The 72,089-nt window shown below is 38.0% G+C and overlaps 1 long non-coding RNA gene across 1 annotated transcript; it reads right to left on the reverse strand.

Annotated features, from left to right (window-relative positions):
* Positions 1-15,425: 15,425 nt before the first annotated feature.
* On the reverse strand, positions 15,426-58,513 carry LOC143641515 (uncharacterized). The gene is made up of 3 exons (XR_013155357.1): positions 58,429-58,513; positions 57,796-57,853; positions 15,426-15,513 (listed from the first exon to the last, which is right to left on the reverse strand). It is a non-coding gene; the product is annotated as an uncharacterized LOC143641515 (long non-coding RNA).
* Between the last annotated feature and the right edge of the window lie 13,576 nt (positions 58,514-72,089).

The raw sequence follows: 72,089 nt of genomic DNA on the forward strand, positions 1-72,089 counted from the left end.
ACGTGTCACCATCTACAGTATTAAATTCTTTGGTAATCAGTAGCGAAGGAAACTAAAAACCAGCCACAGTATATAGAAAATACTCTGGGGTGGGGCCTATACCCACACCTACTTCCCTTTAGTTCTTCACAGAATAATCAGGAGCTATGACCTTGACCATGTTGAGGAAGACTGAGTCTTCCCTGCTGGGGAAGAACAGGGCCAATTTTAATCATAACTTCTTAGGAAGGAAGCCTTTAATTTGAGACACAGGTAGTTTCAAGGCATCATTTTTTAGTACTTGGGGTTGCACCTAAGACACTTTAAAAGATTGTTGGAAGATGTTACTTAACAAAGTCCCTCTCCTGGATTCCAGAGTACTCCTTTATCATGACAGTCTTTTATCACTCTCCTCCACAAGCCTGATTAACCTGCTTCCCCTCAACACCTTAATTCTCCACAGCACAGTCAGGGTGCTTCTAGATAAAGAGCAAGAAGGTGGATTAAACAACACTGAAAAGTCTCTCCTGACAATCAAGGGAAACTCAAGCCAGGCTGATTACAAAAGACGTGTCAGTTAAATGTGAGGTAACTTTTGGTTTCAAGATTTTAAAGAATTTCTGGAGGGTAATTTTAATTCAGACCAAATGGGCCTACTTTTCAGGGCAGTTTACCACCAAAGGGCATCCTGAGCATTTGAATTTCATATTCGTATGTATTAATGACTTACCTTCAGTTCAAACCACAACATGGCAAATGCTTTACTGACCATGCATCTGATGACTCAAAGAAATCAAAGCTTTGGAGGGACTTTCTTTGCTGGAAAAGGCCTGTAGCAGGAAAGCCCAGAGGCCATTCCACGTTGAACCCCATCTCGGTCCAGGGTTCAGGCTGCTCTCAGCTGGGTGTGCCCCATCCCTTATGCCAACTCAAATGTTACACCCCTGTGAGGCCAAGCCCAAAGCCCAGGCTACACTCAAAGCCACAACGATCTCCCTCCTTAAAACTTATAGAAACTCCAATCAGCCAAAGTATCATGGCATAAATTTTATCTCTTTCACAGGTATTTCAAACAACGGCAACTTCAGAAGAAAGCAGAGAAATAAGTCAGCATGAAATCTGAGAATTCATCGCCCTCCCTTTCACTCTGGTGACATTTGTCATATCTTCACTCAGGAACAAAGATGTGGCCAAAACTGGGGACACAAGAAGGACTCAATGAACGAAATCACAGCCTGACTGAGGAAATATACAAGCAAATATTGATGCTATCACCTAATGGACGTTGTATTGAAGGCATAGTACTGGCCAAGGCCATGGGAACCCACAGGAGTGCTTTTCTTCCTGGGTGCCTCAAAACAGCCTCACAGAAAGGGTAACAGACGAATGAAAGAGGAACAATCCACCAGGTGAAGTAGAAAAGGCATTCCAAAGGCAGGAAAAACTGGTATGTTAGGAAAAACGAGAGAATATGTTTAAAACCTTCACAGAGAACAACTTTTAAAAAATACCTTATCCATCCTGGTATTCATAAATGAACCTCCATGCAACTTTGCTACATTTCCCAGAGTATAGCACAGTGAGTAGAAATGCATGCTCTGGAACCACTGTGGGATCAAATCCTACTACGTAACTTCAGGGAAGTTTCTAAATCTATCTGTACTTCAATGTCTTTATCTGAAAAATAAGGATGATAGTAGTATTTACCTCATATGGGTCATGTGCTATTATTATTAAGAACTAATATAAGCACTTTAGTGCTCTGGGTGTGGCTCGGTGGTAAGCGCTTGCCTCCCATGCACAAGCCTCTGGGTTCAATTCCAAGGACCACCAAAAAAAAAAAAAGCCCTAAAACAATCATTAGCCTTTTAAACATTCAACAAACACTAGCTTTATTACTAATAATAATAACAATAATAAATATTTGCTGGATGCTGTAGCAAGTCTGACATTCCTATGCCCAACACATGCCGGTGCCTCACTCTAAAGAACTCTTCCTTAAGTCCAAACCCTACCCAGTACAGCACTGCTTAAACACCAACCTCCCCAATGAAACCTTCAGTCTCCTACTTCATGGAAATGAACGTCTTTCTCCTTCAGGCTTTCTCCAGACTCCCAGAGTATTCCACTATGCCTCTCTTCGGACACTCTTCTACTATAATTTGGTACTGGATTTTTCCCTACAAAGTTTTACTCATCTAGAGCAAGAACAGCATCTTGGTCTTCCCCAGAGAACTGACCCACCGTACCTTTCACACATGAGCACTCAGTATTTGCTGCTCAATAAATTAAAACATTCTCCCCTTTAATTAAGAACAGATTAGACCTTTTAAAATTGCTGTAACATCTATCAAGTGATTCTAATAAAATCCCTCACCCTGAGAAAAGCCCAGAGAGTAACTATATAGTTTCATTGCTTGTGAATCCTAAAGAAAAGGGATGAACGAAAGCACCAACAGTTGTCACCTCTGGACCAAAGCTGAGTCACCTCTGGATTGCTGCTATACAAACATATTGCTTTCCTTTTCTTCTAATCCTCTGAGCAAGTTCTAATGTAAATTTCTGTTACATATTTACAAAAGGTGGGATAAAATCTCCATAAGCAATGTCATTTTCATTGCTACTCTGGGTTCTAAAGCCTATACTGTCTGGTTACTGCTTTCTAGCCTAGAACAACCCCAAATGTGTGGCTCACCCAATACCAGTGCCAATACCAAACTGCACAGAATCCTTAATTTTTGTGCTCCCTCTCCATTGTAAAAGCCACTGGAAGAGATTTAGGCCTAGAATCACCATTCACCTCCAACACTGATCTAGCTCAATAATAAAATTATGGCTGAGAATTACTTGAATTAAATTAGAATTAAAATACTAAACTAGTTAGCAGAAAGAATTGTTAACCCAGATTGGCCTACTCCTACAAAAGAAACACCGGGACAATCAAGCACACTGAAGGACTTAGAGACAGTTATTTACAATAATGATGACTTTTCTAAAAGAACCTCAAAAATTAAGGTTGACAATAACAGAAAAGATAAAGTGGAATTCAAATAGTGCTGCCCTGTGATTAAATTGAATATGTACATGGAATTATCTCCCAGAGTATCACAATGAATGTTGTAAATTCCAAAAGAGGGAACTGTGCATGGAAGGAAGCAGGGTTGTCATATCAGAAATATATTCAGAGGGCTGGGGCTATAGCTCAGTGGCAAAGCGCTTGCCTAGCATGTAAGAGGCACTGGGTTCGATCCTCAGGACCACATAAAAATTAGCAAATAAAATAAAAGCATTCTGTCCATCTACAACTACAAAAAAAATAAAAGAAATATATTCAGAGACAGGGGTACTAGGAATAAGCAACCTGACCAGCACACACAAAGTGTATCAGAAAACTTTAAAATCATCACAATGCAGTTATCAGTAAAGTATCAAATTCAATAATAATTCAATAATAATGCTACCTCATGATAAAGACTATTTTAAACATCTGGAGGACCAAGAAGATCATAAATAAAGGTAAAGATCAAGAAAGCTTCTAAAACCAAAACCCACATGATTTTTTTAAGGACTAAAGCTATTTATATCTTATGTCAACAAATTTAAAAGATCACAGTCATATTAGTTATATAGCTACAGTTTCGTGTTGTTTTAAAAAAAAAAAATTAGACAGATCTCTAATGTGTGACCACAATTCATTAAAGGGGGAGGAGGAAATTCCAAACTAATTAAATAAGTTATATCAATGAAAGCTTTACACTTTGTCCAAATGCCAACTGTGTTATGCTAGTAACAGCAATTGCTAACATTCCATTTTCCCCTAGATTTTCCAATTAAGGGTAGGAAAACTTCCATTTTCCTTTACTTCTGAAACATACTTTAAGAGGCTTGCATGAGTACAAGTGTTGCTAAGCTGCTAGTACTTAGATCTCTGGTCTCCAAGGGCCATCCATTTCATGCTTGAATATGATGATAACTATATAAGTACTACAATGATTAAGAGATCAAGCAGGGCTGGATCTAAAAGAACTGAATAGCCATATTATCCTGACTTTACTAGAGATCATTTCTTAGCTAACCAAGGCTCACAGCTATTGCTATCAAAACCATCCCTGACGCTGCACAGATTTTAGATTTGTTCAAAACCATCCCTGACGCTGCACAGATTTTAGATTTGTTCAACAATCCTGTACAGAAAAAAAAAAAAAACCTAACTGATCTGTATCTTATTTCTTAAAGTCCTGTTCTCCTGATACACTAAATGAAGCTGGCATGCCATAGCCAGATGATCTCAGGACATAATTTCAGTGACAACACAGGCACTTAACAAGAATCTTTGGAAAATATCCCAAAATACCTGGTTGAACATGGAGCAATTTTGAGGTCTGTAAATTCCTGGGCAGCCATTAAGTAACAGCATTTAGGCAGCTGTCAATTCTACGTTCATGCAGGACTGAATCCTGGGCTAAGAAGGAGTTATGAAACAAAAATTGTTCTTCAAAGCATAGAACAAGTTTTACACCAAAAAGAATATTCAGCCAAACTCAACTACCAAAGAACATAAACACAATTCAATTCCTAACTACCCAAGAGTACAACAGTCAGTACATCACCTTACACAGGTTATATTCTACTTTATAACTTTTGAAACACTTTCCTGTTATCTCAAAAGGATGATGACTTTAACAACTGTAAAGTTTACATTTTCCATTTCCAGGTTAAAAATGGGGTAGTGTGTATACATGACTCACCCAGATTAAAATAGTAATAACTCAGTGAATCTGAATCCTAGATCAAGGAAATTTCTATTCTATATAATAGGCCTAACCTAATATGTTCATTTTCAAATGAATATACCTGAAATAATATAGTAATAAAAATTATCACAATACAAAGAATAGTTAATCGGCTATAACAACATTTCATGGGATTGTTAGCTCCACAACAACAAAAACAAAAAAGTGACAATAGTATAAAAACTACAAAATTGAAAATGTCTAAATTACTATTTAATGTCTACCAAACCAAGCACAAAGAAAGTAAACATCTTTTTTCTGTTTTTTGTTTTTTTTTGGTTTCTTTGGTACTATGGATTGAACCCAGGGACACTTCACCACAGAACTATATCCCAGCCCTTCTTAGTTTTTATTTTGAGACAGAAATAACAATAAAGAACATAAAAATGAGAGAAAAGATAAAAACATATAAGACACATCAACAAAATTTGCGAAAGAGGAAAACCAATGCTTAACTGGAAACTGATTTAGCAAACCAGACAAAACTGAAACCTGTCAAGGACAGTGGGGAGGAGGTCCCCAGGAAGAAACAGGTCTGTTTCTGAGGTACAACTCCAGAAGGGCTATGAAACTGAGGTACTAATCAAGGCCAAGGCGTGAGGTTGGAAACTAGGGGGACCAGATCAAAAGGAGACTCCCAATGACAAGGCAGGGTCCATGCTGATTGTGCAAAGGAGAAATACCAGCACCATCACACACACAGAGCTTCTAATTAACTCTTAAACGAAGAGTATTACCAGAGAAAAAGAACATTTCATTTATATATAAGAAGGACAATTCATCATAAGGACACAGCAATTATGAATGTATCTGTGCCCCAAAATACATGAAGCAAAAACAAACATAATTAATAGAAGAAAAGGACAATAAGACACTCATAAAAGATGTCAATATCCCATCTCAGTAAATGATAGATTAGACAAAAAAGAAAATCCATATCTGAACAACACTATCAACTACATTTACCTAACATTCAGAGAAAATCTAACAACAGAGAACATATATTCCTTTTAAATGTCCACAGTACTCTTACCAAGACAGATCATATGATGTGCTACAAATAAATCTCAGTATATATAAAAGAACTGAAGCCCCACAAAATATATTCTTCAACCACAACAAAATTAAATTAGAAACCAGCAAGGATAGGATATCTAGCTAAATCCCAAATGTATATAAATTAAACAATATACCTTTAAGAGATCATTAGTCAAAAGAGGTCAAAAATAAAATCAGAAAATACTTTGAGCCCAATGGCAACAAAAAGAAAACGCACTCGTCTGAAAGTGTAGCTTAGGGGGTGTTGTGGGATGCAGCTAAAACAAATGCTTAAAGGGAATTTTATGATTTTTAATGTTAAATTTAAAAAAAATAAGAAAGATTACCACAATCACCTAAGGTTCTTTTTTTTTTTTTTTTTTTAGTTATCAATGGACCTTATTTATATGTGGTACTAAGAATCAAACACAGTGCCTCACACATGCCAGGCAACAACTCCAGCCCCTCCCCTAAGGTTCTTAAAAAACAAGAAACAAAGCATTCAAAAAATTAAAAAATAAAGAAGTCATTGAATAGCTAATAAACTGACAAGAGAAAAAAATTAACAAAGCCAAAGTCTGGGACTTTAAAATAACCAGAAACACTGATAAGCTTCTGGTAAGACCATTCAAGAAAAAAAAGAAAGAAAATATCAATCATTAATATTAGAAATGAAAAATAAATAGATAAAACAAAAATCCTCTAGAGATCCCACAGATATTTAAGAAGAAAAAATAACTTTATGCCAACAAATTCAACTTTTATGAAATATACAAATTTCTTGAAAAATACAACTTATCAAAATTGACACAAGAAGAGAGACAATCTAAGTAGCCGTATATCTTTTAAAGAAATTGAATCTGTTATCAAACGTATTCCAAAAATGAAAGCTCCAAGTCCAGACGGTTTCACTGGTAATTATTTTTTTTGATTATTGGTAAATTCTATTAAGATTCATAAAAGAAATACACCAACATTATACAAACTTTTTCAGGAAATAGAAGGATCACTGCCCAAACCATTTTATAAGGTTAACATAATGCCTATAACAAAACTTGATAGAGATTACAAAAAGTGAAAATTATAGCCCTTATCCCTCACAAATATAGAAACAAAAACTAAACAAAATTTTAGCAAATTAAATACATGATGTAAAAATATACATCATGAGTAAGTAAAGTTTACCCAATGCAAGATTGGTTCAAAACTTGAAAATCAACCTAGGTAATACACCACATTAACAAAGAGGAAAACCCTCAGAATCAGTTCAATAGATATAGAAAAGGTATTTGAAAAAATACAACAACTATTCATAATATTTAAAAAAAAAAAATACCACACAAATCAGGAAGAATAAAGAACTTCCTGAAACTGATGAACAAGGTGGGGCTGGGACTAAAGCTAACAAAATACTTAAAGGTAAAGAAGAGAATTATTTGCTCCTGAGGTGAAACATAAGGCAAAAATTCTGGCTTTATACTCTCTAGTGATTGCAGTAAGGAAGAAAAATAAATACAAGGTATAAGGATCAGGAAGAAAGAAGAGTATAGATGATATAGTCATTTACATAAAGAACTTTAAAAAAATCTACAAACAATTACTAGAGCTAATAAATAAATTTAGCAAAAATGCAGGACACAAAAATTCAGGTAAAAAAAATCACATATGTTCTTACATACTAGTAATTAAGAAAAAAAATTTCTGTTTTAAATCCCACTCATGGGAAAATGAGGATATATACACACAGGTGTATATATTTATATAATACATATACTAATTCTAATACATACACTAGTATACTAATTTATATAAGAAGTATATACACATATATTTAGAGAGAACATTTATTCCAGAAAGGGAAAAGTCCAAGGCCTTCTCCAAGATGGTGGCTGTCTCACAATGGCAGCTCTGTGGAAGCCCGAAAGCAAGCAGTTTAGACACAGCTGGATCCGAATCCTGGCAGAGACAGCACCAAAAGAAAACCAGAGCTGAAGAATATTTTACCATTCGAGATTTAGAATTCTATCAGAAAACTCAAGAGAAAAATGAGTGCTTGATAAGTAGAAAGCTAAGCACTTAAGGACAAAGTACCCACTATCTCTGAGGAGAAAAGTTAGAGTAAGAGAAAATGATCACTGAATCCTCTGTGACCGCTGTTATCAGTGTTTAAATGATAATTCTGTAGATAAAGAATGCTGACCTAACCAAAATTAGATGGAAATTATCATTGGGAGGATACAGAATGGTAAGTGGAGGGGGCCTACACCCTCATCACCTGTGAAAAGAAATCAAAAGATAATATTTACAGTTGAAAACATAGGTATATTAGCATACACAAGGTCCTGGGTTCAATCTCCAGCACTGCAAAAAGAAAGAAAGAAAATGCAAGGTATAGAAGTTATATTATTTAGTTAGTTAGATGGTAGTAAATGACAGAAGAAACAGGTTTAAAAAAAAACACAAGAAGGAGGCTTAAACATAGTCGCCCCTGGAGAGACGTAGGAAAGGCAGAGCATGGGGTTCTATTTGTCTCAAGCCCTGTGTTTCAATTTCACTTACTATTTAAACCTGATATCTAATTATTTTGCTAAAACAAAAAACAAATATTTCAAATAAAAATCTATAATGATCACTGTCAAGAAAATACTTTTAATTGCATTTGGTTTCTCTGAAATTTACCATCAAAATCAGTTTGAATAAAACATATGAGAAATGTATTCAATTTTAAATATACATTGAAAAGTCAGTCCTTTAACAAATGCATTTAATAAAAGTTAAGATTATAGAAACAGTCCTATATCAAACACATAAAATTTTCTTCTAAGAACTGCAAACAGCAAGTAAGCAAGAAAAAAATTTTTTCAAATATACTCACTTTCAAAAAAATACAGAGTATCCGCCACAGGCCCTTCTTCCTATTAGCACAGGCATTCTATTTCAGCCCTTCAGCTATCCAGAGTAGCATTAAGCATTTTAAATACTATTCAGGAGTCCAAAGACCTGTTTCTTACATAGACTTAGGAGTTGGCCTTGACTGGGCACATTACTAGTAATTTCAAGTAGAATGACTCTCCACTCCACACAGTCCCTACAGGGTGAATTACTTCAGGGGTATTACTTCAGCAAAATAGCCTTCAAGTGACAAAAATACCAGGAAGGGATGGAGGAAGGAGAGAGGGAGAAGAAAATACAGTAAAAATGTGCCCATTCCTAATATACACTGGTCTAAGAAAACCCTCAAGGGAACTCAACAGTTGTTTTTAAAAGTAGATTCCAGGGTATGAGGCAATTTCTCCCTGAAGATGCATGTGGCCCATGTACTCACTCCTGTGTTTGTGAAGCACAGTCTGTGATTATGCAATTGAACATACAGTCACCTCAGGCCATCCTGTGTTTAAGAAGAAGTGTTTATGTCCACATCTTGCCAAACAACCATAATACCACCTAACCTCAGTTTAACCACAACTTGAATGAACTTGTTATGGTTGCACTAAAACACAGATAGAAAACAAATAGTAGGCTAAGGAATGTGATGTCCACACAAGGATGGAGGAAAAATCTCCTTGCCCAATGCTTCTCAGTCACTGCCACAGAATATACGTGAGTATTCAAATTCCATACACTGAAATTTTTCATGTAGGATATCAACAAAAATATCAGACTGTAAAGTCTGGAAACGCAAGTGAATTCTTCTAAAAGGTAGAGAGTATTATCTTAAAAAGTAGCCTCACTTAAGCGACAAAGTACAATGTTGTTTCTGGATCTATTCAAGTAACTTATGAATATAAAAATAAGAGAATAAGATAAAACAGTATTTTTAAAAAATGTATTCCTTAGAGAAGGCTGCCCTAGGTTTGATTTGAATCTACACATACCAGCAGTGACTTAAAGTCACAATTACCCAGTGCTTCCTGGGACCCATCCTGTGTGGTGCCAGACTAACAAGCCCACACAGGAAGGGGAGCCAGCACACTCGTGCTCTCCTGTCAATCACCAAACCTGTATCAGCCAAAAGTATTTCTTCACCTCTTAACAAAATAAGGAGTTCAGCAAGTAAGTCTGAGACTCTACCGATAGATTTGTTTCAGCCATTCACCCACCATATTTCAAGTATAAGACACATTAAAGAAATCGAATAAGGGTCAGGAAGATGACACCACTTAAAACTATTTTATCATTCAAGTGAAATGTGACATAAGCACACACAGAGAATATATGTGAAAGTTCTCTTTGCTGAATTCCAATGACAGTGATCATTTTTGAGAAATAATCACCCATAGCTCCTGAAAACACTCAATGATGTCTATAATAAAATATGAACAGACATTTCAATGAATCTAGAAAACTCTATGAGATGCCTTGGTGTCACTTTCATCTACGAACCATTTTCACCTTTCATTTGTCATCAATAACCCCTTTCAGAAATGTTTTCCTTATTACTCACAGTACAGGAAAATAGTTCTAGAATTCCACTTGGCAATTCATCTGGATTACCATTGTCAAATGTAATTTCTTATTCATTATGTTACTAGAGATGACAACTGGTTAAGCCAACTATTTAATCTATACTACTTAACCAGTGAGGAAACAGCACCATTTATCAAGGTTGGTTAATACACAGAACTCAACATCAATTCCCCACTTTTCACTCTCAACCTCCATTCTTATCATTAAGTTCAGCAAGCAGTGTTTGCTTTTATCATCTTATAGTAGTATATTGCTTTTATTATAAATACTTTATACAAAATGAATACTACAGAGAATGGATTCTTCCTGTATCTGTTCAATTATTACTAGTTTTACTTGTTAGTAAAACATATAAATATAAGTAATTTGAAAATAAACTGTGATGTAGGTGTTGGAATTGTGGCTCATTGGTAGTGTGCTCGTCTGGCATGTGTGAGGCACTGGGTTTGATTCTCAGCACCACATAAAAATAAATAAATAAAGGTATTTTGTTCACCTACAACTAAAAAAAATTTTTTTTAAAGAAACTGTGATACAAAAGATATGAGATACCATCTTTGATTCAGTATAACCTTGGAGATAGTTCAGCATCCCAATTAGAAGCAAGATTTTTGGATCCTATATCCATATCTAAACTTGGGCAAGAGATTTGACCTAAATCTCCATTTCTAAGTGCTTAATTTGGATAATAACATCAATTTCTCTGGGTTACTGGGAAGAAGTAAGATCACAGATACTAAACTGTTGGCACAGTGCCTACCATAAGTGGACACTACCATGGTTTGCTGTGGTTATTAAAAGGCAACCATGTAGTAATCACACTTAAAGAGATACACTTTTTAAAATATTTTTTAGTTGTCAATGGATCTTTTTATTTTATTTACTTATATGTGGTTACTGAGGATCAAACCTAGGGCCTCATACATGCCAGCAAGCGCTCTACCACTGAGCCATAACTCCAGCCCAAGAGGTACACTTTTTAAATTTCTTTTTTAGTTGTAAAAAGACAGAATAACTTTATTATATTTATTTATTTTTATGTGATGCTGAAGATCAAACCCAGTGCCACACTGGGTGAGCACTCTATCACTGAGCCACAACCATAGCCCTAAAGAGATACACTTAAGCAATACACACAGTCTGTAAAAGTCTATCCAAACAGTGAAATAAGAGTACCATACAAATAAAACCAATAAAACATTCAAAAACTTTATGAAAAAGTTCTCTCAGAAAAAGTCTAGTAATGTTTTATAACAATTAAAAAGTCTAAGTTCTCTTCTGCAGATAAAAGGGCTAAGATTTCAGATAGAAGATATTTACTACTTCACTCCCCAATATCTTAGAAACAGAACTGATCTTTTTTTTATTTTTTATTTTTTGGTATACTTTGTGGACAGGTGATTATACACACACACATATATGACAGCAGAATGCATTATAATCTTTTGGTAAGAATTAATCAATGTTTTAATAAGAAAGAGCTAAGAAAGTTCATTAGTATTTTTATAAATAAAAAATAGAGGTGGCTGGGGTGTGGCTCAGTGGTAAAGCACTTGCCTCTCATGTGTGAGGCACTGGGTTCGATCCTCAGCACCACATAAAAGTAAACAAACAAAATAAAGATACTGCATCCATGTACAACTAAAAAATATTTGAAAAAAAATAGAAACAAACTAACTGTCCATCAATATGAGAATATATGAAAAAAAATGCCACTACTAAAAGAACTAGAGGGATTTACAATAACCTAACATGGAATTTGTAAGACCTGCTGTTACTTAAGAAAAAAAGAAGGAACACAAGTACAAAATCAGATTCTATATATGTTAAGACAGCCCAAAATAATTCTTTATATGCACACATATTTATTCACTTAAATGCACAAAGGATAGAAAGTATACAACTAACAGTGACCTCTGGGTTTTAACTTCAAATAATTGTGTTCTTTGACTATTGCTGAAAGGCTGTATTTACATTTTACTTGTGTAATTTATGAACCTCAAGCAAAGTTAGTCAAAAAAATATATGAAAAATTAGGCTGAAAACAAGTAAGTTTCATAGTTTACAAACTCCTTTAACACATTATCTAATTTTATCCCCACAAAAGGCTTCTAGAATTTAAGGAAGTATCTTTACTTTAAAAGTGAAACAGATTCAAGTATTTATTAACCCATAGTTAATGAACACAAAGCCAAACCAGAAATGGGTCTTCTATTTCTAAAATCAGTGTTCAGGTCTGAATGCTATGGTGCCTCCATAGAAGCCTGACATGTAAACCAAGGCTCTCTAAATCTGTGTACTGCTTCTGGGCTATGAAAGTTCACAGTGTAGAGGGAAAGGCCCTAATAAAGCAGCATTCAAAAGACCTGGGTTCCAGTCTTGAGTACTCATCAAGACTAGAAGGTATAACCTGCAATAATGATTCTATGATTTAATGATGCTGCTTTTACAAATATAAATCCCCAGGCATGACCTCCAGAAATTAGGATTTAATTGTTCTGAGCATCAGGACATTGATTAATATGCAACTTGGTTAAGGACCACAGCTTTAGGACTTGTGTTTGGTAAAAATTAAAGCTGCTCAACATCCCTTGTGCTACTCACTTCACAGAGCTGAAATAAAGGGTATATGTAACCATATATGGAAAAGCCCATTAAAAACAATCAAATGTCAAATGTCTGGTGAAATAACCTAAAATAATTGTGTTTGAATGAGTAAACAATATTCTAAATCTTCTGTGTGCCACGTAGGTCCTCAGTCAGGACTGAGAGAAAACATTATCCTCAAGAAGATGGGAAACCACCAAGTCCTCCTCCTACTACTACTACTGCAGAGCACTGGGAAGAGGCACAGCAATGGCACAAGGATGGCCACGATGATAAAGAGCTCAGGAATTAATAGTGTAGGCATAATAGTGGGAAGAAAGTCTAGAAAGGCATGCGCAGGAGACCCTTGAGCTAGACAGGGCACATCACACTCAGGCTAGAAGACAACACGGAAATGATATGCTATAAGCCAGAGGTTCTCAGAGAAGTCTCAGGACCCCAGGGGATTCTTGAGACCTTTTGAAGGGTCTGCAAGGTCAAAACTATTTTAATAATAATACTAAACACATAACCACCCCAAACTAGAAACAACCCAAATGTCCTTCAGATGGTAACTGCAGTATGATGAACAGGTCCTGGCAATAACAAAAGAACAAATTATTGGTATAACAACACAATTAAATCTCAATTGCATTATGTGAATGAAAGAAGCCAGATTCAAAATACTACCTCTAGTATAACTCCATCTATATGATATTCAGAACAGGGAAAACTATGGGGACAAGAAATAAGTTAGAGGGGACTGGCTCTGTGGTAGGGGAACATTCTGGGGAGATGGAAATGTTCTATATTTTCATTATGGTCATACAACCATGTGCATTTACTGAAATCCACACAGAACTATACACTAAAAAAGGTGGATCTTGCTGTATATAAGACCTTGATAAATCTTACATTCAAAAATAATGTTACTTCCTATTTCACTCTCATTCTCTCATGAGTGTACAATGTTTTCCAGAAGCCCTAAGATTGTGCCAGTGTCATCACCCTGCAGCAAACACATATGTGCTTATATATTCTGATATTTTTCTCCATTTTAATTTCTAATACAAGTAAATTGTGATGGACATATAACAGACATACACAAAAGGTCTCTTAAGTCCTCAATCACTTAACAATATGAAGAGTTTCTAAGACCAAAAAGTTTGAGAACTACTGCTATGGTGACAGGGAGGCCCTGGAGTGTGAAGAAGCAAGAAGAAGAGTGTAAGAAGTTACTATAGGATCTGAGTAAGGGCAATCTTGGGATGGATTGAAAAGAAATTAGAGCCACATGTCACCTGGATCTTGCTATAAATTCCAAACCAGTTTCTCTCTACTGGGCTCTCTCCTTGTTGGTATATTATAGTTATGCAAACTAATTTCTGTTCACTGGTGTATAATTAGGAAGTATCTACAAGAGTCAGTGTCTACAAGAGTCATCCTACAATGCATTATTGAAAAGTAACTTTTAGACTACTTCATTCATTTGCCACTGTCCTTCAAATGATCCCAACGATTTTAAACTTTACATACTCTAAAATTGAAAAGTAGCTCTCCTATAGAAGTACAAACACTGGTGAGTGAATCAATATCTCATGATCACTTAGATAAATTCAGCAATTATTTAAAAAGTCAATTTGATATGACTGAAATGTGTTTTCACTTGTATCCAGGAACATGAAACAATCCCAACTCAGCACAATTTTTTCTATAAAATGTGGTTTTCTGGACTAATGGGGAGGGAGATGTTTGATTGTTTCTGGTACAATTACCTTTCTACGTGGGGAAAATTCATTTCTAAACACTAGTCTTATTAATTCCAAAATATTTGAGCATAGATCTTTCTCTGTAATCCCCTTGTGTCCAGAACTGTATACAGTACTTTGGTATGCCAAAGAGGTAGAGAAATTATTTTTAAACCATCCATTTGTTAAGCTTTAAATAAATAGGAGATAGATAGATGAAGGAATGAATGGATGATAGATTGGTCAATCAATCAGGCGACAATAGATGACAGGTATTAGAACAAAGGATGATTCTCAAACTAAAAAAAAATTTAAAACAGTTTTAAAGCAATTTTAAATGAGTATGAATATATGTGTTTGTGTTTGGTGTTTTTGTTTGTTTTTTGTACCAGGGATTGAACTCTGGGGCACGCAACCACTGAGCCACACACCTAGCCCTATTTTGTATTTTATTTAGAGGCAGGGTTTCACTGAGTTGCTTAGTGCCTCTCCATTACTAAGGCTGCTTTTGAACTTGCACTCCTCCTACCTCAGCCTCCTGAGCCGCTGGAATTATAGGCATATGCCACCACACCAGGCCTGTGTGTGTTTTTTAATTGCCATTGTATACTGTTTCTCTAATTGTTTTAAGTAGTCAATCACATTGATACCTCTTAGCTAATATCAAACAGATGAGAATCTGTCTGGAGAATTCAAGTTACTACCATTTTTAAAAATTCACCTATACGTCTATTCCAGAAATCTGAGAACTTAAGAGTTCTGCCAAAGTGGCTATGTATTATCAAGATAAAGTAAAATCAGATCCTTACCTGAAAGTATAGTCCTTTTGAGTCTACCTTTATAAAAATCTTGGAAATTAGGTTACGGTCAGTACTGTAGGAAAGCCAAATATGAAATTTCACCTATGGATTAAAAGGGAGAAAATAATTAATTTAAAACACATGCACAAGATAAAATATCATTTATTCAAAGACAAAATTTCCAGACACTTTTTAATGCCAAATGGTTTCTACAAGAAACCTGTTTTCTGTGATTCAAATCCAAAATGGAAAACGTGGGTGGTTCTTCCTGGCTTACCATTCAGAGTCAGCCAACTGGCTGGCAAAGTTTCCACACAGCTTTAGCTCAAACTCTAGCCCGACTTCTGCCCTCATACTGCCACATCTTAAAAAAAATGAAAGAGGAATATGGGCTCTCTTCAGCCTCAAAGTCAGTCTTTACCAGGAAAACTTTCAATCATTTGAATAAACTACATCAAGTTTTTCAAAACTTCAAATCCAGAAGATATAGAAAATAATGAGAGCTAAACTCTCAGAATAATTCAAGGACTTTTAAAGCTGTCTCTAATTCTGGAGCTAGGGTTCCTGGTGGTGGTTGGTTGTGGTGCTGTGCAATGCTGGAGAACAAACCCAGGGCCTTGGGCACGACAGACAAGCACAGAGCTATGATTTCTAAATAATGACAAACAGCTTTCTTGGATACTAAGCTACAATAACAACTTAAATGAGGAGCAGGGGCTTCCAGACAAGTTACCTTAACACAACTGCACCTCTTCCCACCTACTGGGCACTCACCATTTGACAAGACACACCTGCCAACAGATAGTATATCTGAACTTCTAAATACATGGCTCTACCAGGATAGGATGTAACTCCAATCTGCAGCATATTTCCACAAATGCACGTAGAGTTGGTAAGCTAGCTAGTGTGTGACACAGACTTTAACTGAAAACAACACACCACAGCATGCCTTCAGTGAGATAAAGGTCACAGGTACATGACACCAGGACAGTAAAGCAATAGTACCCAGACTACTGCCCACTAAAAGTGAAAACCTTATATCAGTGGAAAAGCAGAAAACACAAGACAATAAAAATTCTGACAAGGACTTTTAACATTAATATAAGGATTCCAAGTAACCAACTGCTCAAGGGTAGCTACCCTCTGTTCCCAAAGATTCCAGACCCAATCTGAAAACTGCTCATGTCTCAGCAGGCTCTTTCTCAAAATTCTAAGAGGCTTCAGACCATTCACCTGCTTAGCAGAAAAAGGACCTCCATGGGCCCCTGGTAATGGCTTTGCATGATGATTCCTCTGCTAGTCACCCAGGGAAACCCACTGCCTAGGCCACAGTGACGGCCACCCACTTCCAAGAGATCATTTCAAGGGAACTTTCATATACAGATACTAAAATATGAACAATGCACACCATTTGTACATTTGAGTTTTATTAAATATCTATATGGTGCAACTAAGTCTATCATAAGCAAATTCAGATCAAAAAACAGTCCCACTGCACTCCTCCTCCAGCTGGGGACACCTGAAAAGTTTTCACTTCTTAATCTTTTCTATAAATTGTTTCTTTTGCAATATATTGTTAAATGAGATGCTTGTCATGCACCTGAGGTGTACCTCTATTTTAATATGCTGAAAAATTCAACTTTTGCAATAGCAGATCTACAGTAGGTGCTCTAGGTTGGCAGTCAGGAGGTTTTGGTTTAATTTTATCTGTAAAGCTGAGGGTACTGCAGTGGTAATGGGATGTTGCAATCACTCTTCCAGTTCTAAAAGCACATGATCTATATTTGCTCATTCTATGCCTAGTTGTGTATTTACCATAATGCCCTAAAACTCAGCTTAACTAAATGAAAATTTTCAGATAAAACACAGATCTTCAAACAAACTCATAATCGTTCCCTAGGTCATCTCCTGGCTTATATGCTCCTTTCCTATTAAGAATCCTTTAGTGAAAATATGTGATAGAATTAGTACCAATTCTGCCATTAATTGGCTGTGTGAAAAAAGGCAAGTCATTTAGGCTTTGAACTTAAGTTCATATAAAAAATGTATTTGATTTTCAGGTTTCTTTCCCCGCCCCCTTTGGTACTGGGAACTCAATGCAGGGGCACTGAGCCACATCCCCAAGCCTATTTTGTATTTTATTTAGAGATAGGGTCTCACTGAGTTGTTTACCGCCTCACTTTTGCTAAGGCTAGCTTTGAACTCATGATCCCCCTGCCTCCTGCCTCCAGAGCCACTGGAATTACAGGCATGTGCCACTGTACCAGCAATTTCCAGGTTTCTTAACATCGTTCTAAGATATCATTTACCACCTTCATCCTCCTTGAATACTAAATGTCAAATATATCTTTAAATAATAAAAATGAGCATTTGTAAACTATCTTAATGCCTCAGAACTGAATTGAGCTAAATGAAAATTTTGAAACATTATAGACAATCTTCATTTAAGTGTTTTCATGTTTTAGCTCATCTGTAAAGGGTTAAATTAACAAAAAGAAGTGTACTGGCACATTGGGATGACTCTGCTGAAGTATCTTCCAATTTCACCAAGAGATTCCTCCTGCTTCCCTCTCTCTTCCTTCCTCATCCCTCCTCCCTCCTCCATCACCCCATACTCTGAAATTCAACTTTTGTGGCCACAATATTAACAGTGAAAGTCTTTTACACCAATTATATTTAAAGGCAGCTAAGTGTTCAAGTCTATATCTGAGAATCTTTGTGTTTTTATCACTTAGTACTCCACATGTTAATGAGTTTTACATCTGAGTTCTTTATTTATTGCCAAATACAGTGATCCCAGAAAACTAGACATCACAAGTCACACACAATTTATATGCTGTTCACACCAACTGATGAGTTTGCCATTCATAATAAATTAATGAATAAAACAATCACTGGAAATGAGAATCTGTCAATTTACTATAGAAATCCTAAAAAGAGCTGCTTTTATCAAGTCATTTATTTAACACATATTTATTCTCTACTATTTATTCCTGAGGCTGGGAATGCACAAACTGACCAGTCTCTGCCTTCAAAAAGCTCCTATTTTAATGGAGGAGACACAGTAAGCAGTAAAGTTAATAGACAAATTATTTGGGGAATATATACACAATGTTTACAAGAGACACTGCTATTGGAAAGAAAAAGTGCAGGACAGCAGTGCATGAGGAGCAGGGAGGCTGCAACATTAAGCAGGGTAGGGCTAGAGTAAGACTCACTGCAAAGGCAGCATCGAGCAAAGATGTGAAGCACATGCCAAGTTAGCTGGGCTGAAGTTCCCCAGTAATTCTTAACTACTATTGACTATGTATGTAATGGCAAAAGCCTCAGCAAAAGAGTTGTGTCTGAACAAATTCATGAATCACCCAGAAGAGTAAACAGAAAAGTACTACGCAGCTCATTTTACCAAGGAAAACTTACATCTTCAATTAGGCATGTGCAGTGTGCTTCCCCCAAGTGTTGTTTTGAACAGTTCTTACTTCTGCAATTCATTTTCCTCAAAACTCAAGAACAAATGTCTAAGTGTTCATCTGTTACATAAAAGACCACCAGTGTTATCCAACCAACATCTCCCCACTAAGACATCCTGACTATTACATCCAGACTCAATTCTCAGTGTGGGGCTCCAGCAGGCACTGAGGCTTCCTCCCAGTGTGGAGAAGTTCTACTCCCCTGGGGGCAGGGAGAACAGGCTATGCAACCAGGAAACCAGGAGGCCTTACCACCTACCAACAACAGTCATGAGCAAATCACTATACCTCCTGGGCTTTGGCTTCCTGAACTACAAAAATCAGGGTACTAACCACATGATTTCTAAGGCCCCTATAGAGCTAAGTTTATATTAAATAAATAAATCCTATAGGGGCTGATGAGGTGGCTCAGAGGTAAAGTGCTAGCATGCACAAAGTTCTGAGTTCCATCTCCAGCACCACAAAAAAAAAAAAATTTTTTAATTATTTATTTTTTTTTACTCTAGAAAAACAAACATATATTGCCAGGCACAGTAGCACATACCCGTAATCCCAACAACTTGGGAGGAGGATCATGAGTTCAAAGCCAGGCTCTAAGCAACTCAGTGATACCATGTCTCAAAATAACAAAAATAAAAAGGGTTGGGGATGTGATTCAGAGGTTTAATTTCCAGTACAGAAAGAAAGAAAGCCAGCTAGCCAATCAGCCACATATTAAGTTTGTTTTGTAACTCTGCTATCTCCCACCATCACACATTCATACTAACTTATTCTTCTAACAACAGTAATGACTTTATGCTGACCCACTGATAAAATTTCTGATCTCTGATCAAAGGAACAAATTCACAAGAATGGGTCTTGATTTGCAGTGTTATCTACTAATTACAAAAGAATCTAAAACTGTTCTTGTCTTTGTCTCTTTATCAATACAATCTTACTAGATTAACAGAATTCTAAAGTTATACAAGCATGAAACCACTGGGGTTTTCAGCACTTTATACACCATTCCCCAGTATAAAACTTTGTTAAAGATCATTTACATAACAAGTATAAGGGTTCAATACTTGGTACTACAAAAAAAAAGTAATATATAATTTTATATTACTGATTCCTAGATTACTTACAATTCCATTACTAAAATTACTATATTATTTTAAATAAGTACTATAATGAGCATCTGTTATATTCATGAGTTCAGCATTATCTTCATTCCATTTTCACTTCAGTTTCCTACTATGTGAAGCTCACCTTCCCAATACAGAATTTTAAAATGGAAGCAAATAAACAAGTTGGGAGCAGGAGGCTTATGTTTCCTGTCTTCCTCGCCCTGTAGTACAGGCAGATGTGTAAATCAGGTGCCTTTACCCAGACACAACATGTGGAACTCCTTCAGAACAGAGTCATGTGGAAGCAGCAGGGTGGCAAAGTGTGCAGCACCCACTTTGCTAGAACCAAGAGTTGGGGAGATTTTGCTGCTGGTTTCCTGATTTGGGAATTCTGACCCTGGCAACTCCTCGCCAGGTCTACTGTGTGCTACTGACAAGACTCAGAAACTCAGTCTACAGTCTCTTTCTTCAGCCCTCTAGATGATTAACCAAACCAGCTATCACCCTCAATAAATCATGGATTTTCCTACCCGTAACTAAAACCCAAACCAATACACCTAGCAATTCTTTTCATTATTTCAACATAGTAAGAGGTGAAATGGAAACCAACATCTCCACAGAGAACACTCCACTATCAGCCAAGAGTTCCTGGTCTCCAGCCAGGGCTCACATCCACCATTGACACTGGAACCCTTCCTTATATAGAGTGCTCCATAAATTTCCCTTCTGCCTTGCAGGGAGAAGAAAATGGTTTTGGCCTAACTAATTTTTTATCAATAAAGAGTGTGATGACAGTAATTTGGCACAATATTTGAGAACAGGATATAATAAACATCATTTTCTATACCAGTTCAAGTTTATGGAGAATCCTGCAGAGTTAGGTAGCATTTTCGGAACATTCCCAAATTGCAGGCAAGGTGATCTAATGCTGAGTGTGAATGCCAAAATGATCAGCACTCTGTGCCAAGGCATAACTTAATTCACAAAGCAGCAGTGAACTTTTCACTGATTTTCTCCATCCCTCAGGGGACAATAGTCATGTTAAAACCACTGACACATCAGGTATCTAAAATACAACACTATTACCCAACACCAAAAGTAGTCTGAAAACACTGAGGAGTGATTATACATGTTAAAATTCTCTTTTTGCTATAAAGACATTAAGTGCCATAAAATCAGTTGGCAAAAACTGCAAAAAATAATCAGCTATTAATAACACTGTACTTTGAAGCAGAATCTTACAAAGAACATTCAGTGTCTGAGTAATCAAATTACTCTATGCTATCAAACTGCACAAAATATTTTTCAGGTAATACTCGAAGACAAAACTTTCTAAAAGATCATTTACACACTTCTGAAGTCAATTAGTGTCACTGATACTCATACAGAAGGCATCTCAATGCTCTGCCAAATAGAAAGTAGGTGTTTAATTCAATGGCAAGCCCAAGTATGATTCAACCGAGTTACTCAAGACAAGCCTACTAATGTTAGTGCCATCTAAGCTCTGGGTCACTGGGCACTCAGAGCAGCTCTGCTTTTGTTACTATGTACCACATCTCCCACTCCTGCTGCTCTGAATTGCTGTTATCAAAGGCTTTACAGTGTACTTAGCTTTAGCACTGACAGTGGGGAGAAGAGGAAAGCAAAAAGTGAAAACGTAAAACTATATTTTCCCCTAAGGACAAGTCAAATCAAAATGCTAAAGAAAACTTAAGAGTTTGGATACTCCAAAACAAATTTTGGAAACAATCATTTCATTGAGTCTGTCAGCAAAGAAGTTACTAAAATGAGCATCAAGCTTTACTATGATTACACGTGTACCATATGTGTCCTTCCAATGCATCTGGCCCTCTCTGCCTTTTAAAGTATTTCTAGGCTAGCAATGACACACAGCCTTTGTTGAAGTTTTTGTTTCTTACAGACTAAACTCAATCTTACTGCAAGCTTAAGGATATGATGCTCATTTATTAATAGTATCAAAATCAAAGGATACAAAAATACTAAGTGATTCCCAAAAATCAGTTTGCAAAACAATAACTGCTTTTGTGGATCCTCAGAAAAATGGGAACAAAAACATGTTTGAGTTTTTCATAAAGCTAAGTTTATCCAATTTAAAGGGTTACCCTTTATTTTAACATTATACACTTCCCATTCTTTTAATATTCAAATAGCTTTTTGGGAGGGGTAAGAGAGAGTACTGAATAAATATTAAAAGAATATTCTCTCTCTCTCTCTCTCTCTCTCTCTCTCTCTCTCTCTCCTTCTCTCAAAAGAAAGAAAAAAGGTATTGTGTCTAGCTACAACTAAAAAAAAAAAATTTAAAAAAAACTAGGTGCTAGGTGCTGTTCTGAATGCCTCTTTTTCACACCTCACCTTCCAAACCATGAGCACCTGTCAGCTTTACACTCATAAATACTAATATTCAACCACCTCATTTCTCACCACCAATAGGTCCAAGTCACCATCACCAATTCCTTGGAGTTTTGCAACAGACTCAGAACTGGCATCCCTACTTCAGCCCTGCCACAGCAGTCTATTCTCAATGCAGCAGCCTAGTGATTCTGTTAAAAATCAGGTAAGCCACGTCAATCTTCTGCTTAATCTTCCAGGAGTCCCACCATACTCAGAAGAAAAGCCAAAGTTCTCAGTGAGACCCACAGTCTTGAGACCACCTGCTGCCTTTAGGCCATTCTGAGCCCATCTCTGCTACCCGTCATTCCATTCTAGGGTTCTGGCCACATGGTCTTTTCTCCTCCGGTCTCCTTAGCCTAAAATGAGTCTCCTCAGATAGCTGCACGACTAGTGAGTGACCTTACTTCTTCAGGAAGTTACTCAAATTCCACCTTTATCTTTGTGGCCATGGAGCATACAAAATTATCTTCAGCAGGATAACATTAAGAAAGTTGTAAAAGAAAGCCAGCAGCCAGGCATGGGGGCACACACCTGTAATCCCAGCATCTCAGGAGGCTGAGGTAAGAGGATCGTGAGTTCAAAGCCAGCCTCAGCAAAAGTGAGGTGCTTAACAACTCAGTGAGACCCTGTCTCCAAATAAAACATAAAATAGGGGTGGGATGCGGCTCAGCTGTTGAGTTTCCCTGAGTTCAATCCATGGTACCCCATCCCCCAAAAAAAGAGAAAGCTAGCAAGTAGAACATACTTGCAAAGCACACATCCAAAAAAAGGACTCATGCAAAATATATAGTTTCAAAAACTTCCTACAAATCATTAAGAAAAGTAGTATTTAATAATTAGATTAACTGAGATATAATTTGCAAACAGTGAAATTCACTTTTTAAGGTACAGTGCTTCCATGCATTACAACAGTTGCATATGGTTTTGCAGGCAATACCAACCACAATGAAGATATAGAACATTTCCATCATCCCAAAAAGTGGTATGAAAATGGCCAACAAATATGACAATCTGCTTACATGCATTAGTCTTTGGCAATGCAGCATTTGTACACACACAACCCAGAATAGCTAAAGTCAAATGGCAGGCAATACCAAATGTTGACAAGAACTTGGAGTTCTCACATTCTTCCAATTGGTACATATAAATTGATATAACCACTTTGTAAAACTTTCACTCTACCAAAGTGAATGTGCACTATACTCTATAGCCTAGCAACTCTACTCCTAATTATTTCCTCTAGAGATGACTTTACCAAAAAAAAATATACAAGAATGTTGAAGGCAATCTAGCCATTAAGCATAGGTGGAAAATGGTACACCGTGGTATTTATTGTCATATAATGTAATTCTACAGCAACAAAAATGAAAAACCTACAAATATTTGGAAAAGCATGGCTAAATCTCACAAACACAAGGTTAAGTAAAAGAAGTCAGAAGCAAAGGACCATCATACACAGGGCTACATTTACATGGAGCTCAAAAACACACTAAGCTAATGCTTTGGGAGGAGGAAGGAACCAGGCCTTCCCTGGGGTGAGTTAAGATTCTGTTTCTCTTAATATTATCAGTATGCCATACTACCAAAAGTGACATACAGATTTAATGCAATTCTCATTAACATTCCAATGACAGTCTTCAGAGACATAGAAAAAGCCATCATGAAATTCATCTGGAAAAATAAGAGACCAAGAATTGCTAAAGCAATCCTTAGCAGGAAGAGTGAAACAGGTGGCATCACTATATCAGACCTTAAACTATACTACAGAGCAATAGTAACAAAAACAGGATGGTATTGGCACCAAAACAGACTGGTAGACCTACGGTACAGAATAGAGGACACAAAGACTAACCTGCACAAATACGGTTATCTCATACTAGACAAAGGTGCCAAAAACATACACTGAAGACAACCTCTTCAACAAGTGGAGCTGGGAAAAATAAAAATCCATATGTAGCAAAATGAAATTAATCCTCTATCTTTCACCCTGAACAAAACTATTCAACTCAAAGTGGATCAAGGACCTAGCCATTAGATCAGAGACCCTGCGCCTACAAGAAGAAAAAGTAGGTCCAGATCTCCATCATGTCAGCTCAGGAACCAACTTCCTCAATAAGACTCCTAAAGCACAAGAAGTAAAATCAAGAATAAACAACTGGAATGGTATTGAACTCAAAAGCTTCTTCACAGCAAAGGAAACAAACAAGAACTTGAAGAGAGAGCCTATGGAATGGAAGAAAATCTGCCACCTGTACCTCAGAGCATTTATCTGCAGGATATACAAAGAACTCAAAAAACTTAATACTAAATAATAATAGTAATAACCCAATCAATAAATGGGCAATGGAACTGAACAGACATTTCACAGAAGAAATGCAATCAATCAACAAACATATGAAAAAATGTTCAACATCTCTAGCAATTAGAGAAATGCAAATTACAACTATATTTAGATTGCATCTCACTCCAGTCAGAATGGCAATTATCAAGAATACAAACAACAATAAATGTTGACGAAGATGTGGGGGAAAAGGCACACTCATACATTGCTTGTGGGACTGCAAATTGGTGTAACTACTCTAGAAAGCAGTGTGGGAAACCATCCGTGAACTACGGAGGGTCTTCTCTCAGTATGGTAGCCAGGGAGATTTAGGTTGGGCAACTATCCATGGCTCTACCATGGAAATAGATCACCCAATGAATATGACCTTTATCTTTGCTCTGCTAAGAAGATACCTCGTAGTAGCTCCGGAGATGGGCATAAGCCATTGGGAACTGAACAGCCCACCTTGAACCTTGTTTAGTGAAGAACACTCTACAGAAGGCCTTTGATGTTTCTCGATATAAATAAAGCAGGCACAGGCTCCATTTTGCCCTAGTATAGAAGCTCAATCTGTCCTTCCCCAGCTTTTGAAACTACTGTGTCCTGTGGGGTTTTTTTTAATCATTCTATTTTTCCTAGCTTTTATTTCTCAGCCAGTTCATTCCACCAAGGGGAACCCCATTTCTACCACCTGCAGATATTCCTCAGGAAATTTGGGGAACCACCATTTGACCCAGTCTTCCCACTCTTCAGCACATACCCAAAGGACTTAAAATCAGCATACTATATTGACTCAACAACATCAACGTTTACAGCAGCTCAATTCATAATAACTAAGCTATGGAACCAACTTAGGTGCCCTTCAAAAGATGAATGGATAAAGAAAATGTGGCATATGTATACAATGGAACATTACTCACCCATAAAGAAGAATGAAATTATGGCATTTGTCAATAAATGGATGGAAATGGAGATTATCATGCTAAGTGAAATAAGCCAAATCCACAAAACCAAAGGCCAAAAGTTCTCTCTTACATACGAATGCTAACACACCATAAGGGCAGGAGGAGGGAAGGAAAGAATTTCTTTGGATTAGACAAAGGGGAATGAAGAGAAGGAGAGGGGGGTGGGAATAGGAAAGACAGTATAATGAATAGGACATAACTTTCCTATGCTTATATATGAATACACAAACTGTGTAATTCCATATATTGTACAATCACAAGAATGGGAAGTTATATTCCATGTATGTATAATATGTCAGAATACATTCTACTGTCATGTATAACTAAAAAGAACAAATAAAAATTTAAAAAAAAAAAAAAGATTCTGTTTCTGAGTGCTGACCACAAAACTACATTTACTTTGTAAAAGTTCATCCCAAGTAACACATGCTTTTTGTACTTTTCAGTATGTTTCTTATACTATAAAACAAAGCTTATTTTTAAAAATCACCTTCTCAATGACACTTGCTCCAGTAAACTTCACTAAAATTTCCAGTACCTCCAATATTTTACATCTTTCTTTGTCCCCTTAATTTGTTGTGTACTAAGTCCCCAGAGCCTAAATGGATATCTGGCAAACAGTAGATACTCAAATACAGAATTAATTGATTTATTAATTACACAGCATTGCCCAACTTACTTATGTCTAATTATTGTGTATTCAAGCCACAAATTCTTGTAGTTGGTGTATTTTAAACAATACAAAAGAAGCTGTTCTGGTTGAACATTTCTCAATATGGTTTTGAGACCTCTCACCTGCCTAATCATCCTCTGGAGGCTCAAATTTTTCCCATTTTCCAGATCAGATTCTAACCAGTTTATATGTAGTGTAACACAACACTGTGTATTAAATCTTTTTTTTTTCTTTAATAAATGAAGCCTGAAGTTACTTTAACCTTTTTCTCAGTCATATCCCCTTTTATAGACTCACTGAGTTTAGAGTTAAATAAAATTAACAAAGAAATTCAATCCTATTTATTTGTTTTCCTCACATTAAAACACAAATTAAGAAATATTAGACTGGGGGTGTAGCTCAGTGGTAGAGGCTTTTCTGGCAATGCTGGAGACTAGGGTTCTGAACGGGAGAAGATGAGAAGGGAGAGGTAAAGAAATGTCCCCACCATACAATGGTGCCTTCAGTGACTGGTCGTAAATAAGGACTGTTTTCAGGTATCTTCACTTACTCACACTGTCAATTTTAGCTCCCACAACACTGTTTAAAACATCATTTCTCTACCTTTCCACCATGATTCCCCTAAGGAGACTTTAGGGCACTTTTTTCTTAATTGCCCTTCCTCACAGCTTATTTATTTGGTATTATTTTGTAAATTCCAAATATGCAAGAAATGCTTAAGTATATTTACTATTGATTATAATAATAATATAATAATAATGTGTATCTAATGATACAATCTAAGTTTATTTGGACAGAGTCTATAGGAAATCAATTAGTTGGGAAAACTACATATGTGCTCCATGTTGTACTTGGGGAAAACTGTGTTCTCTTAATTTTTGAGCTCAGTGGTTCCTGAATGTTACCTAAACCAAAATTGCTATCTACATCATTAAAATATTCTACGTATTTATTTTTTTAAAAAAAGTTAGTGTCACGGATATACTGTACGTTGGATTATGCCTTTATTTATATACACTGTGATTTTCTAAACAAAATGAATAATATTTCTGCCACCAGGCTCCTCCACAAACCCCACAGGGCCACTTTCACCTCTGAAATGCATACTCTGCCAACCAACATATTACCTTACGTTTCTAATTTTACCTCCCATGTAAATTTGTCAACATAAGACCATTTTGATGAAAAATAAACCACAAATACAAAGTGACAGCATGGAATGAAATGCTTACCTCCCAGCTGATGCATAGCCATGCAATCCACTGTTTCCAGGTATACTTGTTAAAGAGCTACAAGTCTACCTAATAATCACTTCACTCTGCTCCATCATTTTTATAAGAATAGCATTTTGTTACCACTTTGTTTTGTTTTGTTTTGTTTTGCCACGATGGGGATTCCAACCCAGGGCTCCCTAAACATTTTGTTGAAATAAAAAAATCAGCAGTCCTTCTTTCCCTTTCATATAATCTACTTTTAGACTCTTCTAAAACCCTCTGGAATTTATTCCTTTCCCTGGCCTCCTGGAACCTACTATCTCAGTTTAGGGCCTCTGTAACTCCGAACTTCATTCTTTTAAGTTTCCTGATTCCCTAAGTTCAGATCAGTCCTTTTTATTTTCTACATTATTAACAAACTTTTTAAATGTAAATCTGATCATTCTTCTCCTGGGATATTTAAAATCTTTCCAGGGTTCCTCCAGGCCTCTAAAATAAAAAGACTCAATAGCTTTGCATGATATGCAAAGCCTTCACTATAAAGCCAGTAAACAATTATCATGAAGCCAATCCTCCCACTTCTAGAAATTATTTTCATAATCAACCCTCCCCCAGGTCTGGCAGAGTCTAGCAGAAATGTTCTTACACCCAAGCCTCTCTCCCCAACCTATCCCAATATCCCTTGGCTCTTCATATTTTGGAAGCATATTTTAAAAGTCTTCAAATACTTCCTATTCTCTTCCTTCCTTGCTTCCTTCCTAGTCACAGGAGCTCTTCAATACCAGCTTTCTAGGCACTATGCATACCTCTGGGGATTACTTGATAATCCATGTTTCCCCCAATATAAAGCACTTCCAAAACTATGTGAAGGAAACACACTAAAGGATACTTGTTACAAGCTGACCTCCCAAACTGGGAACCTGACATTTACAACCTCTGGAATTTGTTCTTTCCCTGGCCTCCTAGCACTTACTATCTCAGTTCAGGGCCTGGACCCATGGGCCAGCAGCATCAGGAACTTAAAAGGAATGAGAAACCAAATAAATGCATTTTCAAATACTCAAACTATTCTGGCTCTTGGCAACCACTACCTCTTACTCTCAGCCCTATCAAATCACCTGTTTAAACCAACACTAGAATTCTGCCAGAAATCAAATGATACTTAATCCATATCCTTTCTGGGGGGGGGGGTGCATTTCTTCTCTATCTTCTCATTCCTCAGTTTCCCAACTGGGCTTCCTCAGAAAACTATAGAGATTTTGGTATTCTGGGACACAGTTAATTTTACCCTGGAGATTCTGATTAATGTTAAATGAGTAAGAACTCTCCCACTTTAGTCTCATCTTTTGTATTCTACCCTTCTGTTTGAAAAACTTTTCTTGCTACAAAAGATAGCAGGACTATACTACAGAGCAATAGTAACAAAAACAGCATGGTATTGGCACCACAATAGACATGTAGCCCAATGGTACAGAAGAGAAGACCAGAGACAAATCCACATAAATATGATTATCTCATACTAGACAAAGGCACCATAAACATACATTGGAGAAAAAAACAGCCTATTCAACAAATGGTGCTGGGAAAACTGGAAATCCATATGTAGCAAAATGAAATTAAATCTCTCTCTCTCTCTCTCTCTCTCTCTCTCTCTCTCTCTCTCTCTCACCCTGCACAAAAATCAACTCAAAGTGGATCAAAGACTTAGGCATTAGACCAGAGACCCTGTGCCTAACAGAAAACAAAGTAGGCCCAAATCTTCATCATGTTGGCTTAGGATCTGACTTCCTTAACAAGACTCCTAAGGTACAAGTAAAATCAAGAATCAACAAATAGGATGTATTCAACTAAAAATATTTTTTTCAGCAAAGGAAACATCAAGAACATGAAGAAAGAGACTATAAAATGGAAGAAAATCTTTACCACACTCACCTCAGATAGAGCACAATATATGGGCTAAGGAACTGAACAGACACTTCACAGAAGAAATACAATCGATCAACAAACATAAAAAAATGTTCAACATCTCTAGCAAGTAGAGAAATGCAAATCAAAACTACTCTAAGATTTCATCTCACTCCAGTCAGAATGGCAATTATCAAGAATACAAGCAATAATAAGTATTAGTGATGGTGTTGGGGGAAAAAAGGTACACTCAGATACTTCTGGTGGGACTGCAAATTGTTCCAACTACTCTGGAAAGCAGTATGGAGATTCCTCAGAAAACTTGGAATGCAACCACCAATTGACCCAGTCAGCCCACTCCTCAGCATATACCCAAAGGACTTAAAATCATCATATTACAGTGACACAGACACATCAATATTTATAGCTGCTCAATTCACAATAGCTAAACTATGGAACTACCTTCAGCAGATAAATGGATAAAGAAATACACATATACACAATGTACATATACACAATGGAATGTACACATACACAATGGAATATTACATATACACAACGTACATGTACATTGTGTACATATACATATACAAAATGTACATTTACACAATGGAATATCACTCAGCCATAAATAAGAATGAAATTATGGCATGTGTCAGTAAATGGATGGAACCGAAGACTATCATATGATAAGTGAAATAAGCCAAACCCAAAAAAACTAAGGCCAATGTTTTCTCTGATAAGTGGATACTGATCCATAAATGGGGGGTGAAGGGGTAATGAAGGAACTTTGGACTATGCAAAGAGGAGTGAGGAGACGGGAGGGGGTGGATGGGAATGGGAAGGATGGTGCAATGAGGTGGACATAATTACCCTATATACATGTATGATTACACTATCAGTGTGACCCTGCACCATGTTCACCCAGAGGAAGAGAAGTTGTGCTCCATTTGTGTACAATATGTCAAAATGCATTCTACTGTCATGTAGAGCTAATCAGAATAAATTTTTAAATTTAAAAAAAAATAGTAATAGCAAAAAAAAATGATAGCAGGAAAAAGAAGTTAATTATTCTGCACTTCCTTTTTCTAAAATTAAAGTGCTCTATCTTCTTTTTTATTCCTCATTTTGTTTTATAGGGTGAAAACTAATTTGTACACACTTTAATAAAGGTGAATGTAAATACACTTTATGACACAGCAAGTTCACTCTTGGTCATACACCCCACAGAAATGCATGCCCATGGGCACCTTGAGACACATACAAGAAATAATAGCTAAAAACTGAAGAGTGAAACTCAAATGTCCATCCAGAGTAGAGTGTACAAACAGTTGGATGTTCATAAAAAGGAAAATTTATAGAGCAACAAAAATTAACAGCAACAAGAAACACAAGGACGACTTTTACACAGTAAGCAAAAGAAAATGTGCTATTATAACTCCATTTCTACAAATTTCAAATCTATGTAAAAACTCATCCACAGCATTAGAAGTCAAAAGACTCTGGGGAAGAAGGAAGGCTAATAATAACTACACAAAAGTAGTAGTTGGTGGCTGGTAATGTTCTCTTTCTTGATACTACATTGTAGTTACTTTTATGTATTCATTTTCTGATAATCTACTGAGCTGTACCTTTATGATTTTTGTACATGATATGAATCACACTTTTAAAAGTTTTTCAAAATCATTATGGGTAAGATTCAAGATAGTGGATTAGAGAAAGGCTATATTTCTAGTTGCTCTGTAGCTCAGGATTCAAGCAGCAGAGTACTGCTTCTCAGCAAGGTGAGTGAAAGAAGAAATTCACTGAAATTCTGTACCAGTCAGTCTCTTAGAGACTCAGGAATTCCTGGGCACTGAACAAAGAACAAGAAAGAGTACACTGGAGCCAAGATGGTTGTTGTAGCAGCAGCATCAGGGACACTGGTTCATCACAGAGGGAAGGGAGTAACATAAACAGAGACAGACATACAACAGACAAATTTGGCACAGAAAAACCTATAGAACAGAAAAAGCAGCCTGAATGTAGCTGATTCAGAGGCTGCACAGTGAACAGGTTTTTAAAAGTGCTCTGTGTTTTTCAACTTGGCATGAAGAGAGCCGAGGTGTTGCCACACTGTCCCAGCAAGCATCTATGGTGTGGTTTAGGGGTACCTAGCAGTATGTGAGTGAAATAGGAAAGAGAAGACTATACCCAGGGAATTCAAGATAGATACAGAAGGGAGTACAACCCACTTTGAGTCTGGTGGCTCATATGACCAAATGAAGAGGTTGGAAACCGAACAGGTAGGTGTGATGACATTCAGGGATTAAGCCTGGGAAGGCTGTATTCACAGGTAGTGGAATCTTCAAGACCTGTGAGGGTTGGCTCCCCTGCCCTGCAAGTAGAATTCTTGGCAGGCTCTGAGATCGAGATTCCCAGCAGAGATGGGCATCCCATCTACCTAGGGATGTGTGTTGATCTAATCTCCCCAGAGCTGATACCCACGGGGAAGTCCCTAAGGCCTGATTAGAGCTAAGGCCCAGATGAACTCCCACTCAAAACTCCAGAGTAGTCCACCTTGGGAATACCTTCAATCTTGTCTATATAGATAAAACTTCAATCAACAGTCCTTCCCATCCCACCCTTCCTTATAGTGGTGAGGAGGGAAGCTGAAAGATACCTCAACCAGCTTCAGTTTTGGGTCACCCCACCTGGCAGGCCAGTGAGCAACACAAAAAGAGAAAGGGCTTAATGATCCCTAGATCTTTTTGTACTCACTCACTTTCCCTCTCTCTGTCTCTTTCTCCCTCTCTCTTTCTCTCTGCATATAACCAAAGAAAACATGGAAAGGACATTGAAGCATAAGTGACCATCCATATTGACTGATAGTTTTGACCACCTCAGTGGAGACAACTCTTTAATTTTTCATTAAGAAAAATTTTTTATGTTCTTGCTGAGCTGATTCATGAATATATGTACATGTACAGATCTGCTTTTTTTCTCACTATTGTTATTTTTCCTCGTCTTTTGAAGATTGGGGATTTTGTTTATTTTGTTTTTGTTTTTCTCTTTCTCTCCAAAATGTCTTGTTCTTTTTCTCTTGTTAGTTTCTTTTTTACTTATTTTTCTTCTCCTTTATAACCATCTTCTGCTTTCATCTGTTCACATTTTGAACATTCTACTTTCTTTGACCTTCCTAATGCATTTTCTTTTCAATTATTAACTGAATTTTTACCATCTTTTAGAAATATTTAGTTTATATAATTCCTGACCCATCATTCATGTTGTTGCAGTTATTTATTACTGTGAATGGTTCAGTTGACACCTGCTGTTTACTTTAATGCCAGATCTAGCTCACAGCTATTTATTGTTTTTGCTGTTGGCAATTGCTGACCACACCATTCCTGTTTGGGTGGTAATTTTTATTGCGGATGTCAGAGTAGGCACCAGGGATTAATTTTAATGCTGTATATTGTTTGCTTCTATTATCGCTATTGTTCATTTTCCCTTTTTCTGGCATACTACAAGTTCACAGGGTGACTCTGTTGCTCCGCTAAACCTAGCCAAGAGACAGTGCACCTTCCTTCATGCATGATTTACTACACTCAAACTTCAGAGATAAAAAACCCCAAACTAATAACCAGGCCCCAAATACGTACAACTATAAGGGGTCTCCTGGTCACACTCTCTACATCTACTCCTATAGCAAATACAAATTAACACAAAGGCTTTGGACACCAGACTACAGAGGGTCTCCATCTGGATAACTCTACAACAGTTTGGCAAGAAAAGGTTATGCCAAAAAAAAAGGTCTACATGTAAGAGTAAAAGAGAAATCCATCCCAACAGATGCATAAAATCTAACATGGGAACACAAGAAATATGAAAAAACAAGGTACTGACGAACTGTAAAGTTCATAATTCATCAGCAACTGACAAAAATACCAAACCACATGAAATATCAGAAAAAGAATTTTTTAAATAATTATAAAAATGACCAAGAGAACACAGAAATCAACAACTGAATGATCTAAGGAAGACAGTATAGGAAATAAATGAGAAATTCAATAAGGAGATAAAAATACTGGAAAAGAACCAAATAGAGATCTTAGAAATGAAACACACAAAAAATATATATATAAAAAATAAAAATATTCAGTTGAAACTCTAACAGAGTAAATCATGCTGAAGACAGATTCTCTGAGCTGGAAGACAAAGTGATCAGCCTCAAAAATGTGAGTATTAAAGAAAAGAAAATAAGTAACATGACCAGAATATACAAAAACTCTGGGAATACATTAAGAAACCAAAGTTAAGAATCATTGGAATTGAAGATGGTTGTGAGATGCAGGCTAATGACATGAATAACTTCTTCAGGGAATAATAACAAAATTTTCCAAACCTTGCGAATGAGATGAACACCAAGATACAGGATGCATTCAGAACCCCAAATAGACAAGATCAAAAAGGAACCTCTCCACGACATGATTAAAATTAAAATGACTAACCCAGAGAACAAGGATAGAAGTCTCAAGAGAAAAATGTCAGGTCACATTTCAAGGCAAGCCAATCAGAATTACTTCTGATTTCTCAACACAAACCTTCTAAAAGGAAGGTTTGGAATGATGTGTTCCATGTCCTGAAAGAAAATAACTGCCACCAAGATTGTTATATCCATCAAAGCAATCATTAAAAAACAAAAGAGAAATAAAAACCTTCCAAGATAAATTAAAGGTTAAAGAATTCATGACTATAAGCCAGCACTTTGGAATTTAAAGAAATATTTCACACAAAAGATATAAAAAACAAACCTCAGAGTTCACAAATGAACAAATCTCATTTGAAGAGAAGTTAAAACAGGAAACATTATAAATAATCAAAATGGCAGGAATTAAAAAACATCACTCCAAAACAATATATAAATGGTCTCAACTCTCCAATTAAAAAATAAAGGCTGACAGGATGATATGTTGTTTACAAGAGACTCACCTTATATATAGGCAAAGACAGCCATAGGCTGAAAGTGAAAGGACAGAAATTGGTATGTCATGCTAATGGAGCCCCAGAACAAGCTGGAATAGCTACTCTCATATCTGACAAAGTAGACTTCAAAATAATCAGGACAAAGAAGGTCACTTCATAGTGGAAAAGGGAGCAATTAAACAAGAAGCTATAACAACAGTAAATATTTATGCCCTAAACATTGACGCACCTAATTGCATAAAACAAATACAACTCATATTAAAGCCTCCGAAAGACCCTCGTACAGGAATACTAGGTGATTTCAACACATCTCTTTCACCAATAGATAGCTCATCCAGATATAAACTCAATAAAGTCTCTTTAAACCTAAAATATTATAAATCAAATGGACTTAACAGACATCTACAGAATATTTCATCCAAAAACATTCAAATTCACTTCTTTCAACTGTTCATAGAACCTTCTCTAAAATATAAACCTGATATGATTCCTTATATCTTATCTGATCATGATGAAACAAAACTGGAAATCAACAATAAAAGACCAGAAATTATATAAAGACATGGAGATTGAGCATTACACTTCTAAATGATGAACTGGGTGATAGAAGATATCAGGAGAAAAATTTTAAAATTCTTAGAATCAAATGAGAATAGCAATACAATATTGCCAGAACTTCTGGGACACTATGAAGGCAGTTCTAAAAGGCAAGTTTATAGCTATCAGTGCCTACATGAGAAAATCAGAAAGATTCCAAATAAACAACCTAATGATACATCTCAAGGCCCTTGAAAAACAAGAATTAAAAAAAAAAAAAAGAATTAAAACCAATAGAAAAAAAATAAAATATTTAAGATCAGAGCCAGAATGTACAAAGTAGAGAATAAAAAAAAATAATACAAAGGATTAATGAAACAAGAGTTGGTTCTTTGAAAAGATAAACAAGATTTATAATTCCTTAGCCAAACTAACCAAAACAGAGCATTAATAGCTAAAAAGCTGGAAATAACCCAAGTGTATATCAAATGATGAATGATTAAACAAAACTTCATATATCCCCATAATGCACTATTACTTAATAATAAAAGGAACTAAAGTACTGATACATATGCTACAACATTTAAAAGCTATCATACTAAATGAAAGAAGCTAGTCATAAAAAGCACATATTATATGATTTCATTTATATGAAACATCAGAATAGGCAAATTTAGAAACCAAAACTAGATGAGTGGTTGGTAGGGCTGAGGGGATGAAAAGATAGGGTAGAGAGGTGAAAAGTAAAGGCCATGAGGATTCATTTTTGAGATGATGAATATGTTCTAAAATTAACTATGGTGATAACTGCACATAGATTTGAACATACTAGAAGCAACTAAATTATATACTTTAAATGAGCTAATTATTGGATATGTGAATTATGTATCAATAACTTTTTTTAAAAATCTGGCTTCTTTTCCAATGGCCCTAAAGACTTCTGCTGACTTCTTTGGAAACCACATCTACTTTTATTTGTCATCATTATTTGCAATCAAAAAATCACAATTTTTGTTTCTTGGAGCTTCCTTCCCATCTGGAATAAATTCTACTCCTTTTTAGAGTTCTGGTAACCTTGAAGGCGTCTTCTTTCTGAGCTTCAAGAGGCCCCATTTCTAAAAATCTAGGCCATTACATTCTCTTATACAACTTCCATCATGACTGAATCCCAAAACAAAATGGCCCCTGTCACCCAAAGTTCCCAGAGTGAATCAGTCCAATTTTCGTCTCCTACCTTCTAAAAATGGAATTACAAAAAAAGTCAAGGACACATCAGATATCTCCATTTATAGGGCTGATTTCTACCAATATGCAGAGAGTTTAAACTCTGAGGTAAATTCTATGCCAGATTTGAACTGATACATATTATTCAGAGAGGCATTTAAAATTAGGGTCCAGGAATACAAAGTTGCAAAAGTTTGCAAAAAAAAAAAAAAAAAAAAAAGCCACAGTAGTACCTTTGGAAGTCTAATCCGACAAGCAAACAGAGGAATAACTTTTATATTTTGGCAAAACTTTCCTCATTTTTCTGTACTCTGGCACTTATGAATTGTAATTTTTTAATCTATCCATTTGGCTTAATCTATGGACATAAATGCTCCCTATGAATCCCAAGGACTGGTACATGCCTGTCATACAGGAGAGCTTCAACAACTGTTTGTTAGTTGAATGAGTGAATAAAAGAGCATAAGTCTGCAAGGAGAACCAAATATTTTCCACAATGTCATCATCTTAATCTCTTAACCTCTGCCTCATGGCTACAAATCCCAGACAAAACTGATGCAGAAAAACACCCAAGTTGATTCCTCTCTCTGTCCCTTTCCCTCTCCTCCACCTGAGCACTCAGTTTTCCTACCACTACCTTTCCCCATCTGATACCCATGGAAACATGGTATCCATGAAAAGATAAACAAGATTTATAATGACTTTTCAAAGAAAAGAACATAGGATTCCCCTATGTATTGCAGATGAATTTATTTTACATATCCAAGAATCCACCACTATAATCCAAATGAAATGTGTCAGGGTCCTTAAAAATATAAAGGAAAGAAAACCAAAAAGTTGAGAAGGCTTATAAGAACAGATGAGCAAGTACCATCTGCTGGACAGCCACTGTATGCTGGGCACTGTGCCTGCTGCCTTCCATCTGACAGCAAAGAGCTCTCCTGTACCAGAATCAAATCAGAAACTGTGGGAAGGTGTTACGTACAGTGCCTCATTTTATCTTTACAATAACCTGTGAGTTAAGCATCACCAATGTCCCCTTTTCAAAATAAAGAAATAGATTAAGGACTTGTCTGAGATCACAATGGTAGGCTGGAATCCAGATCTCTAGTTCCAAACTCAGTGTGTGCCACTGGAAATATTGTGGCTCCAGACAAGTAACTCAGTCTCTAAATCCATTCTCTGAATCTAAACCTTTTAGGGTGAAGAAAATTCCTTCTTCAAAGGTTTGCTGTGAAAATTAAGTCAAACAACGGATTCCAGAAAGTGATAGCACTTATCAGACCTTTTTTTTTTTTTACATGTTTCTTTTCTTGCTTCCCTATTACAAACTCCCCCAACCTCCGATTATGACACACTGCAATTTGTTTAAGTCATTTTTCACATTCTGTCCTAGAGAGAAGGCTCTGTCTTCCCTACTTCTCCAGCAAAGCTTCAAAATGAAACTAATGTTTGAGAAAAGCTGTTGGAATGTAACAACCACCTTACAATGTTTGAGAACATACTTGTAACTCAGAAACTACTCAGAGAAATCTAAACTCAAAGCTGTTCCTAGTTTTGTTCCATGGTGTCTTCAGAGAAATCCAAGACACCCCTTCCCTAAGGCTGCAGCTTTCCAGGTCACAGTTCTCCCATCAAAAATACTACAATTTCCCCATAGCCATTTTTCTTCTTCTTCTTCTTCTCCCCATCAAATTTCACCTTAAAATCCCCTTTTACCAGATACAGCCCTGTGTTTCTTTAGTGGAGGAACCATTTTTAGAAGACAGAAAACATGAAGAAATAAATAGCCATTATTCTTGGATGATAGAAAGATGAGTGATTTTTTTCTTCTTCATACTTTCCTATATTTTCCCAATTTTCCACCAGGCCTCGTGAACAAATTCATAATAACAAGAGAAAGAAATACAGGACACTTTTTTTTCCTTAAATATCTTTTAGTTGTAGATGCACACAATACCTTTATTTTATTTTTATGTGGTGCTGCGGATCAAACATCCCACACATTCGAGGCGAGCACTGTACCACTGAGCTAAACAGTTTCCTTAATTTCCTGCTGGACACTGTCCTCCATCTTTCCTGAGTTTCCCCTGGCTAAAGCATCCTGACAACAGATCTGCAAACCGCTCAGCACATTCCCCACTGACTGTCCACACCTGCTGCAAAATAGCTCAGGGAACATTTATTGAGTGAACAATGAAGTTTCAAGTAAGCTTTAGGAATGGACCTGGTGGCTTGAGGACAGGCGGATCAACATATGACTGCAGCATATATCCTTAATGAACCTGGATTACTGCAGGTACTTAACGTTGTTTAAAAGGTAGCTTCCAAAACTGTCTAAGCAGTTACACATAAAAACTCTGCAACCAGAAGACAAGGCGACCTACTAGGTGATTCACTGCTGCAGTACTAAACCACAAAGAGGATGTGACTATCTTGATGCAAATAAGACACCAGGAATCGAATTCATTAAATCATTGAGGGCTCTCAGCAATAATGAAGGCACATCATAGCTGTATTCAGTCACTAAAGTTTAACAATACTCTCCAAAATTGATCTTTGTTCATAAGATTAAATGAGACTAAATACTAAAGCAAACAAGGGATTAAGATAAGCTCACCCTCACCTGATTATTAAATTGCCAAAAGTCTTTTCTAATAAACTGAAGCAGAAAATCTTGAGTATTTATTTAACACAAAAAAGAAGCCTCGAATATTTGGCTTGAAGAAGTGACCTGTACATAAAACTTAAACAATGGTATACTATATTCAGTAAACATGCAAAGCCTACAACTCAAGAAAAGTTAAGGTATTAAAACCACCCTCCTTTTTCACTAAAAGTTATCTTTTTGGGGGCAGGGGGTGTACCAGGACGGGCACTCAGCCACTGAGCCACATCACCAGCCCTATTTTTGTATTTTATTTAGAGGCAGGTTCTCAATGAGTTGCTTAGTGCCTCACTTTTGCTGAAGCTGGCTTTGAACTTGTGATCCTCCTGCCTAAGCCTCCCAAGCCCCTGGGATTATAGGCATGTGCCACAAAAGTTATCTTTTGCTAGTGGTTTCATTTCTGTTTGATCAACCTAATAAGTTTCCTAGAAGCACACTTAGAGAAGCCAAGATTGAATTTACACCTGTTTTTGAACTTTCAATTAACTTCACTTCCATCAACCTCTCTGTAAAAATCTATAGATCCTTCTAACATGCCCCCAGACTCTTAAAAAACATTTGTTTCAAAACAAAGCAGATCCTGAGTTGAAGACAACAGAATAATCTGAGGGCAATGGGTGGAAGTCAAAGAATGACAACTTCACATCAGAATCCACACCAGAGACAGACAGAGAACGTTTCATTTTGGAAAATAAATATCTCAAGTTTCCTGCCTTGCCCAAGCAGGGAAGTAAAATGAAGGTGTTCTTACTAGAAAAATAACTCTGTCATTATTACAAACTCCAGAAGATTTATACTTGCTTTACCACAACTATAAATATTTACATCCCATCTAGCTATTCACACTAGAAACTTTGCAATAATGGGCCTTAGGCTTTTCTAGCAGGTGTGAGCCGGATGTGTGATCATTTCCCACATCTCAGCAAATTCAGCTGGCCTGAAAAAAACATTCAATGACAGCTATTACCTTGACTCACTGCAAAGGACAAAATTAAATATATTATTTTCTCCAGAATTTTGAGATACTTGCTCATCCTCACCTCCTAAAAAGTTCTTGCATCTACCACCTAATATTTCTCAGTGAAGCCAGCAATCAGAGGACGTAAGGGAAAACCATGCCCAAGTTCCCTGGGGAAAAAATGCATCTGTGGTTTTCTGCACCTGTTTGGGGTACTAGACCTAGAATCAAAGGGCACTTCACCACTGAGCTACACCCCCAGCCCTTTTTATTTTTAATTTTTGAGACAGGCTCACTAAGCTGCTTAGTTGCCAAGGCTGGCCTCAAATTTGTGATCCTCCTGAGTTAGCCTCCAAAATCACCAAGATTACAGACATGTACCACCACACCTAGCTAACAGATGAGCACCTGAAAACAGGGCAAATTATCTCACCTTTCTAAACTTCAGTTTCCTTACCTGTTAAATATTGATAAGACCTGTTTCAAAGCAATTTCTTTCAAAGCAATTTCAATATGAAAAAATGGGCGGGGGGGGGGGGGCTGGGGTTGTAGCTCCATGGTGGAGCACTTGCCTAGCATGACTGAGGCACTGGGTTTGATCTTCAGCACCATATAAAAATTTTTTTAAAAAAAATTTAATGAGATGGCATTAAAAGAAGAATCTAACATATTTGTTGGTGGAGTTCAGTCAAAGATATTTACTGGACAATGTGGCAGTTGCCTGACAATCAAAAATCCTATAAGAGACTGCATGACAAGCTCAAAATTATACCAGCAAGACCAGCCTTCATTGGAGAAATGGGTGGAGAGCTTATATCATCATCATGGCATAGTGTTTAAAACAAATTATCAGTTTAAGGAACAGGGTGGTGGTCATAACTACCCTGTTATAAGTAGACAGACTTTCTGGTATTACCAACAATAAAATGCACTCTACTCACACAGCCAAAACATGACTGGAGCTACTCTCTTCCCAAGAAATGACTGCACTACTGCAATATAGCTGCTGCAATGCATGTTATGAAAGAAAAAGCTGTATAACAAAAACTCAATATCCTGGTTCCTACTCAGGTGCAAATGTCTATCTCACAGGCTTGTTATAAAGATAAGCAATAATGTGATACAAAGTGCCTGGCACACTGGGTCCTCAATAGATGGTAGCTAGTGTTACTTTTATTACTAGGAAGCAACAAAATCAAACAGCTGAACCTGCCACAAAATAACTGAAGATTGAGCAGCTCCTTTTCAACCAAGAAATTAAGGAAGATAATTGGATAAAGTGCACAGTAACAAGCCCTACAACAAGGAGCAAAGTCAGTAAATAGCCTGCTAATCAGCTCACCTTCCAAGAATGAACACCAAAGTACCCATTCCTCTGGGGCAGTGCAGATATGCTAAATAAGAAATAGTCCCTGTCCAGAGGGGTTAGAGGAGAAGGGAGGGAGCATGGGGTTATTAATGATGGGGTTATTAATAATATGATGATCTGGGGCTGGGGATGTGGCTCAAGCGGTAGCGCGCTCGCCTGGCATGCGTGCAGCCCGGGTTTGATCCTCAGCACCACATACAAAGATGTTGTGTCCGCCAATAACTAAAAAAATAAATATTAAACTTCTCTCTCTCTCTCTCTCTCTCTCTCTCTCTCTCTCTCTCCCTCCCTCCCTCTCTCACTCTCTCTTTAAAAAAAATAAAATAAAAATAATGTGATGATCATTATTATCCAAAGTACAAGTATGAAGACACAAATTGATGTAAGTATACTGTATATACAACCAGAGATATGAAAAATTGTGCTCTATATATGTAATAAGAATTGTAATGCATTCCACTGTCATATATACATAAAAAATAAATTAGTTAAAAAATAAAAAATAAAAATAAATTAAAAAGTAATGTAAACAAGGAAATCTAAATAAATAAATAGATAAATAAATGAATAAAATTAAAATAAGTAAATTAAAAAAAAAAAGTCCCTGTCCTCAAACAATCTATACCTACCTGAAGAGAAATCATTGGCTTTCACATGGTCATCTGCATTCCCATCTAGAATCTACATTCTATGAATGTATAACCAAAAACTTTTAAATTGCCTTACACTATAGGTATTCAATAAAAATTTGGTAAACAAATGAGACACTCATAGGATCTCAGAAATAAAAGCCATGCCCAACTCAAAAGTTTCAAACTCTGGCTTAACAGCTCAATATGAACTTCTAATGTGGAAATGGAGAATCTTTGTGCTTAAAATGCTCCCTAGATGCTTCTGATACTCCGTGAGAACCACTAAACTAACTGAGCCTCCTTGAACTGTGTGGATGAACATTACAAGATCCTGTCCAGGAATGACCCAGACGGACATATGAGCACCTCTAACACCTAGAGACACAGCTTACCATACCCACAAGAGCTGTACTAGAAAAGTCCTTTCAGATATTCATTCAAACATCTGTATTTAATCTGCTCATGTGTCCTGCCCTGTGGGGACTAAGAAGACAAATCTCTCCTCCCCTTACATGATAGACTCTGGTACAGGATAACAATTCTTCTGAGTCTTCTTCAGGCTAGACATCCTTGCTGAACTATACATTAACTATTAAGCACTAGGTTCTTTAAGTATATTACAGAGTACAACCAAATTTCAGAGAAGGGAGAAATGAGGGTAAGTTATAATAACCAGGCAGACCTCGATGAGGGAGGTGGGTCTTGAAGGATGAGAAAGATACAGATAAAACAAGAGTTCAGGGGCTGGTATGGCATCAAAGGGACAGGGAGGTAAGACACTGATAAGGAGCATGAGTTTCAGGGAAGGGATAACCGAGGGAGGACTTGGTAGATTTCACATACTTTTTTAATTATCTAGAACTGCAACTGAAAATAAACAGCAGTCCAAAGAAATCAGAATAGTTGGTAAGGGAAGAAAGCAGAAGCCAGCATACGGAGGCAGAGACAGTCCTGAAAAGGCCAAAGAAATCTGATAAACATGAAAGGAGAAAAAAAATCATAAAAGCAAGCAGAGGAGTGTGAGTCTGATGTGGCACTGGAGTCACTGTAGTGCACATGTACAATCAAACAACATGGCAGGAGTCCAGGCGGTCAGAAAGGAGACTGCTAGGTATAAAGACTAAGTTCTACTCTAAGATGGTGACAGTTAAACTAAGAGGAAAAGCTGAAAATGGGAATCAACAGGAAAAAAGGGCAAGTCTAAGCCACAGAAGAGATCACGGATAAAAGAAAGGGAAGATTCAGAGATGACTTCAAGAGGTACCTGGAAAATTCAAGGAAGAAGCAAGACAGTATCAGACCAGGAAAGACAGGATGACTGTGCAATCACCCACTCTGAGCGCACCTGTGCATCAACTTCAGTAGGTGTTGTTTTGTTTAGGAAAGCTTTAAAGTTCACTTCCTGTTCCACATATACAATAACCAGTGGCTCTTCTATTCTCTTTGGCCCCAGCACAGGTTGTAGTTTCTATGTCAGCAGACAGGGAATATCTGGTTTTAAATCTGAAATTTGTAACATTACTACCAAAGTTAAAATGCTTGGCAAGAAATAATACATGCTTTGATAGAGCTAGGTGAAAGAAGCCAGTCATAAAATATCACATATTGTACGATTCCATTTATATGAAACACCCAGAATAGGCAAATCTGTAAAGACAGAAAGTAGGTTAGTGGTGGCCTAGGACAGGTGGGCAAAGAAAGGGGGTGAGGTTGGAGAGAAATGAGCATTTATTGCAAATGGGTTTGGAATTTATTCTGGGGAATGATGAAAAAGTTCTAAAATTGTTTATGGAAATGGTTGCACAACTTTGTGAATATAATAAAAACTACTCACTTGCACACTTTAAATGGTAGAACTGTATGTTAAGTGAATTATAACTCAATAAAGTTATTTTAAAAAAACTTCAGGAGCACCTAGACACTGTGACTTCAGCCATTTAGAGAGCATCTGCCCAGGAAAAATGAGTATAACATTCAAGTTCAAATAATAAACCATCAGATGACTTGGAAAACCTAAGACATTTCAGGAAGACTAAGTCTGTCAGCTCCTTACAAGGGGGAAAAAAGTATGCATGCAAAAGACAGAGATTTAAACATACAAATCCTTTCAAAACTATTTATTACAATTGACCTAAATCTTCTAATATGTACTTTAAAAAGAAAGGAAAAAGGTCTGAGGCCTTCTTAGTAACTATGTCAAGTAATATTATACTGCACACCTACAGTTCAGTTTCTTAGAAGCTGAAATAAAATGACATACAGTAAGCCAATTCCATGAAAAGCAAGAGATCACAGAACTTAATTACTTGGCAAATGGGCAAACCCATTTGATAAATTTGAGGATCTGACAAAAACCCTACATGAAGAGAGATACTCATGCTTTTCAGATACCCAAAATAATTCCTGCCTTCATGGTATTCACTGAAAAACAATTCCTGCTCCCCTTATATCTTCCTTCATTATTAAAGCCATTACTATTTTTCTATGCACAGAACAGCCAGAATACTTAGTACTCCAACAACTGCTCATCAACAGTTAGATTCACTTCACTATGAGGGTCAGGCCCTCAAAGGCACCTTTACACAGTGACACCCATTGGAATCTTGGTGCCTGATGATCAAACTAGGGGGGCAATGAAGAATACTAGTGTTTCTGTACAAAACTGCTTATGAATTTTTTTTTTTTTGCTTATGAATTTAAAGAACCAATAACCAACAACAACCTCTAGTTTAAAGAGAAAGGGAAGGGAACAGCTAGCTATTGGGACGTAATAGATTATAAGCAAACACCACATTTCTAGGATACAAGTCTTTAGTACTACCTCTAAGGAAAGATTTGGTAAATTCAAAATATTACTCATCAAAATAAGACTGATGCTTTTAACATCTATACTCAATCCTATAAGTCAACGTTTTACATATTTCCTCTGCCTATAAAATATTTTAAGTGACAAAAATACCTAGGAGCACATAAATAGGTATTCTGGATTAAGAAACATGGAGAGTAATCTCCCTAATAAATTTAACCTCTTAGACCATAAACTGTTAACTGATCTAAATTACAGAAAACCTAAAATAATAAACAATTTAAATGAAATAATAAATAACCATTTCCCTGTTATGATATCCCTCCACCTAAATGAAATTACTTTAACCAAAAAGCTATGCTTATGAAGGTGCTAGTCTGGGGCCACACTCCCACACAGTGGCTCTACACAAAGTGAAGCCTCTGACAGCCTGATGGGAACCAACATACCACATTCTCCCAGAAGCTGCCCAACAACTGCAGGATGGATCAAAGAGTGTTTTTCTACCCATTAGGAGAGAAACCAGTCTTTGGAGAGCAAACACTAACCTTTTCCAACACATTCTGGTCTACAAGTTATATGGTTCAAGAGATCATAAAGTACATAAAATGGTAATCAGTCTTCTTCCTGAAATCATGTCACCACTACAGCACTCAGCTTTAAATTTTTTACCTTTTTTTCTTTTCTCTCATTGGATTTTGAGAATTCTGAGAGGGGTACATACTTCCCCCATTTCACAGATGAAAAAATGAAAGTTCATGAAGACTGCCAGACCTGCCCAGCTACCTGCTTCACTTCTGCAACTTGCATCTCATGCCCAACTTATACAAATCAGCCCTTAGTTCCCCGCCCAAACCTGTTCCTCCAGTCATCTTCATTGCAATAAATGGCACCTCTATTATTCCAGTTACCCAGGCCAAAAACCTTGGTGTCTTCCCTACTGCATTTTCTCTTGCTCCACATCACCTGACCCATCCGCAAATCTTGCTAGCCCACTTGAGATATGTCCAGAATCCAGCCACTTTCATCATCTCCACCACTGCTACCAAATCTCACCTAGATTATTTCCAGAAATCTGTAACATCTCACTGTTTCAACCTTGGTGCCCCTTGCCATTTTATTCTCTAAAAAACAGTTTGTCCTTTAAAAAAAAAAAAAAAAATCACATCAAAACACCTTGTAAACAAAACTCTCTGGTGGCTTCCCATCTTGCTGAGTTCTTTGTTGACGTATCCCTCAGATGAGAAGAGTATCTACAATCTAAAAGGTGTCCAATAAATATTGCTCATGAGTAAAAGAAAGAAAAACAGCCAAAATCATGGGAACAGTATGTAGCTGAGCCAGAACTAGATCAAATCTTCCAGTAAGGAGACCAGATTTATAACAGCCAACAATCCACATGGGAGGAAACTCTTTGTATAACTGAATATTTTAATGCATAATCAATACTATGTTAATTTCAAACTAATTTAAATAAAAATATCTCATTATGAAGCCATAAAACCTGACACTAGGTGAATATAGCATATCTGGCTGGCAGCATGGGCAAATGCCAGGTTAATTAGCAAAGCACTGGTACTCAGATCTTCAGTGTGACTCTTCACATTCAGTGACAGATGTCCCATATCTCAAAACTACTACAAGCATAAATGACCAGAACTATAAAAGACTCAGAACCAAGAACCTAGAAGGAGCGATAAGCACTTCTAAAGCTCCCATACTGGTGCTACACCAAAGTAACCTTAAATACTCTGAGTTTAAATGTTAATTGTTTTCTAATCAGAATGAAACTAATGCTCAAATTATTCACATTACAGAATTTTTTCACAAAAATGTTTTTAAGACATAAAAAAATTCTAAATTTATCTTTCTTCAGTTCTTTCAAAAACATTTCTACTATCTATAAAATGCCCTAAATCTTATTATCATAATAATAAATCCATAGAATTTTAACAGTAGGTTTTAAAGGAAACTATTTAACTCTCAACTTCCTCCCTTTTACAGAGATTACTTGATAAACACAGGTGAACAATGAAGATTTGATAAGAGGATTAACTAGTAAATGATTGAATATTAAGATCCAGAAAGGTTATGATTATTCCCAGATCTGACAATAAGTAACAAAATCCAGGACCAAGCAGAACAGGTTTCTAGGTTCTCTTGGAGTGGGAAATAGGAGTATAGGAAGCCAAGATTTAAAAACCCTTTATGTTCTTAAGAAAATATCAACCAAAATGCATTAAAACCTGCTTCCTTACTTAGAAAAGCACTTGATAAAATAAATTTTGTCGAGACATATCTCCTTGGAAACCAGCAAGCAGAAATGTCTAGTATTTCTTTCTTCCTCTATGTAAAGAGTATTTAATATAGGACTATTTTCATAATAAACAACTGTAATTGTTTTGCATTACAAATAAAACAGATGGCTTTTAACTAAAAGAAAAAACAAATAGAATGAGAGGAACAGAACATTGAAAATGACTACATGAGTCACTAGAAAAGTATCAACTACATGAGAACAGGAATCAGGTATCCTTTGTTCACTAGAAGTAGTCCCAGCTCCCAGCTTGTAGTATGATTCAATAAACACTTAAGGAGTAAGTGAATACTGATCCACTTCACAGACCCACCCTCATGCCTCAGCAAACACAAATTCATCTACTCACCATTAAACTTATCTGGATGACAGGTTAATACATTCAAAGATGCTAAATTTTTCCTCCACAGAAATTCTACTAAATGACCCTTCCAATAATATATCCAACCAAATTATTCTCCATACTTTTATTAAGGTGAAAAAGCCAGGTGTGATGGTGTATGCTTATAGTCCCAGCTACTCAGGAAGCTGAAGCAGGAGGATCCCTTAAGCCCAGGAGTTCAAAGCCAGCTTGGCAACACGGGGTTGGGGCGAGGGGTGAGAAAATACATCTTAAGCAGATTAAATTACTTAATACAAGAATCATTTAATTTGCTGCTCTGACTCCAAGCTCTCTCCATCAATTCAGCCCATACAACCCAGCCAGACTAATTTTCTGTTCTTCACACATCAAGAAAATAGTGTTGTGGCTGAGCATTCTACCTACATATGTGGCCCACCACAATTCAAAAAGCAGACACAGGAAATCCGAAATGACTGGAATGGAACAGGAACGACAAGACTGTGTCAAGGAAATACATTTCAAGTGGCAGCTTGTATAAGAACTAATCCAACTGAAAATTTTGAGATTTCTATTAGAGATTTTCATTAAAGACCTCCCTAAATTATTGTGATAGAAGTTACACAGATGGTGTTGGGTGTTAACACAAACTAAACCACACATTCAATCTTCAAGATCACTCCAAGGTCCTTTTTGAAGCTTTCCCAAGATACTTGGCTCATTATCTATGAAAATACTTTGCAAACAGGAAATGTTAGACAAAGCTATTGTACACTACTTTCAAACTAATAGTCTCACATATATTTTGACATTTAAATCACCTTACTTTATTAAATGTCTATTCCCTCAAAAAAATGAAAAATGAATTCTTTTGTGTGTCTTCTCCATCACTCAACATCAACAGCATAATTTAAAAGTGCCACTAATACTTGATTTCAAAATCAAAATAATGTGGTACTGACAGAAACCCAGACAAATGGACCAATGGAGTAGATTAGAGAGCCCAGAAGTAATCCCACACATTTATGGTCAAAATATGTTAGACAAGGGTGCCAAGACCCATGCCACTTAATGAGAAAAGTACTGCCTCTTCCACAAAAGGTGTGGGAAACCAGGACAGTCAAACAAAAAAAACAAAGCTGGATACGTGTCTTATACAAAAACTAACTCAAAATGTATTTAAGAACTAAACGTAAGTCGTCAAACTATAAACCTCCTAGGAAAAAAATAAGGAAAAAGCTTCATGACACTGAACTTGGTAATGATTTCTTGGCTATGACACCAAAACCATGGGCAACAGAAGTAAGAAGAGACAAGTGGGACTAATCAACTAAAAAACTTTTGTGCATTAAAAGACATAATCAGCCAGGTACAGTGGCACACACCTATAATCTCAGCAACTCAGATGCTGGGGCAAGAGGAGAGAGTTCAAAGTCAGCCTCAGCAATTTAGCAAGATCCTGTCTTAAAATAAAAAATAAAATGGGCTGGGGATTTAGCTCAGTGGTAAGCACACCTGGGTTCAATCCCTGGTACCAAAAAAAAAAAAAAAAAAAGAAAGCAAAAATCAACAGCTTAAAAAGCCAAACAATGATACAGGGAAAAATAGATGCAAATTAAGGTTTAATATGTCAAATAGACAAAGAAACAAAACTCAACAATTAAAAAAAAAAAGTCAAATGACCCAATTTTGAAAAGTGCAAAGTACTTGAATAGATATTTCTCAAAAGATCAAAAGATGATATACAAATGACACAAGCATAAATTTAAAAAGTTGTTTGGCATAACTAATATAAATGCATGTAACATCACCTCATATTCAGGGCCATTATCAAAAAAAAAACAGAACAAAAGTTTCATGAGGATGTGAAGAAGATGAAAACCTTGTGAACTAATAGAGGGATTAAATAGTGCTAATTTAAATTAAATAGTGTTTAGATTAAATAGTTTAGATTAAATGGTGTCAATTAAGCCTTAAAAATAAAAAAGATTTTGACACATGCTTTATAACATGGATGATAAGGATATTATGCTAAGTGAAATAAACCAGACACAAAAAGACAAATGCTAAATGATTCCACTTATATGAGGCATCTAAAGAAGACAAATTCACAGAAATAAAAAGTAGAAAAGTCAGGGCTGGGTTTGTGGCTCAGTGGTAGAGTGCTTGCCTAGCATGTGTGAGGCACTGGGTTCAATTCTCAGAACTACATATAAATAAATAAAATAAAGGTCCATTGACAACTAAACAATATTTTTAAAAAATATATTTAAAAACAAGGTAGAACCAGGGTTGACACGGTCTGGGGCAAGGAGATATGAGGAATCTTAATGTATATCAAGTCTCAGATATACAAGATGTAAAAAACTCTGGAGATCAGTTTTCCAAGTGTGAATGTACTTCATACTACTGAACAACACTCTTAAAAATGGTTTAGATGGTAAATTTTATATTTTGAACCACAATTTTTTAAAAGTGCAACACTGAATTTACTTTTCTACCCCCACTACAAGAATCTAAGGAGCCTGTTTTATTGTTGGCAGTCATTTCCAGATTTCTTCTTTAAATTCTCTTTTTCAATCAAAGAAGTTTGGGGACTCCTCGCCTATCCAAAATGAAATTTCTACAATCCCCAGTCAGCCACTTCCTGGATTAAGCCTGTTACTTATTTACCTGTTTGTCAAGCACAGAACCAAAAATTATAAAAATGCCACTATGTTTATAACTGGGTAGCGTGAAACACAATAGAGTCATCTACTGAGCATCTCCAAAATCCACCTGGTATCTAGTGTGATGCCCCAGAGTTCACAGTGTTTCTCTAGCATCTCTGCCTCCCCAACAACATTCTGCCCAAACCACTGTAAACTATTTTAAACCACTACCTTGAAAACCACCTCCAAGGGCTGAGGATATAGCTCAGTTGGCAGCCCACTTCCTAGAATGCACAAATAGCTCAGTTGGCAGCCCACTTCCTAGAATGGTTCAGCCCCCAGCACAGGAAAGATGGAAGGAAGGATGGATGGAAGAAAGGAAAGAAGGCAGGCAGGCTCGCTTACTACTCCAAATCAATCCCACCAAAATTGATTATTAGGCTGAGGTTCTTTAAGTTTTAAGCTACCTTCCTATGAATCCTATCTAATCTTCATAATCTATCATTTCCCAACTGAAACATTATTTTGTTGTGCAAGTATTATATCTGGCTTCCTATTATATAAGATCTACACTAAAATCCTAATTTTAATAATGAAAGAAAATAACAGTGAATCTTTCTAAAGAATTACAGGCATTTCTCAAATTGGAAAGGAGACAAGAATTAAGAACCAGGGCTAGGGATGTGGCTCAAGCGGTAACGCGCTTGCCTGGCATGAGCAGGGCGCTGGGTTCAATCCTCAGCACCACATAGAATAAAACGGAGATGTTGTGTCCACCGAGAACTGAAAAATAAATATTAAAAAGTACTCTCAAAAAAAATTAAAAAAAAAAAAGAATTAAGAACCATATTCAAACTTCCTAAAAGAGATATGATCTGAGTTATTAGCCAAACCCCACCCATGCACGCTACATACATACACACTGAGCACTTTCTTTGCACATCAAATTCCAACTACGGCCAGGTGCAGTGGTGCGCACCTGTAATCTCAGGTACTTGGCAGATTCAAGCAGGCAGTTCACTCGTTCTAGCCAATCCGGGCAATTTAGGTAAACTACGTCTCAAAATAAAAAATAAACTAAAGGACTAGGGTTGTAGCTCAGTGGTAGAGCTCAATCCCCAATACCAAAATCTAAAAAAAAAAAAGCTAGTAAGAACCAGACTCTGGCAAAATACAATGGCACAAAATCTTTTGAGGTCCTCAGTGGAGGAACAGGAAGTACAACTGGGGAAGTATGTGTTTTTGCAAAGTTTTTGAAAGACAAGCAGTATGGTTCCGTAGAGTCACAACCATTTACTTCTTGCAAGAATATGGGAAAATACTGATTTTTTTCCTAGGTACATATAGGTAAACCAAGCAATAAAAGTCAAATTTGGTAAAAATTTTAAAACATCCTGTTAATTTATAGTTTTATCTCTTATAGGTACCTCCTAATAAGCAGATACTCTTCTTGAAGATAATGAGATATCATGGTTCAGTTATCAGCTACTGCTTTAAGAGCATCAAGGACTGAAAAGAAAAATGATAAAAGGTCAATCAACTCTGCGAACTAAAAACTACAAAAAGAAATGGGAGGAATTCACAGTCTATCAAACTAGAATTCCTATCCCGGCAAATAATTTAGAATATGAAAAAAAAAGTTACTTACAGAAACATAATATAGGGACCAAAGTAAAAATCGTCAAGTCCTAATTTACAGGAACATGATCATTCAGCACATAGCCTTCTGCTTTTTATTTCTCAATAGCTTTCTTCTGAGCAGACCAAACCTCATTATGAAAGGAAGAAAGACACTGAACCACAAAACCAATCATTGACTATACCAGTGCATAGCTTTGGTAAAATATTTTATGGAAAAAAAGCAGAATGAGAGAGGAACAACCAAAACTCACTTTTGTATCTGGGAAATTCATTTAACCTGGAGCTGCCCCAGGGAGAGACAGGGAAAAAATAATCAAATGGCAGCTGTGATTGTATGTCCTGTCTGCTCAGGTTGCCTTTGAATGACCCTGGTGCTGTGCAAACCAGCAACTCTAACCCCCCAAACCAGCATTCCTCAACAAGCGTGCATGCTCCTGCCTCTAAGTTGGAGAAAGGGAAATCTAACATTATGTAATTACCTGTTTCCCACAATTTAAAGTTAGGCATACTACAATCCTAATTAGAGGGAGAACTTGGTACAACATGACAAGTAACAAATTAGAAACCTACAGGCTGGAAATTCTCATCCCAGACCTCCAGAGGCAGAAAGAAAGGTTTTTGCCTGACTTTATGTAGCATACCCACCAGCACACTGCCACTTAGACTGAAGAAGCCTCTTCCATCCTTCCCTCTCATTCTGGTATCATCTCTCCAGATCTATAAGAAAATACTCACATTCTCTTTGCATCTGAGTTTATTTTATTCCATCCAGGAGTAAAATAGGAAAAAAATGGATGGGAACTGGCGAAGCTTCTCCTACCCTCAAAAGATCTACCTGGATGCTTTTTCTTACATTCCTGATTACAAATCAAATCACACTGTGTCATTCTGACCCTCATTCAAATCATCTGTGTTTAAGAGATCCAAAGCCAACACAATCTTTCCCATGTTTCTGTAACTCACTCCAGAGCTCATCAAAAGCTCACTGAAAGAATAAATGAGGTATCATCTAAGAATAATTAATGTACATATTTCTTTTGAAGAACAAAGTACCATGTAAGTGTGTGTGTTTTGTTTTGTTTTCAATTAACTGGCACAGAAAACAACTAAAAGAAAATGCAATGAGGCCAATTTATTTCCTATACCAAAAAAAAAGTACTGCGATAAAGGGTTGGATTGTCAGTCTAAGCCCCTCTACTAAAGGGCAATCTCCCAACCGGCAAGGATGTTTCTTCTCACCTGGCTCTGATCACTCAAGGGGGAAGGTAGGCTGGTGCCATACAAACCAGTCAACAGGAAGCTGCAACAACCCATTCCTGTTTAATGTCCTTGCTCCTGACTGTACTCACCCCTGATCCTCTGGTAACCCTGGCAATCTAAAAGTTGCCTTCACTCCAGAAACAAGGAAGGTATAGCCACTTCTTTTTGCAAATTGAAATGAGTTGAAGAAGGGAAGAAAAAAGTGAACTAGACTAAACTGAGCTTGGCTTTTCTAAAGATCAAACAAGTATATTGTACTCTGATAAGGGGTTCTTTAAAACAAACACAATAAGCCTATGGGCTCTATCATATAGAAACTTCAATTCAGTTTCTTTTTCCATCACTGTAGTCTAAGTACATCCAAAGGTTAATGCCATTTTCAAGCTTTCAGCCTTACTGTAAATTTGGTATTTTTCTTAGGTTTGTTTCTCCTCATTCTAGTTACTTAATAAGCATTGAACACTTAAGGGGAGGGTCACAAACAAACTTCAACATAAGAGACCCTAAGGGGGTGGGGAGGGACAGGAGACAAAGGAACACATTTAAATCTGGAAGGCTGACTTCAAATCACTGCCTGATCATTATAACCTTCAACAAGTCATCTCAAGTGAAAGGCCTCAAGTCTCCTCATCTGTAAACAGAAAAATTATGCTCAAAACACCTTCAATAAATGGATGGAGTTGGAGAATATCATGCTAAGTGAAGTAAGCCAACTCAAAAAACCAAAAGCCAAATGTTGTCTCTAATAAGTGGATGCTGATCCATAACGGGGAAGGGGGAAGCATAGAAAAAATGAAGGAACTTTGACTGGGCAAAGGGGAGGGAGGGCAGGGAGGGTGTGTGGAGGCAGGAAAGATAGCGAAATGAAATGGATATCATTACCCCAGGTACTTGTAAGACTTCATATAGTATAAAACCATAGAAATGTAAAGTTGTGCTGCAGTTGTGAACAATCAATCAAAATGTATTTTGCTTTCATATACACCTAATTAAAATTAATTAATTAATTTTATAAAAGAATATAGACAACATTAAATGTTAGCAAGGATGTGGGAGAAAAGACACACTCATACATTCCTGGTGGGACTGCAAATTGGTACAACCAACCTGTAAAACAGTATGGAAATTCCTTAGAAAACTTGGAATGGAACCACCATTTGACCCAGCTATACCCAAATCAGCATACTGTAGCAGCTCAATTCACAATAGCTAAACTGTGGAAGCAACCTAGATACCCTTCAATAGATGAATGGATAAAGAAACTGTGATATATATACACAATGGAATATTACTCAGCATTAAAAGAGGATAAAATTATGGCACTTGCAGGTAAATGGATGGAATTGGAGAATATCACGCTAAGTGATATTCCCAAAAAAACAAAGGCCGAATATTCTCTCTGATAAGTGGATGCTGATTCAAAATGGGGAGCGGGGAGGCATGGGAACATTGGAAGAACTTTGATGGGGCAAAGGGGGGGGTACAAGGGAGCAGGAAAGATGGTTGAATGAGATGGACATAGTTACCGTACGACTGCACATAGGGTGACGCTACATGGTGTACAATCAGAGAAATGAAAAGTTATGCTGCAATTGTATACAATGAATCAAAATTCATTTTGCTATCATTATACCTAATTAAAATAAATAATAAAACACTTTCTGGTTTCAACCACCCATATATCTGTTCATTAAAAAGAAAAAAATGCAAACAAGACCTACTGTTTTAATAAAAGTACTTAAATACACATAATTTTTGTAGAAAAGGTGTGAAACACCTTGTGTGCCCCACTGCTCCAGAAAAAGTAAAGTTCAGAAAGAAGTTCATTTTTTTTAAGATCACCACAGCCAGAAAATAGCAGAGATGGTATTTGAAACCCAGACTTAAAATGGACTACATTATTTCAAACTTTTTAAATAAGTTAAAATTCAAAAATAATTGCCTGTTATGCAAAACCCTAAAAGGGATGTGGGGGTATTGTAATATGAAACCAGAACAGGTTCCTAGAAATAGCCCCACTGGATCAACAGTTCCAGGAGGTCAAGAACACACTCTTGCTCACCAGTGCAATCACAGAAACAAGCAGTGCACCTCCCAGATGGCGGCACTCAATAGATATTGCTTTATCCACCACAAATCTCAAAAGGTTAGGAATATAGTGATATTAAGGGGGGAAAAATATTTTTTACTTGAGACTTTAACTTCTGCAACCTGAGCCAAAACAAAGAAAGGAGCATGCTCCACCAGAACTCCAGCTTTTTATTTTAACTTCGAAAGGCTCAAATCTGAAAAGGTCACCTGAAAACCTTCAGGATGTTCATATTTCACTTATGCAATGATTGGGCTAGTAGAAATAATAATACAAAATTGATAAGAGTCACATAATCATGTTATCATTAATCACTACAAACCTACCACAAAATAGGATAGATTCTGAGAATATATACCCTTAAACCTTTTCAGTCTTCATGCTCCTATTTCACTGCTCAAAGAGATACTCAAAAAGTTTATTGGGCTGGGGATTTAGCTCAATGGCAGAGAGTTTGCTGTGCACAAAGTTCTAGGTCCGATTCCCAGCAATACAAAAAAAAAAAAAAAAAAAAAAAGTCATTTATTGCCAGACCCAGTGGCACAAACCTGTAATCCAAAAGCTGAGACAGTAGGATCACAAGTTCAAGGCCACTCTGGGCAACTTAGTAAGACTTACCCTGTCTCACAATAAAAAATAAATAAATAAATAAAAATTTAAAGGACTAGGATGTGACTCAATGGTACAGCACTTGCCAAATACACAAGGCCCCAAGTTCACTCCCTAATACAAAAAAAAAAAAAAAAAAAAAAAAGCACCATTTATTTAAAAGTTCAAACTGCAACTTGAGTCAGAACATACACACATCTTAACTCTGTCAACCAAGATTTCCAAAGCCTACAAAAATGCTAATCTCAATCTTCAACCTATGACTTCAATAACTTGCTAGGTGTTATTTAAAAGCCGTTAAATCAAACTGAGGAGAATATACCAAAATTACAAATGTAATTCAAAGCAAAAATGCAGTAAACACAAAAGCCAGAAAACACCAGTGAAAGGATAGAGTCAAAAGAAAAGTTAAATGAATCTCAATATATAATTGCAGGTAGATGCTTTGGAATTACTACCAAGAGTTCAAATCAACCTTGTCATAGAATGAAATCATTACCACTGCCTGACATTTCAAATCTAAAAAGTTCACTGCACTAAAATCATGATTCCAAACACAAGGAGCACTACCAGGAACTGCAGAGAAGCTAACAACAGCAACACCTACTGACTGTCTGCAGCCACTTGCTAAACTTGCTCTTTCCATCAACTTGGAGAAATTTAATAATGATAATCAATTTCAAGAGTTCTGTACTTAAGCAAGCATTAATGAGAAAAGAAAATAAGTCATCAGTGATATCAAAGCATTCATCCCCCCAAATCTTATCCTGCTCCTAACCATTTATGTGCAAACCATCACCCAAGTCATTTTAAATGCATTCTTAATTGCTAATGTCTTAATATAAATAATTTATTCCATGGGGAAAATGCTATAATAATAATATTCTAGTTAATAACTGGGATGTCATCTCATATTTGGACACATCAGTGACCATAAATCTACTTTACTTAAACCTTTTAACTGAGCTTTTTTCCATCCTGGTAAAGGTAGCATAATTGCAGCTTTCAAAAAAGGAAAAAATGTAAGTCGTTAAATCAGGATTCTATAGAAAATACTAAACTGGCTTCAGAGAGCAATTCCAATAGGACTTAATCTTGTACTTTTCCAAAAGAATCAAGAGAATCTTTGCCTTGGAAGACATTCCATATTGGGGGTGGGGGAACGGGAGAAAGTTGACACTTAACTCCCACAGAGTACCAGTATAAAAACAATGGCTTTAAGACTCTGAGTCAGAGTTTCAACATGAAAGGCTTGCTTTATAGAGGAAACGCCAACCCCAGTTCATCCAGATAGACCTGGAACCTGATGAAAGTCGACACCTTCACTCTGAAATTTGCATCGCATCACAGGCTCCACTTTATAGAAATACAATCGTTTAGCAGGTAGTATGAATTTCAATGAATGCTGCCTCTAAACTACCCGTCATGAAAAATGAAATCTATAAGGTAAATGCAGTCTAGGAGCTATCCATTACCAAATGCTTCCCTTCGAAAACGAAGGCCAACAATTGAGTAAAACATCACCTTCCTTGAAAAGTGAACTATTTCCCTTGTGTCTCTCTTTTCCACACAGTGAGTCCCCAAGAAACTGCAACCAGCCTACCTAAAAATGCCGTGCTGCGATTTGAAAACCTTGCAAATTTCCTTTGAGGTCGTAAGTTGGAAACAGATAAGGCCGAGGAGGAAAACTTCTTTATGCAGCACCCTCACTGCTCTCCAGCCCTCTCACGGTTTACTTCTTCCAAAGAAAGCAGGTTAAAGCATCCCCGGATTTCACTCCCCCAAGAACCCCAAGAGGAAATTAACAGCCTTGGGCCCCGAGTTGAACCTCTCCCTCTCCCACGATTAACCACTCGGCCTGTCCTCTCCAACACAACCTGAAAAAAGTGCTCACCCAGGTGACCGAAGTGGAGGGATCGCTCATTGGAGACCAGAGGGGCAGGGTAAGCGTAGTTACTCGGCGGGGGCGCAGATCACCCTGCCTCTAGCAAAGGTGCCTGCCGGGCAGTAGTGCAGATGTGGATTCGGAGGTGCGTGCGTGCGCGCTCGCCGGGTGCCGTGGAGCCCAGACTCGTCCCCGCCGGGCTGCGCTATCAGCACGCCACCAAATAGAAAATCAAACTTTAAGTGTCCTCCCAGTGTCCTGTTCCGGGCCCTGGACCCTATCCTCAGCCAGAGACAGCACAGAGGACTGCCAATAGCCTTGCATCCCCTCTCCCTGCTCGGACCTGGGACGCGAGGACGACTTACCGCTCTGCCCGCCTCGGGGTGCCGCCGCGCGTCCGGGCGCGTTCGCCGCGCGCTCTCCCTGGGGAGAAAAAGAAACCGTGCAGACTCTGTGCGCGCTCACTCGCCGCCTCCTATGCAGAGAACAGCGGGCGCCGAGTGCCGAGCCTAGGGTTTCTCCGGGAGGCGGGGGTGAAACCAGCCCAACTCTCTAGCCTGGCTCTGAGGGGGACCCGGAATACGGGCTGGGAGCAACCGGCGGGGACTGCCCTCCGGGAGGAGTAGGGGACGAAGGTGCCTGTCCCTGCGCATCAACTATTGTCTAGGCGCCCGGGCCCCGGTTCGCGCCACCCCCAAAGCTCAGCAGCCCTCATCCCACCCTCGCCTGCACCCGGGAGAAAAAGCTGAGGGGCAGCGGGGCGTCCAGGGCTCAGAGGTCCGAGGTGGGAGCAGGGAAAGGGGAGGTGCGTGACGAGTGGGGGAGGGGACAGGTAACTGCCGACGGGGGCTGGAAGGCCCGGGAGGACTCGGGAGGGAGGAAATGGGGAGGGAGCCACAGGGGGCGGGAGGGGATGGAGTGGCTGGGGGGCGGCCCCAGGGGCCCAGACCTGGCCCTCCCTGGGCACCCTCCTCCCAGGGACTCGGCGCCGCACTGACTTTTCGCTCACTCGCTCACGCACGCACTGAACTCGTTCACAAAGTTGCCGGCGGTGGCGGCGCTGCGCTCGCCCTTCTCCTCCCCTCCCCGCCTCCCCGCCCCATTCCTTCCCCTCCTTCACTCCCTCGCTCCCCGCCAAGTCTCGGGTGAGATCACCGCGGGGCTGCTCGGCGCTGGGCGGAAATCTCGCGAGAGAAGCGACAGCTCGGCCCAGCCTCGGAGGGAAGTGAAAGGAGTCGCAGGAGGGAGGGGACCGCGGAACTCCTGGTTGCCATGACGACGGCAAAGCCCTGGATTCCTGTCTCCTGCTGAGAGCGGAGGCAGCCAACGTGGGTGCAGTTTGCACCTGCCCCCTCCGGTGCCCGACGCCCTACCGGTGAGGAAGGCAAATGCTGGAAGCGGAAGGAAGACTTTAAAACGTATCTGAGAGGGCATCTGTAGACTTGCGTCTTGGTATCTGGCCCAATCTGACAAATGAGACTAATTTTTAAAGTTCTGCAGCACTAGAAACTAGCGTGTATCTGTACTTCCAAATGTCCACCATATATAGTTTATCAACCTTGCATATAATTTCATCCCCACAAGCCCCTGAACCATCCTCCTCCCTCCAACCCTCCAACTAGCACATATACGCACACACACCCACCAGACTAGGCTGCCTGAGGATCTGTCTGGTTCATCTTTGTATTCTCAACCTCTCCATAGAATTGGTACATAGTAGGTACTGAGGTCTGAAGTTTTAATTTAAGGCAACAGTCCATATGTGTCCTCAATACTTTGCTTTTGTCCTACCATGGAGTAAAGTTTTCAACTCGGTTAAACTCGCCTCCCATTTCTGTTCACAACTTGTCTTTTTCAATGATTTTAATCCTTTCTCCATTTTTGTCTCATAAAATCCCTATTCACTAGGGGAGAAGCAGAGAGAAACAGCATTTTAAAAAAAAAAAATCTTTAAACATTTTCAGACTCCTTTTTATCTACTTTTCAAAATGCTCCTAAGGTTGAAGATGAAATTGTCTCATCCTGTTTCTTCTTTTAATTGCAAAAACTTCTCTGTGTGGGTTTTATATATTTACCCCAAGTAAAAATGAGTGCTGTGAATAGAAGTTAAGCTTAAACTTTAGATTTCAAAATGGATGAGTAAAAATAGATTCTATAGTAGATGAATTATATCTCAATTATTTCTCAACTAGAAAATAGGATCCACCATATGCATTAACATGGAGAATTCATTATTTAGCTCATTCCCATAGAACTAGAAACTGAAACATGAGCCTAAGAACAGGGAGATGAGGCAGTTAAGACTTTCAGGTCACTAGCAAGCTTAAATTCTCTGGCCATGAATGTTTTTAATGTTAGAAACTTAAGTGGTAGAATGATTTTTTTTTTTTTTTTTTTTTTTTTTTATGAAAGCACTAGATAAAGTCAGGAAACTAGGGTTTGAGTTTGGTTCCTAATAATTGAGTTTCTTTGAGAAGTTCTATAATGTCTCTGATTCCATCTGTAAATTAGGGGTGGCCTATGTTAGGCTAGTACAGCTTTAAAATTCTGTAGCTCTTAGACTTATAAAAATTTCCAAAAAATAACAGATATTTTCCTTTTACATCAAATAATTTAAAAATTAACGTTTCATATTGTAGTAGGTCATTTTCACTAAGTTTATCTACATGTTGACAATTTTTTACATGTTGATAATTTAAGTTTCTCTTTTCTCAACTACAAAGACAACAAAATATTGACCTTATTATGGTAATTTCAAAGGGAATCCATTGTTCATTATTTGTTTTTACAGTAACTCAAAACAGATTTCTTGTTATTTAATAAATATGCTAATTCATACCAAAGATCCAAACTAAATACATCCACACTTCCACCAAGATAACTATAAGAAAGAAGGAGGGAGGGAAGGAAGGAAGGAAAGACATGGTATGTTGACTAGCACATTTTTTTTAATATTTATTTTTTACTTTTAGGTGGACACAATATCTTTATTTTTTATTTTTATTTGATGCTGGGAATCGAACCCAGTGCTTCATGCATGCTAGACAAGCCCGCTACCACTTGAGCCACATCCCCAGCCCCCACATTTTTTTTTTTTTAACAAAGAAACACAATGGAACATTACTACCAGTCCTATGAATCTGTTGTTAGGATCAATTGTTCATAACATAGCTTGATATTATAAATTAGTTGTTGTTCGTTTAACTTTTAACAGTTTTGCTGTTAAAGGATAGAGGTCAATCTGTATCCACCAACAAAGCACAATCTCAAGGCCACCTGTTTTATGACTCCCAGGCAGCCTTTTGAAACAATTGACCCCACTGCTAGCCAAATCTATTAACTTTTTCAAGGCTACTTATGAAACTCAAGAGATAGGTATTGGATTTCAAAACCCAACAATAGCAAATTACAAAGATAATTTCCCTAATCTTCAGGCTTAGGAAAAGAATAGAAATTTTAGTAGGGAGCTAAAACTACTCTTTCAAGGTCCTAGGCTACTATTGACTACTCACAGGAGACAGAAATTCCATAAGCATTTCTGAAAGAGATAAAAAAGTGAAATCAACCCAAACTGAATTTCCAACTGCACATTGTCTGGGTCAGGTACTCCCACTGTATCCTCCCTGGCCTTCCTGAGGCTTCAAAGTAGCAGACAAGGGGCAGCAGAAGAAGGAAAGGGGGAACAGAGAGTTTGCCAAGCACAGCTTAAATCTCAAACCAGTACCTACCCACTCCCTCCCTCTTCATCTCTGCTCAGTCCTCTCCGCACACCGAGAAATGAGCTGTAACTTTTCCTGCTGATGAAGAGAACTTCTGACCACTTACTGTGTTATTCCTTCCCCATTTGTTTCTTAGTTTATTAAGCACATTTCATTTTCCTCTGGCTGTTCACTTATACTCAACAAAACAGGCTAATATATCAAACACAGAATAAGGTTGACAAAGAAGCCTACCAAACTAGAGAGTACACATATTATATACATACACATCAATACACACTATATATATATATATATATATATATATATATACACACACACACACACACACACACACACATATATGCACACATAAACATTTCTAACATTATATATATACATATATAACATATATGATGTTAGAAACACTGGTTTACATTCGCATGTTTTACAGTTAAAGTCTAGTTTATCCAAATTATTATCATACCCCTCAGACCTTATTGTCACTGGCTATACATCTATGGGGACTACTAACTAGTATTCTGAAAGATGACACTGAATCATTAAAAAGATTCAGAGTACCCTCAGATGTATCCAAGATTAAATGATATCCAAAGTTGTTTTAATTTTAGGGTTTTACTATTTTAAACCTATGGCATGTAACTCTATCTGAATAAGAGATTCTCATTGGCCCATCCTCCTACCTATGTGTCCTACCTAGAGTGTTTTTATAGGTTTAAAACGTAGCATTACAGGGAAGCTATTACACTTCCCTGTCCACTCTCCTACTTTTCAAAGGACTGTTTTGCACCTTTTCCTCCTTAATTAAACCTCTGCCTTTTACCCACAGCTCATGGCCTTGCTTCTTTCCTTGGTAAAAAAGAAGTAATTAGAAGTAAGTGAGCACACCCTTCCTCCTTACCGCTCTATCTACCAACCTACCTGTGTCTGTCTGTGCACATTCTTCTCTACTTTCTGTCACTTACGATAAAACTCTCAGTGCTCTTAGCCAAGACTAACCTCTTGCTCTGTGTACTAGTCCCATCTCCTATAAATCAAGGACATTGATTCAGCAACTGTCCCTCCCCGTCTCTGTCTTGCATCAGCAAGTTTTCTCTCTCTTCTGAATCATTTCTAAAGGTTACAGGCATGCTGTCATATCTGCCATGATAAAAATAAGACATTTCCTGGACATTCTATCTGCCCCTGCTCTTCTTTTCAACTAGAGTCTTCAAAAAACTCTTCCACATTTCCTGTCTTTAATTTCTCTCCTTCCATTGCCCCAAATCCACTCTGAGCAGGTTTTCACCCCAACTACTCCATGGAAACGGTTCTTCTCAGAAGCATTAGTGACTACTTATTGCTAAGACCAGTGGTCAGTTGCCATCCTCACCTGGCTGGGCACTTGGGCAGCAGAGACAAGATTGAGCAGGCTCATCCCTGAAACACTTTCTTCCCTTGCCTTCTAACTGAAGAGTTCTCCTATCTTTCAGGTCTTTCAGTCCTGAACCTCTAAACACAAGAGGATCCAGGCCTCAGTCCTTAAACCTCTTCTCTCTCTGGTCTCCTCTCGCCCCCTAGTGATCTCAGCACTCTGAGGGCTTTCAATACCATCTATACGATGATTACTCAAATGCACACCACAGTCATCTCCACAAACGTCAACTGCACCTCCGTCTCCTACTCAACATCTCTAGTTGATTGTGCACCATATCTCAAACACCACACAACTAAACTTGATGACTATTCTCCCCGCACCCTGAACCAGTACCCTACTGAGCTCTAGGTGTCCCCCAAACCAGTTCACTCCTGAAGTCTTCCTCAGCCCAGTTAAGGTCTTCCTCGTCGCAGAGATGCAGAATTTTGTGCAGAGCAAAAGTCTCATAGTCATCTTAACTCCGTTGTGTCTCTCACATCCCACATCCAAACCATCAGCAAATTCTATCCTCCCATCCTTCAAAAAGTGCAGAATCCAGTCACTTTCCATGCGCTGCCACTCTACCTCTCTGATTCAAGACATTTTTTACCTGATTATCACAACAGTCTCCCCATTGGTCTCCCTAGCTTGTTTTCCAACTCCTGCCCTTGGACCCTAATAGTTTTTCCTACACACAGGATCCAGAGTATGGAGCATAAGTAAGTCATGTCATATCACTTCACTCCCCCAAACCATCCAGGGCTTCCCATGTCACTTAAAGAAAAAGCCCAAATTCATATTGGGACCTAGAGAACTGTGTACAGTTGTTTGTCAGTATCCAAAGGGGACTGGTTCCAGGACCCACCACTCCACCTTCCTGCCAGGGATAACAAAATTCCCATATTTTTTAACATAAAAATGGTGAAGCACCTGCATATAACCTATGCACATCCTCCTGTATACTTTAAATCATCTTTATATTACTAATAATACCTAAAATAATGTAAATGATCTGTAAATAAGTGTTATACAGTATTGTTTAGGGAACAGTGAAAAAAATAGTATCTGTACATGTCTAATACAGACACAATTTTTAAAAGATATTTTTGATCCTTGGTTGGGGGAATCTGTGGATTTGGAAGCTGCTAACACTAAAGTTCAACTGTACTGTATTCCCTGACTCCTGTGTCCTTCCTGTCTCTCCTCCTCCTTTCCACCAGCCACAGTGTCATCCCTGCAGCTCCTTGGATATGCCAGGTGTTCTCCTGCCTTAAGGCCTTATATTTGCCTATCCCTCTGCCAAGAAAGCTCTTTCCCCACAAATTTGCATGACTCACTCTCTGAGATCCTTTAAATAGTCTGTACAAAGGTAACTGTGTTGGTCATTTGCCTGCTGACTTTCTGTTGCTTTCCCTTCTCCTACTGTATCTTTCAGGAAGTCTGATCCACATGGGCCATATTACAGGCTCCCTTATTGGGGGTTTTCAGTGGAGTTCAGCGTGACAGGAATTTGAACAGGTGCAAGGGGCAAGTCTAAGCTTTCTTCCTCCTCTCTCTCTGCCTCAGGTAATATCTTAATAGCAGGTGCATCTTCTCCATGGTCCCAGGTTTCCACTGAGTTAGGACCATTTCAAGACTCTGGTAACACCATCTGTCGGAGGGTGGTGGTAGCTCCCTGACTTTAAGACCCTCTAAGTTGGGCTGGGGTGTAGATCAGTGGTAGAGTGCTGGCCTAGCAAGCAGAAGGCCCTGGGTTTGGCTGCCAGCAATAGGAAAAAATAAAATTCTGAATTGTCTCATTATCCCAATTAACTTTTCAGCCCTCCCATCACCTGTGTAACATTTCCCTTATGTTAAATTCCCTCTTTTTGAGTCACCAAGACCACCTTCCATCCTCCTATGTGGACCTTGGTTATTATAATCACCTGTATGAAATAACAGTCATCTCCAATTCATACTTTCCAGGGTGCCCACTCGGCTTTAATTTTCTCTAAAGTCCAATCACTTTTTGACATACTGTTTAATTGTTAGTTTATTGTCTATCTCCATCTAGAATGTAAGATCCCTTAGAGCAGGAACTGTACTTTATTCACCACTATATTTCCAATACTTAGAACAATACCTGGTACAATATGGACACTCAATACATGTTTGTTGAATAAACAAATAGCTCCTGGGCTTTTTGTTTATTTCAGTGTTCCTCATTTTGAGAGGGGGTCTCACCATGTCGTCTTGGCTGGCCTCAATGTCCTAAGAGCAAGAAAGTCTCCTTCCTCAGCATCCTGAGAAGTTGGTAGTACAGGAGTACCACCGCATCTAGCTCTTCTGTTTAGCAACAAAGAAAAAAGGCTAGAAGAGTGTGGTAAACAAACTAACCCCTCTCCAAGAACGCCTAACTTGTGAATTTGTTACCTCATATGGTGAAAGGGACATTGAAGGGGTAATTAAATTAAGAATCTTGAGATGGGGAGGATATTCTGGATTGGACCTAATGTAATATCAAGGTTCTTATAAGGAGAGAGGAGGGCCAGAGTTGAAGATGTGACTATAGAGACAGAGTCAGAAAGAGAGCCAAAGCTGCTGCACAGTGGGTTATGACAACGGAGGAAAAGATCATGAGCCAAGGAAGGCGGGCAGCTCCCAAGATTTGGAAAGACAGAAGGTATAGATTCTCCTCCTTCACAAGGAATGTAGCTCTGATGACATCTTGATTTTAGCCAAGTGAAGCCCATTTCAGACTTCTGACCTCCAGAAATGTTAGATAATAATTTGTGTTGTTTAAAGCTGATAAATATGTGGTAATTTGTTGCAGCAGTAACAGGAAACTGATACACAGAATTTACTCAGGTGTGTAAACTTTGAAATCAGGACATGTGTTTTATTTGCCCTTAAAAGTCCCTATAGTCTAGCACAGTTCCTGACACAAGGTAAGCACCGAAGAAATGCTTGTGGAATGAATAAATCAAGTTTAATAGCAAAGCAGAATCAGAGCTGTCAACTGGATGCAGTAGAAAAACCCTCACCTGGCTTCATCTAATCTCAGAAAGGAAAGAAAGCACCTTGCTATTCAGAAGCCTTTGTGAGCCAGTTATGGTGGCACATGCCTGTAATCACAGCAACTCAGGAGGCTGAGGCAGGAGGATCGCAGGTTCAAAGCCAGCCTCAGTAACTTAGGGAGGCTTTCAGCAACTTATTGAGAACCTGTCTCAAAATTTAAAAAAAAATAAAAAGGCCTGGGGATGTAGCTCAGTGGTTAAGGCCCCTGGGTTCAATTCCTGGTTTTTAAAAAAAAAAAAAAAAAAAAAAAAGCCTTTATGAACTTTTTGAGCAATGAAGGTACAAGGCAGATGGTCGGTAATCATTCCAGGTCATAGGTATCCATGTCAATCAGAGAGAAGTTATGACAAGTCATAAGGGCTTTGTGCAATACATTAAGGACCTTGGGCCTGATTCTGTTGGCAATAGGGAACTATAGAAGTATTTTCAGCAAGGTGGAAACATTAAAATTTGCAGTTAGGATGCACAGAACACTGAAAAGCATGAAATTTTGGAATCTTCAGGTTGGAGAAGAGTTCAGAATTAGAGTCATCTCTGTGAGAAGTAGTAGATTCTGGTTGCTAATACATTACATTTTTTTAAATTAAAGTCACATCAGAAAATATTCTTTCCTTCTCCTAGTATCTTCTTTTAAATAATTAACTGAGTTCTCAGATCATTTTCTTATAAATATAAACTCAATAAAATTCCCAGAAACACTAACAGTTCTGGCCCTCCAATCCTCCCACCTTTTCCTATGTAGGCATTAACACATGTTATTCCAGTTATGATGTTTTAGGTAAATCTTCTCTGAACCATTCCAAACATTTTTATTCACCCTTTCAACAGTAGTTCCTTTCAGGGAGCTCTTCACATTGTCTTAAATATCTTGAATATTCTCTTAGAGGCTGGAAATTTCCTTTCAGGACTGACTTCTTTATTCCTCTCAGATTCTTTGGTAGAGAAGGTATTAGGGAAGCAAGGTGGGAAAAAAGACCTCTTTCTACTCTCTTGTCTTCTCTAAATGTCTGGAAATGAAAAAAGACTTGCTCATGATTTGGATGTGGTGGGCTGAGGCCTCCCAGGACCATCTGGCTTGTTCCATTGCCAGTTAGAGCTGAAGTGACTTTCACAAGAACCCAGGAGCTGCAGGGGTGCTTGAGTTGCAGCTGCCTCATGGCATTCAAGGAGAACACCATGGGATTCTGTAGAAAAAAATCTCACTGTGCCTGTTCCTGAATGTAGGAAACGTGTACCGAGTGTTTCTGTTTTTGGGCATACCAAGGATCTCAACTGGAACAGCAAAACCATCATAGCCTTAATTTAAGAGAAAGGGGGAAAGAATGAATATTCTCTGATAGTTCAAATATATCTAGGACCTGCAATAACTCAGCACTCATCCTGAATTTTACAAAACCACCGATCAAATATGAAGCCTCTAAAAGACTCTTTCAATTTGTACTTGTTCTTTTCATTTGGAGGGTTATGATAAGAACGTCTACCCAGGCATGAGAAGTGGCCAGGTGTACTACATGTAATTTCTCCTCCTTCCTTCCTCCTCCTTCCTTCCTCCTCCTCCTCCTCCTCCTCCTCTCCTCCTCCTCCTCTCCTCCTCCTCCTCTCCTCCTCCTCTCCTCCTCCTCCTCCTCCTCTCCTGCTCCTCCTCTCCTCCTCCTCCTCCTTTCCTCCTCCTGCTCTCCTCCTCCTCTCCTCCTCTCCTCCTCCTCCTTCTCCTCTCCTCCTCCTCCTTCTCTTCTCCTCCTCCTTTTTCAGTGCTGGGAATTGAATCCAGACCTCAAACATGCTAAGCACATGCTCTACCACTGAGCTATACCCTCAGCCCCACAATTTGCAATTTTTATTTATCCTACTGCCACATAAAGAAAATATTACCCAACAGAATTGAAAAAAATTTCAAGACCTTAAGGCAGGCTGTACTCTAACTCACATTTCATCTTTACTAAGTAATTTCAGATAAGACTTTTAATTTTTTAAAAGAGAAGGCTGAGAGCCCATTCCTGCAAACTAAATGTTTGTATGCTAATGAATTACCTTCCTTAAGGGGTCTGTTTTCTCCTGGTCAAGAATCAGAGGCCTGAGCTCGTGCTCTGAATACCTGAACCTCTCTTTGCCTTCCTATTGCCCTTGGTATAATCTCTACTTCCCCTCACCTCTCTTTTCTCCTGTCATCACTCTCATTTCATAACCCCATCTGAGATGTCAAGGATGACCGTAATCAGGCTGGTAGGATGGAGAGGTATTAAGTCCTCTGAGCAGTTCTCACCGACAGACACCTCTCGATGCTCTCTCGTGGTGACTATGATTGCTAGAGTGAATATCTCTCATTGCTTTTGGCATGGCAGCACATACCAGTTGCTCTTATTGGAAGTGGGACACTCAGGACTGCCACAACCAGCTGCTGCCTCTTAGAACCTCTTAGAACAGCCAGGCTCTAGGTCCCTGGGCTGCTGGGCAGTTATGCTTTACTTGGGTCCTATTTCCTCTAGAGGGCAGCACAAGTCACAGTCCCTGCACTTGGCATGAAATCGACTACAGGATGCAGGACTGGCTTAAAGGACTCCTTCAAATCCCCCTAGCCAGGCTTCATGATACAGAAGCACACATGACTTAACCCCACTGCTGTACCACCTGTGAACATGCAGTTCATCACGGTGGAGTCCAATACACTTAACCTCAAGTCCAACCTCCATTTCCAGGCTTAGTAGCAAAGTGGCTTTGGGAAAAGTTACCTTACCTTTCTAAGCCTTGGTTGCTTACCTTTAAAACAGAAACAATAATGATAACTTATTTTTAAACACATGTGGTTCTGAAGATTAAATGAGTTAATGCATATTTTTTTAAACTCTATGGATTGTCCACCCAGAAGTCTTCCCTTGCCCTTTATCTTTCCAGACTTCCCTGGGGCCTCCAGGACTAGCTTAATACAAAACAAGAATTTTGTTCTAAAAAATAAAGAGCATAACTTTATTCTGAATTCCAAAAGATAGATGTCCAGGGGTAGAAACAAAATGTCATTCAAACACTCACTCATTTGCCCCCACCCCTAATCTGGCTATACAGCATTCTTCTCTCTGCAGAACAGTTTCCTCCATTTTTTTCTTGCCCACATAAGGAAAACTCTCCTGGGTTCATTCTGAACTCAAACTTCTCTGAGTTTGCAGAATACTGGGTGAGAAAAGGATCTGACTGAATAAGGTGTCCACCTCTGGACCAATCAGCTGGGACCAGAGCTCTGGGGGCCATGTTGCGTAAAATGGTTTACAGGAACTATTACAAAACCATGGGGGTGCAGCTCCAAAGGAAAAGGAAAGGCAGATGATAACACAGGTTTAGGGTGGAGGAGTTACATAAGAAGCCTAAGACTACACTTCAGCCCTTAAGATTATCATATAGTTGGGGGGGGAAGAAATATCATCTTCAGTTAATTAATTTTAATGCCGAGGGGAATCATGTAGGGTGTAGATGGGACAATCAATAGTGACAGAATAAATTCTGTTCAGATATTCTAAAAAAAAAAAAAAAATTCTGTGTCTCTTGAGGTCTAGTCAAAGAAGCCCAGTACAATGGTGGGGACGGTGTAAGGACTTTACAATTGCTCTCTGGAAGACATCTGCTCTTGGGGACTTTCTGCCCTTACAAAGCTCTAGACCCACCCTTTCTTCTTACTTGGAAGACAAGAAATAAAAGTACTTACTTTAGAATAAAGGATGGCTGGGAGACAGGTCTTGTCAGAGAAAGAAGGCATTTCACTTGGGTTTTCTCTTGCCCTGGGCAGGAATTAATGGAATTAAATTATGAAGGGGATTTCCTTCATACATGAAAGAGGTACAAAATAGGGTAAGACTAATTAGAGTTCATGGAAAAGGTCAGGAAGTGAGGACAGCCTCAAGTGGATCTTGATCCACCAGGTTACAGAATGGGGAGAGGGGGAGAGTTCTTCCTGGAGGGAGAAACAGCAAACAGAGGAGCTGAGGATGGGGCAAATGTAGCAAATTTATGGTCAGTCATATTCTGCAAAGTAATGCAGCAAACTATGGCATGTGCAGTAAAGGTGCGTAGGATGCTATCAAAATGTGGATTCCTGGGCCTCCAGTGCAGAGATTCTAATTTAGTTGATCTGGGGTGAGTCCCAGGTTTGGATCTCAAGAAGCTCCTTTGAGGGTGTGCAGTAGGGTTCTGCAGAGCAGACACGGGTGTCTCCCCTGGCAATGCCTATAATGGCTCTCCTTTCCAGAGTATGTATTAGCTATCCACCAGACTAGGAGGTCTCACTCCTGATAGCCCAGGAGAGCTGCTCTCAGCCAGTGCCACTAGGGCCACTGACTGACCAGTGCTACTTCCTGGGGCTCCTTTATACACACCCTCAATCTCCAGACATGCTACTTGATCACCAGCTAGTCTGGCCCTCAACTGATATCCCATGTCTTTGTAGGGGATTACACCCAGCCCAAGAAGCAACAGAACAATTATAGATGTTGAATTCTTGGATAATATTGTTGTTGATATGTCTTGCTTGTTCATTTACTTGCCTTTCATTATCTCACCACAGTAATTTTTGGGGGTGAGTAAAGGGGGTGTACTGGGAATTGAACTCAGGGTTTTGTACATGCTAGGCAAGCACTCTACCACTGATCTACAACTCCAGACAATTTTAGTTTTTATTTTGAGACAGGGTCTTGCTCAGATTTGCTTCTAACTTTCGATTCTCCTGCCTCAGCCTCCCCATCGGCTGGGATCACCAGCATGTCCCACCATGCCTAGCAATAAATTTTTTATATAGTCAGCATTTATATGATAGTAAAAGAACGATTTATTTAATTTTTAAAACAGAGATTATATGTTTGAAAAAGGAAAGCTTTCTATTCAAAAATTCTCAAGAGTTGGTCCTATTTAGTAATTGCATATATTTTTTTCTTTCTTTTAAACCACTTTTCATCTCTTCTGCATTTCAACCCACATGATTTCATGAAGGAAGCAGAGTGGTTTCATCTTACAACAATAAGACAGCTAATAAGAAGTTAAATCAGTTGCCAGGTGTTGGGACTGATACTGAAGTCTTTTCATACCCTGTATAAGGATATTCATATTAAATCATTGTCTTGTCATTATTTTATTCTTGGGTTATTGTTAGGAAAATTTAAAATATTAATAATACGTTTTCGAGTGCCTTGGGTCAGAAAATATAAGTACAAACAGAATGAATGGCTTTCACCGACCATCTTCCCTCTCTCTGCTCAGATTTCTCTGGTTCTTTACCCTATCCATATTTCTTAGTTTTTGAAACCACATTTCTCTGGCTCTACCATTGGGGTGAGAAAGGAAATGCATCTACCTTCTGTTTTTATGTTCACTTAATCTTCACCATGAATAGTCTTTGGATCTGATATCTAATTTCTATCTAATCCTATTCTATTAGATATGTTAGTTCTAGCCAGTGCTTGACTCTTCCCGTAACCAGAAGGGAGAATCACAAGGGTACAGTCCTCTTGAGTCCTAAGTGCTAACATAAGCCTATTTGATTTGTACGTGCTGAGCTTGATCTGGTCCTCCAGTCTACACTGCCCAGTAGCACACAAAATGAAAAACAGCTCCTCTTGGCCTTGGCCAGCCAGAGCGAAGAAGCCTAACCTCATGTGACTACCACCCTGCTCTAGTAAGGTGAGCAATATCTGTGAGTGCATGGGTGAATCTCTGGGGTGCCAAATAGTATGCATGGAGACCCCTAGAGTTGTTCTTTTTTTTTTATTGTTGTATAACAAATTACTCAAACTTAGAGGCTTAAAACAGCAGCCCCTTTAATATATCCCACGAGTTTGTGAGTCAGGGGATTCCAGAAGGTGTTTCTTCTGTTCCCAAGGGTTCTTGATGGTGGTCCAGAGGCTATATTCACCTATATTCACACACCTGCCCTTGGTGGGGATGTGAAGGAAGGCTGACCTCAGTTGGGAGGTCACAATTACCCCAACACAACTACCCTTTTTTGGGGTAGTTGAACTTACAAATAAAGTTTCCAGAAAAAATGTTCTGAGAGACAGAAAGTAAACACTGCCAGTCTCTCAAGGCCTGGGTCCAGGAATTGACACAACATCACTTCTGCCACATTCCCTTGGTCAAGGAATCATATCACCTGCCTATGTAGTAAAGAATACATAGGGCTGGAGATATAGCTCAGTTGATCGAGTACTTCTCGATCATGCACAAGGCCCTGGGTTCAACACCACAAAATAAAGGAAGAATATGTAACCATCTTTAAGCCATCACAGAGTTTATTTACCAAATGTTGGCACTTATTCATGGAATGTTTATAGAGCACATAGCAAGGACCAGGTCCAGTGTGAGACTCTGGCAACATAGAAGAAGTTAACATACTCCCTGCCTCTAAGAAGTCCACAGCCTAGGAGAGAAGCCAAAATGTTATATATAGATTTTTTTCCCCCACAACCTTTCAGTAATTCATCCCAAAGCAACACATCAGTGAAACCTGGAA

The sequence above is a fragment of the Callospermophilus lateralis genome, chromosome 3, assembly GCF_048772815.1.
Source record: "Callospermophilus lateralis isolate mCalLat2 chromosome 3, mCalLat2.hap1, whole genome shotgun sequence".
Classification (NCBI taxonomy): domain Eukaryota; kingdom Metazoa; phylum Chordata; class Mammalia; order Rodentia; family Sciuridae; genus Callospermophilus; species Callospermophilus lateralis.